Raw genomic sequence first — 72,089 nt, forward strand, 5'->3', positions numbered from 1 at the left:
GTCGTACTATCTAGACGAAGTCCGCCATATCTTAGGACTCAGAGCTCCGAGCTTGACTCCTGGTAAATCCTTGCCGTTACTCTGCCTGACTTTCTTGCGAAGTCATCCTATCTTATCCTCTTGGCTAACTTGATACTCTGTTTAATACCAGTTATTGATTCAATTATTATGCGTCATGGGTTATTGCGTCATTAGTTATTGATTCAATAATTATCAAGTTAATACGTAATGACGCAATAATTATTGTGGTATTGAAAAAAACTTTTTAGTTCGTTCTGGCAATGCTCTTGAAGCAATCTCTGCTGGTATTTTTTTCTGGACTTCGTTTTTTGAAATTCCAAAGTAGAATGAATGAAGATAGAACTCTAACTCACTAATATTTTAACATAAATTAAATTATGCGAAAACTGACTTTAACTCTGAACTCTTCAAAGAACGGCAATTTTGAAGATGATTTTCCTATACAACACATCCAGAATACACTTCATACTACTTTTAGGCGGTTTCTAAGAAGAGTTATTTGCGTACTTCGTATATAAAAAAATAATATAGTATTCATTTTTGCTCTGCGGAGCTTCTTCGTGGCTAAGCGGTTAGCGCGAGCGCCTTCAGCGTGGGAGACTCGGGTTCGATTCCCGGCGGGAGCTCATGTGGTTCAGGTTCCACGTCAATCAATATGTCCACGTCTCATATAGCCTCGCTGCTGAAAGGGACGCTAAACTAAAATCAACTCAACTCATTTTTGCCCTGTTGGATATTCAATTATACACCACGCACGGGGGCGAGAGTGAATTTTTGGACTTATGTACTAAAAATGTAGTTTTCTATTGAAAAAAAAAGACAATAATAACTTTAAAGCAGTAGGGCCTATATTGATTGATTCGGAGTTTAGCGTCACTCTCACCGCGAGTCTATATGAGATAAAGACCTACAGTTTAACGTGAGTTACGAACCACATTAACTGTCTCGAGAACCAAACCTGTGTCTTTCACACTTAGTGAAAGGAATATGTGCTACTAGAATAATCAGCCTTAAATACGATTTTTTAATATATATTATTTTTTTCTCTTATGGTCTGAGTAATTCTGTCAGAAGAAAAGAAGAAAGAAGTTTTCCCTCTTGCCAACACTTTTCGGAACCAACAGCGTGTTCATAAATGTATCAAACTTTGTTTGATAGAATCACAAATTTAATTTGTGAATAACCTAACGTACTTTGGATGCATTAACGTTGAATGCAACCATCAGTGGCGTACGGAAGGGGGTTTCAGGATTTAAACTCCTTTTGACTAAAATTTTTGTACAGAAGTAAATATTTACCATATTAAGATATTTCTACGAACGCCTGAATTTATATGAACTAAGGAGCTTGAAGCGATAACCACGTGCATACTCCAGTGTTAACCAATGTTTTCAGATTTCCCGTATGCAGAGGATGAAAATAGTGCTGCGAAAATGCAAGTAGCTTAGGTTAATCATTTGAAAAATAATTTTAAAAAATGTTCTGTTTTCGTACTGGCAACCTTGACTTGACAAACGTTACTGTTACGGCTTCCAAACGAACCGTTTTTGCCGGATTTGCATCAATTCTATCCCCCAAAAATCGTTCAAAACTCCAAAAATAAGACTTATCTAAAAATATATTATTATTCGTACATTATTTTAAATTTACTTTTCCAACTCATCAGCTAATATGAATAAATCTATTCTCAGAGTGGCCCTGCATAGCGTAGTCGCTAACGTTTTCGCCTTTGGTGCGAGAGGTCCCGGGTTCCATTTCCCGTGGCGGGTCGAAAAATTGTAAAACGCTTTCTCAGGCTAGCCACTCTGAATGAAGTTTCCCTGGGTTTTCCTCATTCATACCAGGCAAATGCAGAGATGATACCTACCATATATATCCCAGTCTGCTTCATTCCTTCCCCAATCCTTTTTTTCTTTCCCCAGATAGTGTGCTCGCCGAGGGACGTCATCCCTCAAACGTGACGGGCTAACATGACCATAGATGCTGAAACCCCAGAATTCTAATTAATAATCCTAATCCTAGTGACGGGTAACATGGCCATAGATGCCGAAAACCCAGAAATCTAATTCCTAATCCTAATCCTAATGACGGGCTAACATGACCATAGATGCCGAAAGCCCATAAATCTAATTCCTAATCCTAATCCTAGTGACGGGCTAACATGACCATAGATGCCAAAAACCCAGAAATCTAATTCCTAATCCTAATCCTAGTGACGGGCTAACATGACCATAGATGCCGAAAGCCCATAAATCTAATTCCTAATCCTAATCCTAGTGACGGGCTAACATGGCCATAGATGCTGAAAGCCCAGAAATCTAATTCTTATTCCTAATCCTAGTGACGGGCTAACATGACCATAGATGCAGAAAGCCCAGAAATCTAATTCCTAATCCTAATCCTAGTGACGGGCTAACATGACCATAGATGCAGAAAACCCAGAAATCTAATTCCTAATCCTAATCCTAGTGACGGGCTAACATGATCATAGATGCAGAAAACCCAGAAATCTAATTCCTAATCCTAATCCTAGTGACGGGCTAACATGGCCATAGATGCAGAAAGCCCAGAAATTAATTCCTAATCCTAATCCTAGTGACGGGCTAACATGGCCATAAATACCGAAAGCCCGGAAATCTAATTCCTAATCTACTGTCAGTGTGTATTGACCTATAATTTAATTATTATGATATTTGGGGATAAAGGAAATACATAATTGTGACTCAGTGGCGTATTTAGGAGGGAAGATTCCGGGCTTAAGTCCCCTCCGGAAATCTTACTTACTATAGTAAAGTATATGAAATATATTGCAGAATTTTCACATTTTCAGGCAACCCCCCCCGAAAGTTAGCAAAGCCCCTCCCGAAACAAAATCGTAAATACGCCACTGTTGTGACTAAATTTTCATAGGATATAGCGATATTTAAAGTTCGAAAATGAATGACATCCTACGCTGAGAATTTAGACTGAAACACTAAAGTACGTACTTCAGTTGATATATTTTTCCATATAGTTCACCTATGCTCAAGAGATGTCTAAACAAATACTTTAGTACCACACTGAGAATAGTTGAAAAACATTTTCTGTATAACAAGATATTTTTACAAAGATAAAGATTTTTTTTTTTTTTTTTTTGTCAACCACTGAAATAAAATACTCTCTTGATATATGTATTAGCTATTAGAAAATTAACCTGGTCCTAAGTAACCCACGATACATAAATAGAGCTACTTCCTAAATACTGTAGTAAACAGTGGTGGTATTAATTATGATACTTACGTATTTTTGAAATTTTGGAGAGGGTGCTAGTAGTAGTCACTCGTGTGATTCCTAGTATTCCTTAAAATTTTTAAATTCGAATGGGCCACTAATCTTCACTAACTTGTTAAATTTATTTCCACTCTGATTTCTTGTGTTCGATTCCCGGCGAGCGCTCATGTGGTTCGGATTCCAAGTTAATAAGTAGGTCCACGTCTCATATAGCCTCACTTCTGAAAGGGACGTTAAACTCAAAATCAACTCAACTCAACTGTTCCATAAAGGATGAGGGCATTCTTTATTGCTGTTTTGAGGCAAAATTTTCTAAGTACAACTTCGGGTATCTTCGGAAGACTGTAAACCAAAGATGCTGGTTCGAATCTCCAAGTCAACCGGTGAAAAGTGTGCAGATGTGTTTCTTCTTCTTTTAACTGCAATAAGACATGTTGTAATGGTATTAAGTGTAGAAAATAAGTAACATTGATTGAAATACTTAATAATATAATATTTCAAAACTATGTATTCACATACCCGTTTTGTCATTTAGATTTCCATACGTAAAAGACCATTTACATATGTAAAATAGTTCAAGTGGTAGAGCGTTGGCTTCGCATTTGGGAGGTCGTGGGTTCGATTCCCGCTGCCGACTGTCCTGACTGGGGGTTTCCAGAGTTTCCCTCAGTCCTTCCAGGGAAATGCCGGGATGGTGCCTCCTAAACAGGCCCTGGCCAATACCTTCCCAAATTCTTTCCATTGTTATTGTTGTTGTTGTTAGATATCCAGTATAAAATGGCCTCTGAGCTGTATCTGGTGATTGTTAAATAAAAAAAAGAACATTTGCGTATATAAAAATGAAAGGAAAGACATCGAACATAATTCTTGCACGCATAGTAAAATAAAAGACAAAGGAGAACAAAAAAAAAAAGGTTTGCATTGGATATGAATGTCATTGTCTTGCAAATCCATTTTTATTTCGTTAGAGGGAGCTCGACTAGAATGGTCATGTTAGCTCAGTGGTAAACCGTTGGTATTCAAATCGCATGGTCGTGAGTTTGATTCCCATTTGAGACAATTCTTTTTTGCTGAAATTCTATTTTCCGCGATGCATGAAAAATTATATAAAATAAGTACATCAAAATACATCAGTTGTATATATATATATATATATATATATATATATATATATATATATATATATATATATATATATATATATATATATATATATATATATTCAAATAATCATTTCAAAACATAAGTAATTATTATGTTTAAAATATAACATCTGACATGTGGGAGATGTTGACAGAACGTCGGTATAATATATATGAATGTTAAAGACAAATTAAGAGAAGAATAAATAAGTTATATACAGTATTTATTTGCAGCTATTTGTCATATAGAGGTTACTTCTCAATATTCTCATTACAGCATGTCATTACGTTCTAGAAACATATTCCGAGGCGGAAAGAGAAGGTATAAACAGAGAATATTCAAAGTGGGATCGTGGTTCCAGACAAACAACTCAGTAGCCCCAAACGTTCACAAGATTATAGTTAGCGTCCCTTGCAGAGTGAGGCCATATGAGACGTGGACCTAAAATTTAACATTGAACCTGAACCACATGAACTCCCGCCGAGAATCGAACCCGGATCTCATGATAAAAGGAGACAAAGAATAACTCACATGTAATGTTGCCCACCATAATTCATATGGCCTTTTGATAGTAATATAAGACCGTCAAGTTGCAGACAAAAGCTCTATCTCTACGTATCAGTACCCTCATACTAATAAATAGTACTACCTAGGTATTTGTTAAAATTCATAGATTTTCTTTAATTTCCTAATATGTATTTTCTTGTACTTACAGGTATGTTTGGCAAGCATTGATGAATTCTCTTGTAGGCATGGTGAGTACTGAATATTCGTTTGTTTGCCTCAATTTGAAGACAATTGTCGTGATTAGGAAAGTGAAATCGCTAACTTAAACTGAATTTTCAATTTGATAATGTAGTAAATATAAATAAAAAATGAATTACGAAAATTTTTATTTCTACGTATATCTTGTTATTGTATTTCAGAAGGTAAAACGTCGTTGGCATCCCGCGCTTTGACCTGCTCGTCACTGGGGGTAGAGTAAGAGGGTAGCCAATCACCACCAACCGTCTACTGCGCTCAGCGAGTCACGAGTAACCAAGCTGGCCACTCCTCATAAACGTCACCAGAACTTTTCGCGGGAAGCCAACGACGTTATACCATCCGTACTGTAGTTAATTAGTATCGATTAATTTATATCGGATTTCCGAAGAGTAACATCCAAAGAATTTAATGACCGTGTCTGTAGTGACAACTCCCATTCACGACTCCTTTTCAGTTTTATTAGAAAATAGGAAACAGATAAGTGGAACAGAAGTCAAGAAGAAATTAGGAAGAAAGAAAGGAAAAGAAGAAGAAGGAAAAGGAGAAAGGAAGAAAGAAACTAGAGATGAAGAATTACTGGATAATAATGGAAATATGGTTATGAAGCTTGAATAGTTATTAAAAAGATTATTCATATCCGAATTTTACTATATGAGAAACGATTCTGAATTGATCTTGAAGTGACAATGTTTCCTCATACTATCCTGACCTGGATCCAGGCAACTGCACAAGCGGGAGTTGCCCTAACCCAGCCAAGATGATGAGAAGTATTAATTTAATCGTTTGTGTATTACTTCCAATAGTTAAATAACCTTTATCCGAATTTCTGAATTTCTATAGTGGAGATCGAACACAGTTGAGCAAGCCAAGAAAAAATCGAAATGGTTTACATATTTTCCATAAATAGAAGTTTCAGATATTCCTGAAAAGACTGTTGTTATCCAAGCTTATCCTGTTATTTCGGCTTTCCTTTCCGAGCCGACTTAGTATAATTTAAAGTTAGTTGTCTTTCATGACCTCAGCCCATGTAAAAATGCACATATTTATCTAGTATTACACACATATTATAAACACTACTGTTGTAAATCAAGATTAAAGGCTACCACTTAAGCTAAATTCGTCATTCATTCACGCACACACACACACATACATACAGGAAAATGTATTGATATAAGTAATTCAGTTTAAAAAAGAAACTATAATCTAACGACAGTTGGTCAACGTTTGTTATATCTATTAAGAATTTAAACACAAAGAAAATGTTTATGACCTGCAATTGAATACGCATATAAATATATCATTCCACATAGAATCTTGGGTTACATCAATATAGGTTTGATATTAACAAAAGGACCAAGGAAAGAGAAACACACATAAAAATCATTTAAATTTTGATAAAATAAATCGTAAATTTGAAAATCTAGTTACATTCTATGATATTTCATAAGAAAAAACTTAAAATGATGATTAATGAATCCATAGCACATATGAAATGGGACGAAAAAAACTTAAACAGGTGATTAAACGAGTCCTTTCTCGTATTTTTAGACGACCTTTTATATCACACGTTTGTAAGGCACCCTTTTGTGTCCATCTACTTAAATTCACTTTATTTAGATATACGCATACGAGCTAATCTCCCCAAGTGCAAGACAAATCAGTGCCCAGAATAAGATTTTCATAAAGACAAGGGCTTTATGGAAATCTTATTACGCACGGAAGCCGGTCAATACCATTGGGGATCCTGGCCCTACCAGAAGGTCAGTGTGGTCTCTAATTTAGTGTTTCTAAATAAAAAATATGCGACCCCCCAGAAACTGAGAAGAGTACCGAGTAAAGTATGAAAACTAGAATAAAGTCAATAAATAGACAAAATCTAATAGGGATTTGTCAAAATTTGAAAAATTAAATAAAATAAATTTTGTACTAATAAGTTGTTTGCCAGATTCTTACTAGTAGCTCCCAACTCCGCAAGGGCGCCAACCTTGAGGTGTCAATTAATTTCAGTCACTATATAGTTTAAAACGAAGGAAAATGAAAATATTTGGGGGAGGATCGACACCTTGGTACGGAAATAACGATATTCTACTGTAGTAAATTTACTATGTTATTCAATCCTATCCACTTCGTCGCCTCTGCGAACAATGATAAACTCGGCTGAGTACGGTGACGTGGAGAAAAAAAATTCGAAGTTGCAGAGTACTATTAGAGGTGTAAAAACTCAACTCGTATATTTAAACTGTATTAAGTGGGGAAACGGTTATTCTGTTCTGTAGTTACATGGAAATTATTCGAAATCATTTGCTACATGAACGCTACTCATGTCTTCCGATCAGAATAAACAGTTACTAGGGAATGCCAAACCACGAAATGAAAACATGATCCATCATTTTCAGACAATACACTTCCTCACACGAAATTTTGACGTAATGGTCAGTGCTTGATATATATATATATATATATATATATATATATATATATATATAATACTTTGAGGTAAAAATTACAACTGGGCTCATATATTCACAGGTGTCCTATTATTTATTCACACTCACTATAATATATATATTACCACTATTATTATTCATTTATTTTATTCACATTCTATAACGTAAATTTCTTTATAGACGCAATATTCCGTTATTATGTCCAAGACTGTTGAAAGCAGTCTCATTCAATATATATATTGAAGGCACTACATAAACTATCGTACACTGTTCAATACGCGAGAATTTGCACAAACCAACCCTTAATTCTTTCTACATACATCTCTACATATTTACATTTCACGGCTAAATATTATCAATATATATAATGAAAATTTAACATCATTAACTGTACTCTTAACTAAATACGATTATATTTTAAAAACAACAACAGTGAAATTGATCACAGAGCGTGGCGAAGAGAGAGAATTTGAAATTGCAGTCTGACGATAGAATAGTGTTATGTAGGCTAACTTTGGTTTAAGAATAAATATAAAGTTTAATTTTTAGCAATTATTTAATTACTACACTATATAATGTATTGTGTTTTTCAGAGCAGCTAGTTGGTAATGTAATTCGTCTATGTATTTATTCGTATGGACCAACACTGCTATATATGCATTAGTAATCACAAAAGAAGGGTACATTTTGACTTGACTAGATTCTTAAGTTTCGGAAGAACAAAACACTAGTTGTGAATAGTTCTTCATCTAACGCTAGATGGCATGGCAGTATGAAAACAAACTTTGTACTACTAAACACGCTTTGTACTATAGTGAAATCTAAGTATACGTGGTATACCATGAGATAACGCTACGGAATTACTATAATTTTGCATTATGGATCAATGTACTAATTGCTACGGACCAATAGAGATGAATAATTAATGGGCAACAATATACTGTCCCTAAATAAATTAATTATACATGCACACACACACACACACATAACGGTTACTAACAACATACTAAACTACACATATGCATGTTATTTCACACATCAAATAAGAGTTACACATACTAACGCGCAGTGGCGTATTTAGGGGGGGCTTCCGGGCTTAAGCCCCCCCCCCGAAATCTTATTTACTATAGTAAAGTATATGAAATATCTTGCAGAATTTTCACATTTTCAGGCAAAGCCCCCCGAAAGTTAGAAAAGCCCCTCCCGAAACAAAATCGTAAATACGCCACTGCTAACGCGTATCACTAGACATATTAATCCATATTATCACACAATTTAACTATATGTAAATCAAACAAATCACCAATTTTACCATTCTAAATCGGCTCGGGAACTAAGAAGAGAGAAAAGGGGGTGAGAGTCAGGTGGCCCTTCAACCAACTAACTCATGTTCCCAATTATAAGATTATATCAATGCCCCGGGAGGGACATATTGAAACTATTAACGAAAGAATGGTTCCTTTCTTTAGGGGAAAACAACCTTTATGAAAATCACTTAACCCATTTTGTTGAAAGCTATTGTCAGTTTAGGAATAAATGAGAGTCCCTGTAAGAACTTACGCTGACATAATGAAATTTAATGTAATCACAAAAGAAATTATATACACCGCCATCACATACTACATATACAGAACTATACGTGGACAGGCTATCGTGCCCTAAATGAATTCGGAAGGGTAAAAGGGATATCGTAAATGTTTTAAATCACTGAATCTTAATCTGGGGAGCTCACACCACCAGAAAATCAATGCACTATTATTTCACTCCTGCCCACAGTCACTTGTAGATGCAATCGTGACGTCTACTGAACCGAATTCCATATTTTAGTTTTTCTTGACTATTTTAAAATGAAATTTCAATAGGCTAAGACTCTCAAATGCTTCCTCACTGTTTATTTCTTAACTGACCTAATTTTGCCTTGATAATACGGCTGTTTCTGTCCAAAAACCAAAATTTTTTGAGAGTGGAACCGATGTGGTTTTAATCCAAGCTTATCCAAAACAGAACCACTGAAGACGCGCCGTAATACTAAAGCGTCAGAAATAGTTCCCAATCAGAACGAAGAAATTTTGACGGCGGAAAATACAAAGCGAATGCAAAATAGTAAAAACTGGATGAAACCGGATTTTGGGATTATATGGGCATCTCAGAGGGACGAAGGGAGTTTAAATTATTTTAACAAATATCAGATTGGTGGATAATTTCAGAAATGTCTGTCCAATTACTGACCTATGCTTTTATATTGCAATAAGATGTATCCTTCCAGTAATCATCCATTTGAGGTGCCCATATACAGAAATTTACAATGAAATAATATATAAATAAAGAAATTATTACCCGAAATACAACTCTTTCCTAGGTCATTCCGAAGCTCCTGCGTTACTTCTAGTACAACCAAAGAACAGACGGATTTAATACATAGACCAAAAATTATATGTTATAATTTTCAATGCATGGTGTGTAAGGAAAGTATTGGTCCTAAAAAGAAATTTTATATTACCTTGACTGTAATGGCACATTACAAATTAATTAATTTTAATTGACATTTTACTTTAATTACCAGTTGAATGTACATGACCTCAACATTAGGATGAGCGCCTCTCCTGGCCCACTCAATCCCCAGACTGCAACGCTGTTGAACATCTGTGGCCAGTTTTAGAGCTCAGGCTCTGAAGTTGCTAATCCCCTTCATCCTCGACGTCTGAACGGAATTCTGATCTACATATGAAATTGTACAATATATCTCAAAACTGGAAAAACCCAAACCAGGATGGCCAGTCTTGAGTTTTCGAACACAATCTCTCGAGTACCATGTCCTCGAATTGTCCTCCTCATTGGTCTAATGTGATTGTCACTTTGGCTTTGATGGATCAGGTTCAGGATTCAATCCCCGCTCAGATCCAACTTTAAACTACAGTTCATGTCCCATATAGCCTCTCTGCTGACAGAGCACGTAAATACAAATCAATCAATCAAGGAATGCTGGCCTTCTATCTTCGCCAGAATACTTTTATGGCCTTTTGACACTTTTCTTCTTCGTAAGGATTCATTATGAGAAGCTAATGTATCACGTAAATGACATTACGTTTGCTACATCCCCAGGGCCCATTCTATAAATGCTAATCTTATTTAAAAGCTTATGAGTGTTTTCAACATAAATCATTGCAAGGCAAAGAAAAAAACCGCTTCACCATTATTTGTGAGTGTCAAAAGCAATTGTAGTTGATCGTCTATTGGCAGAAGGAGAGTAGAAAACATTCCAGGCGCTTTCAACCTCCAGAACACGACAGAATCCAGAGACAACAATGTTTGATAAAAATCAACTATCTACATAGCAAAAACAGTAGGAAGTCTCCAATTATTATATATTATAGAAACAAGCTTCTTTCTTATTCATTGACAACCAATTAAGGTTGACGCGGTTAGAAGGAGTTTTTTTTTTTTCCTCATCTGATAATCCAGATTCATTGTGTCACGCAGCCTCCGGATGAAGTCACGCACTCAACTCAAATAGCTTTGAACTGGTATTAGAGAATGCAAAGCAGGGTTGCTAACTCTGTAGCTTGTCAAGTAGCATTAAATCTGTATAAGTTTCATAGCAATTCTGCGCCATTTCGTCGTAGGCGCTAAAGAAGCACTTTTTTTTTCAGGTGACGTAGGATATTTTGGTTTCTTGTACAATATGCAATATGTTAAGAAATCTTGTATAACTAACACGAGATTACGGCTGTCAGATCTCCCGTAGCCAGCCGGAGTGCCATATTGTATGAGTTACAGTCCAATGAACTAAATCTACTGGATTGCTATTTATACCTCGTAATGTGTTAAATTTTGTTTTGCTATTTACATCGATTATATTCAACGAACTTACAAAGTTCATTACTGAATTCTCTGGGGCCTATGCAGAGTCGTCCTGACTCGTGATTAGCGCCATAGTAAAGAGTTCGACTAACATATGCTTCCTGCAGTAGTCAGGGTTTTAATATGGCTCTAATCATAAGTAAAAACGACTCTGCATAAGGCGGTCTACGTCTGTGTGTCTGTCTATTTGCACTCGATATCACACGACGCAGGAATTACGAGCAGCTGTGGAACACGCATTCACTCTCATGACTCCGGAGTATCTCCGCAAAACATCTGCGAGAACTTGGAGCAGAATTGAGCTGTGTTACGACATGAATGGTAATCATACCAATGTTTATGACTTTTAAGACTCTTAAGACTTCAAGGTAACTGTGTACAGACATTCTAACATAACTAACACTATACTGTTGAAACTAAAGGGGGTACGCCCACTTCCGGACCACCCTGTACAAACTCTGGTAACGATCGATTCAGATTCTAACTTCCGAAAAAGAAGGAAGAAACCTATTAGTTAGCTATGACGTATTTTCTTTGTTGAGTAATAGTAAAACGAAGATGGAAAATAAAACTGAGGACAGGGCTTCTTAATTCACTTGAATTACAAATTCCTCCCTGAAGGCACAAAAAAAGAGACCGTAGAACTTTTGGCAGAACAGATGAGCATATATTTCTCTTAACCAAAGTATTATAAAGTTTCTTTTGGCCTTTAAGAGATTCCAAGCCAGTGATACTGGAAAAGAACTACAAAGGTCGTTCAGTAAGTCCTTAGAAAAAGATAAAAGAAACAAACCATTTTGGGTATTTTTTTTTTTTAATTTTTCCACATAATCCTCTTTTAGCTCGACACATTTTTTCCAGCGTTTTTAAGCCGTCCAAAAAAAGTAGGTCTTCGGAAGGTCCTCAAGGTTGAACTTCATCCAACTCGGCTTTGATCTCTTTCGGTGTTAAAGCTATTAAATAGAAGTGTTCAATAACCACACAAAATTCATTTATTTCAATTTTTCTAAATAAACAAAATTGTTTCTGGTTTCTTCAATCGACTTTAAAACCACGTGACATATATAACTCAAGCTTTTAAGAACAGTATAGTGAGGAATGTCATTTACCTAAAGGGAAACTTACTTCGATACAACGAGTGTCATCTTTCGGATTGTCTAAGGACTTATCGAACGACCCTCGTATATGTCAAATACCAGATCGTCTTTCATTGTTCAAAAAAAAAAAAAAAAAAAAAATTGAAGATACATCAGCGTCTATGAAATATTTCTGCTGAGTAAAATTTCGTGTGGCGATGTTAATAATTATATGATACAGTACTAACGTTTATATAATACAGTATTAACTTTTAAGTTAAAACTTCACGTAGGGATTTCTCGGTGAAAACAGGTGGAGCGATGGCTCGTTAGTAGAGCGCTTACCAGGCCCGTATCCAGGGGGGTCTATGAGGGCCGGGGCCCCCTAAATTTTTACTGGCCCCTCCTAAAATTTTCACGGTAGGCTTACAAGTGAACTATAGTATGCTGATGAACTATCATGTGGTTGGATCGCCCCCCCCCCTAAATTTTTGGGCTGGCTACGGGCCTGGCGCTTACCTCTGGTGAGTGGGGTCATTGGTTCGATCCCTGGCCACGTAAGTTGGTATTCCCGTTTCCCCCCACATTCTCATTCCACCAATTCTTCCATCGTCATTCACTTCCTTAACTCATAGTCTCCCTTACACTAAAGGACATAGCGTGGGATGTTAAACTGAAAGATTTCACTCCATTCTTCTTCATATTCACATTTGGAAAGCTTCCAGTCGATTTTTCATTACTTTTGCGTAATGTCCATGTTTCCACCCCCCATACAATACAATACTCAGCACAAAGCATTTTACGATTCTTTTTCTTACTTCCTTATTAAAGGTTCCACAAAATTGACTTTCTCCTAAAGAGTTCCTGTGCCATTCCTGTTCTTAGTTTCATTTCAAGTTCGCATTTCATATCATCATTAATAATATTTCCTAAGTATCGAAAACTAGTCACCTTCTCCATTTTCTCCCCTCCTTTTTTATTCCTTTGTCAATTTTTCCACGAGATGGTTCTAAAAAATTGAACTCTTCTGGATATAGCAAGGAACTTCAAAGACTATGAATAATAACGTAGGCGTCTATAATCACTGACGTTCTGAATTATTTTCATTTATTTCGGTACAGAATACGTTGAACCTTACTGTTAGTAGAACTTCTTCGTGGCTAAGCGGTTAGCGTACTAGCCTTTGGCGTGGGAGACCAGGGTTCGATTCCCGGTGGGAGCTGAGGATTCCACGTTAATCAGTAGGTCCCTTCATTATAGAGCCTCGCTGCTGAAAGGGACGTTAAACTCAGAATGAACTAAACTTACTGTTAGTAGTTAGTTCTAATGGTTATGAGTATTAGAAGTAACGGAGGTTAGAATGTGAAAAAAATGTTAAGCTTAAAATTCCTATTTCCAACCAGGGTGCGAAATCCTGGGGAAAATGAGAGAAAATTCTTCCCCCCATTTAATATTTCTGGAAGCGAAATCCCTCCATTAAAATTTACTGGGGATCAAGAAAATTATACTATTGGCAGAATTTGGCAGATTAATTACAGTATATAATTACATATATATAAAATTATGGTTATATATAATTAACACCCATTTCGCATATATTTAATGGATGATTAATGATGTTCTAGTCTTACGTAGTTTAATAATTATGAAAACTCAAATATTTGAACTGACTATGTCCAAACATTACGGTGCGGAAAGTTTTTTTTTTTTTTTTTTTCATCCGGTGTTACCATGAAAAGAACCTAGGTCTCCTAATTCCAAGGCGAGGAGACAATCACGTTGTATGTGATCAGTTCGTAGAAGGTAAATTCTAAAGTGAACTCAAAACTTATAATTCCTATGTACACAAAGAATAGAGACAAAGAAGGTGGTAAATTCAGTAAGAAAGAGAGAGAGAGAGAGAGAGAGAGAGAGAGAGAGAGAGAGAGAGAGAGAGAGAGAGAGAGAATGAGAATCGTCCTTTCAGGAGTCTCCATTCCCCCAAGGACTTGGGAGCAAACCACAAAATTTACCAATCTGCCCTCTGAATATACCATTTTCTGCCCTCAAATATACTATTCTATAGGTTAATTGTACAATTTTTAATGTAAAATTATGCCCATCCAAATATTCTCATAGGCACAATTTGCACCCTAAAACCTACACGTGGGCATCCATGGTCCTTGTTAGAATTCCATTAGCAGACCTGCGGTTTTCATGCAAATGACGAAGTTTTGTGGACTCTGGGTCTTTGAGGGTCTGACGATCTTCAGGTTTTGAGTGACTGTTGTACGCAAACCATAAAACACTTTAACTAACCTTTGGGTACACGGAAACTCATAATGTACAACAGCAGTATCACCGTGTGAAAAAGATTTACTGTAGATATTTTCTTCACAACTTTACAGGAATTATGACGCCGTTGGTCACACTGCAGCAAGCATCTTTCGGTTGTAGTAAAGTGTCCCCTGTAGACACCTGCGCCATTGAGCATTCGTATGTCTCCGGTGGCAAGTTTACCACACGCAGTGACCACAATGCAATATTTCACCAAGCACTTGTCAAAGGACGGTGTCAAACAGCGTAGATAAAAATTGTTTGTCGAATCGTAAGAGACAAGAGGTGTTTTTAAAATGAGAGACCACAGTTCACAGGTTTGGAAATGCCAACGAAAAATGGCAACGAGTTGCTCAATATGTAATGGACAAACGAATATAAAGAGAAAATCTCTGACGTACATTGGTATCTTTCAGGAATAATAATAATAATGATAATAAACTTCATGTTATTAACGTAAGTGTTATATTTCTTATAATGTCCGCTGTGTTGTTGAGACAATTAAAATGGATCACCTGTGTACATTGCCCGCAGTTCTGCCCAATGAACAACTGACAATAAGAGTCCTGTTTGACTGATGAGGTTTGGAAAGTGGTTTGCGATATTAATTTATGTAACGATGTATTCTTGTAGATGACAGGAGTAACTACGCTTGTCATATGTCGCTGCTAAACATAACCGGTTCTAGCATCATAAAGAACACATCACTTGAATTATTTTGTTGTTTTAAGACTTGTTGAAAAGGAAAGCAGAAATCAGCCTCAAGTGCTTGGATTTTATTGCCAATGAACACGATTATAAAAGTTTACTTATGTGCTTTCATATGTGCCATACATTATTATCATAATATTCAGTATTTCACACTAAAAGTTACGATGTTATCCATATTTTGTTAATGAAAGTTACGTTGCTACCCATTATTTTGTTAATAAAAGTTACGTTGTTATCCATTATTTTGTTCATAAAAGTTACGTTCTTATCCGTTATTTTGTTAATAAAAGTTACGTTGCTACTCATTATTTTGTTCATAAAAGTTACGTTGCTACCCATTATTTTGTTAATAAAAGTTACGTTGTTATCCATTATTTTGTTCATAAAAGTTATGCTGCTATTCATTATTTTATAATAAAAGTTATATTACGAGTCATTCCTTTATAATAAAGTTATATTACAATTCAACCTTTCATCAGGGCCGTGCAGTGGCCCCGTGCAATGACATCATTTGCTGCCCTGCCCCCTTTCTCCAGAAAGAGCAAATCTTAAATTCCACGATTTTAAGTATGCTACCCAATTATAAACAAGGATGAGGGAAAGTGCACTCGCACTCAGAAAGGCCTGAACACTACAAATACAACCTCGTTGTGTCTGTTTCTTTTCTTTAAATAATAATCTATTGTTAGTGGAAGATAAAGCAAGCCCGCAAAGAGAAGATGGTAATACTTTTTATAGAATTCAGTATTGAGTTTCAATCTCAATATATCAGTTTTCAATTCCAACGTAACTAGCCGCCCCTTGCAAATGCACATGTTGCACATATGGTAGAGCAGGCCCTGCCTTTTATGATAAAGTTATATTCCAACCTATTTTTTTTATAGTAAAAGTTACGTTCTAGTTCTATTGTAATAAAAATTATAATACAATCCCTTCTTTTAGGATAAAAGCTACATTAAAATTTACTCCTTTAGAGCAATAGTTATATTTGTTCTTTCATACTAAAAGTTATATTGCTAATAACGTTTTCTAGTAAAAGTTATATTTGTTCTTTCACACTAAAAGTTATATTACTAATAACGTTTTCTAGTAAAAGTTATATTTGTTCTTTCACACTAAAAGTTATATTACTAATAACGTTTTCTAGTAAAAATTATATTTGTTCTTTCACACTAAAAGTTATATTACTAATAACGTTTTTTAGTAAAAGTTGTGTGACAATAAGGCTGAATATGTTGCCTTATATTCAAGTTAATTCGCTTTTATGTAGTTCACAATACCACACAGAAATAGTCAAACTTTTAAGTTTTTCCAACATTCACCAAATGAAGCATTCCAGTAGGGATTTTCTCCAACTATTTCAGGAAATATTTTTAAAATCCAACATACAGATAACAAAATTTAATATGGCTGCGGATCTTCTGTGATGAGAATATGGCGGATGCATCAAAAAGCAGTCCTTGTAACACAGAGCCATTCAGATAGGGTGGCCAGAAGGCAATGATTAAAAAACCGGACACATGGACTTAGAAAGCCGGACTTTATGATTTTGTAAACCTTTTTCCCTTATATGACAATTCAATTCATTAATTGCGTTTAGGCATCTCTTTAGCTCAAGCTAGTGGGAAAGCTACATTTACATGTTAAAATTCTTACCTTATTGATATTTCTTGGCTCCTCGAGCGGCTTTCGATAGAATTCTTAAGAATTCTTGTTAAGAATTCTTTAAATATGTCACTTCACTTTGCATTGTCATTTTCTCCTTCAAAGTTGAAACAAACTTCAAGTTCGGACTTTGTGAAGATGATATTAAGTCGGTTGCGTTCTTTTGTCCAAGCAGTATTCATTAATGAAAATACCCGTTCGCAGTAAAGACTATATGAACCGACTTTCAAACTCTCAATTTTTCTTACTTTACAACTTACAAAGATGCGCTGATAATAATTTGCAAATTCTGAAATGTCTGAAACTGGAGCCATCAGAATAATGAAAAGTTAAGCATTTATAATAAGACAACTGAAAAGCAGGACAAATGGGCGTCCGGCTCGACTATTAAGCCGGGCACGGGACAAGACTTCCAAAAGTCGGACTGTCCGGCCAAAAGCAGGACATCTGGCCACCCTACATTCAGATAATATAAAGAATTAAAGATGCCCTTCCCTATGTTGCAGTGTTCATTCAAGCGTGCTCTCGATTGTAGCGTTGGATTCGAGATATCTTCTCCCAAACTGACGCATTCATCAAGTTTCAGTCAGCGTATACCATAAATAATGGTGGGGACCCCTAGTTGGGAGCTCTCTAATTTGTAATGCGAAACCAAAGGCAATGCTGTACGTGAGATATGCGTAAACTTCACAGTACCTACAATAAACTTAATAATAAATTACCGTAGATTTTGAACTATACCAAATGCTACAATCCTTTATGTTATCCGCTCTACGCTTTACGACACTAAATCAAAAATTATTACTTTTAAAGGTAAATCATAGCGCCTGTGATTTTTAAGTAACAAATTCCACCAAAACAAAAATAATTACATATCATGTATTTATATATACGAAATATTTTTTTAAAAATTTGGTAGAATCGTCTGCTAAAGTGAACGCAAACCCATGTACAAATATACATTTTTGTACAGAATATCGATTAATAACGTGCGACTTGTATGAGGGATAGGCCTATTGTTCCTATATAGCAGCGAGTGAGGATTATTTTATGCAGTAATTGCCATCATTAGTAATTTTTAAAGTAGGCAAAGTAGGCCTACTCTCTCCACAGCCAAACAGTTGCCTTGTCAAGGTGTCACAGAATACTTGTACGTTACAAAATTTAGGCAAAAATTTCCAACAACTAATAAACATATTGGGTCAATAAATGAGTAAATTTAATAATAGTTTGACAGTTCTCTAAATACTAGTTTTTACGAGCCTTTTGACAGTGCAAATACAATGCATATACGTATTCACACAATGGTATTACAAGTAGGCTTCACAACCACATTATATTATTGACTGTTACAGGGTAAAAAAAGGAAAGAAAACGTCTTACCTTTGACATATTATGAAATTTCAAAGAACGTTTTTTTTTTCGTCGTTCAATTCTCCTAGAAGCATAGACAATCACGAATAAAACATACTTAAATTACTAGGGAGCCTTACGTGAAAAAGACCCTTCTATCCTCTTCCAATATGGCAGATCGATTCGATATTCGAATTCAGTACCATCAAAGATTTCGCATCAGGGCATCTCTAGTTGTTTATATTAACTCAATGCACAGAGCATACCATATCTTCTGCAACCTCCAGAAGATGGCAAAATCTCATTCAATTTGGGATCGAGTCAGTGTTGCTTATGCAACATCTAGTATTAATCAAGGATGTTATAAAATCGAGGCTATGCCCATACGTATCTTCGTCCTATTAAATCAATGAAGCCAAAAAACAACCGAGCATCGCCAAGTCTGATTGCCTAACCTCATTTCCTCCATCGTCTGATTGGCTACTTTCGTTTCCGCCATGATTGTTGGCTCAAAACTTGCAATCCTATTGGGCGGAGTGGGCAGAGTAGGGGTGGCAAAACTGTGACGTATGGCTTCAAGATTTTGTTGTAAGGGCAGATCCTCTATTTTATAAGATCCTTGGTATTAATATAGTAAATTTATGACCACAACTTTTTCTTCTTAACTTCAGTTGAGATTTTTACACGTTCAGGTGCAGACCTAGATCCCAGTCACCCATAAGTTATAAGTATTTGTTTTGTAATATACTAATTTTAATGTAAAAATTGATGATGATGATGATACATGGCAGATGAAGCTCGGTCCTTTAGTTCAACAGAATAAGAGAATCTTCCGATGATCTCATTTGGAACAGCGGTTGAATTCTTTCCTTATCAATGTTAGACGTAACCGTAAAAACTTAAAATAGATCCCTCAGACAATAAAATTTAATATTATTTTTCAAAGTTTGTTTTAACATGTTTATTTACTAAGTTAATAAAAGTCGAAATAGACAACTTAATAACATATCATAAAAGGTTATGACTGTGTGAAACATGTGTTTGTTTTCTTTATGTAAAAATCTTATTGTACGTCTTAACCACATGCTTTTGTATGCAAAGAAGTGTGATGACGCTGTTAACTTTGTATTTGCTTAGGTTTTAAAAATTGCAGACATTTAGTGATTTTTTTGTGTGTGTGAACATTTCCTGTTAGGAAAGACATTTACGATCTGAAAAAAAAATCGAATTCTTTAAAGGATTCATACTTTAAAGTGAAATCTGTGATCCATATCTACAAATTCTTTTTTGATTTATTTATTTTAAAAGTTTCCTTTGAATTTATTCTAAGTTATGACGACTTTAAATACGTGTTCCGATGCATTTCTAAACCAGGTAATAACATAGAATATACTATGTATTGAAACATACACCTGCAGGTTAATTTCATACGTACCGTACTAAATAAATGCTTGTTATATATTATCGATATAATTACTAATGTTTTTTTTTTTTCCTTTCATAAGTTAAAAATGTCAAAAATGAGAAAATATATGATACTCGTATTAGAGCTTAAGGGTAAGGAATGTTGTAATCACATAATGAGGTATTTAAAATGGTAACTTCACGCAATTACTTTTTACATAATCTCGCTGAAGGAAATAACAAACTTGTTATTTACATATATTAAATAAAGATTTTTGCATGTTGATTTTTAACTCTCTGCTTCGTTCTGTACCTGAGAATACAAACATGTCATTATTTGCCAACGACATTAATTTCCTTGCGTGTTATTTCAATTATTGCAATTAGTAAAATTCACATTGCTACTTTTTTTAAAGTTTTTATTTTGACAATTGAGACAATGATAGTTATTATTTATTCATTTACCGTTTTAAAAAAAATAATTCAATTTTAAAAAAGGAATTTTTCAACTATAAAATATCCTTATGTCAATAACTATTATAGTTGAGTAAAGGGCAAAAGATGTTAGATGTCTGAAGTCACTTTATCGAGATCACACGCTGTTTATTTTCTATATCAAGTATCAAAATATCTTGAGACTTAATCACTGCGAAATTTAAATCCCGCTAATTTTACACTAATTATGTGATATCTTCAAATAGATTTAAAAAAAATAATAATCGAAATGTGGAACAAGAGCGCCCTAGACAATATTATTTTGCATGAGGTATCGTTATCACGAGTCACGTAGTAGGTTTCCGTTTGTAGTCATTTATAAATGCTAAAATAAATGCCGATTTTCTAAATGGCTGGAAACTGAAAGCAGATAAGTGAGTCGTGATAACGGTATCTCATGTAAAATAATATTGTCTAGCAAGCTCTTGTTCCACATTTCGATTATCTTTTGTCTATTTGAAGATTATCACATAATTACTGTAAAATTAGCTGTATTTTAATTTCGCCGTCATGGGGCCGTTTTGGAGAATAAAGGTGGGTACAAAGATAAAAAAATATTAGCTAATCTCAATTTTTTAAAATCTTATCTTAAAGCCTCTATTAGTAGTATTTTGGTAGCGATTTTACACTACGATAATTTAAATTTGGTAGCTTAAGTTTACTCAGAATAAATAAATTGGATTTCTTCAAAACAAACAAAAAAAAAATCAAAATGTCGTGAGGAGTACTAATTCATATTAGCTTATATTAGCAAGGTTATCTTCGGGTGTGTTTGATTTGATAAGCTTACGATAGGCTAGATCAGCTTAGCACACTGTGTTCTAGTACGATATTACTACCATAACTCACACAGTTTCAAATTTTCGAAAACAAAATTGAAATGAAATCTCTCAATTTAACGTCCATGGTTATGCCATTTGAGCTGAGAGAGACGGATGATTGGAGCAAGTGAATGGTAATGAAAGTGTTGGTGGAATGAGAATGTGAGAGTAAACAGGAATACTTAGAGAAACACCTAGGACACAATGTTGTCCACCAAAACTTACTTCACCGGGAATCTAAGCCCCAAAGGTAAGCGCTCTACCGTGGAATCACTATGTCCCGCCGTTAAAACTGGAAGTGGCAGAAAATTAGGTATGGGCAAAACCGTTTTTTTAATAAAAACCGGAAACGGGTTTCTAAAAACCCGAAACCCAAAAAACTGACATTTCGGTTTTCTCCAAAACCAGTTTCGGTTTTCTTCAAAACCGGTCCGGTTTTCACCGAAACTGGTTTCGATGAAAACTTGGAAAACAGATAAAACTATGTCTGTGGAAACAGATTCGGTTTCCGGAGAACAACAAAACACTATTCTGGTCAGAAATAGAACAAATTTTGGGAAAAAACCGGAACCGGTTTTGAAGAAAACCGAAACCGAATTCGGTGAAACACAAAACCGGTTTGGAAATAACTGATAACCGGTTTTTGTGAAAACCGAACCGGTTTTGAAGAAAATCGAAACCGGTTTCGGTGGAAAACCGAACCGTTTTTTAAGAATTTTCAAAAGCCGGTTTCGATTTTTCTAAAAACCAAAAACCGGTTTTTGTGCCCACTATTACAGAAAATCAGCCATTTTCGGTTTTATCGTTGATGCATGACCCGCAACAAAGTGAGAGCGAGACTGTCAGTATCAGACTTACAGTTAGAAAGTAGTATATTACAATACCCCATATTACGATTCTATTTAAGTAGTATATTACGATTCTATTTGGTATATAGAAAGAGAATCACAGCGAGTCTTATTTTCTTTGTTTGCTTTTTCGAATTTTAACTTTCAACACTTTTTTTTTCAAGGTATTTGTACTGGAATAGGTCTAAATCTGAATTGGACAAAAATTGTTTTCCATTTAATTGTCTTTCAAATGGCTTTTGTTTGAAACCAATGTCTTTAAAAATAACGGAGTTACAGCGTTCACCGCAAACCTTTTTAAAGTGCAAAATTGTTTTACGTATCTATACAAAATGGCCGCTCAAAGGCAAAACTGAGCACGTAAAATTGAATCAAATGGTTTTCAACACTGAATATAGTACAACTTTATGTACAATTTTTTTTTAAAAAAAAATCTCAGCAATCATCACTGATTGATTTGGTATGGCTACCCGAATAATAAAAGCAAACATTGCGCTGTTGTTGACTCAGTTATAAGAAAACAAAATCAGGAAACAAACATTTTAGTAAAACAAGTTTCAAATTTTCCTTTGTGATTTAATATTTTCTGTGAAGGGGGAATTCCATCTACACCTATTCCAAAGGAAAGCTACTTAACTCTAATTAATACGAGACACAAATTAATCTATACTCAAGTTAGAACGTGTATGAATGAATATTATATTTTAATTTGCGAAATTCAATTTTGCATTTGCTTATTACAATCGAAAACACACCGTCTTTTTCCCAGGTACTTCTAGAGCAATGACTGTATCAATCAGTATCTTTGAAATATGAGTGAGTTTACTATATCTCAAGTCTTTTTTTCTCAGGCAGTGTTGCCAAGTTAGAGGCAAATAAAATCAGAAAATGAACATTTTTGGCGGGAAATTTTCAAAATTTTCTTCTGTTATTTTCCTGTTTTTAGGAATTGTTCAAAATAAATGTACCGAAGAAAATACACTTACAATTCAAATGAGATATAATTGATATTTCTATTTCACTTAGGCCCTAACTTACGAGTATATGCCTTTAAGTACGTAAAAGTAAACGTTTTTGCGAGCAGGAAAATTTTGATTATGATTATGAGTTTAACGTTCCTTTCAGAAGCGAGGCTATATGAGACATGCAGCTATTGATTAGCGTGGAATCCGAACCACATGAGCTCTCGCCAAGAATCGAACCGTGTCTTGCATGCCAAAGGCGCGTACTCTTAACAGCTTAGCCACGAAGGAGCTCAGAAAATCTTATAAACTGCAAAAGTTTGAAATACATTTTTCTGCGAAACCAATGGCGGTCGAGTTGCGAAAATTTACGTGAGCCTTTATTTTGAAATGCTGAATAGAATTAAGGTTGAAAAAATGCAGTTTTTTCTGCTCCCATCCGAATGTTTGCTTGTTAGATTAAGTTATATTTCGATTGCCCCGTACATATTTTTCATGCAAAATAACAGAGAGAATTAGTGCACCAAAGGCCCAGAGGCAAAATATTTAAAATGATTGTAAGTAAAATATGTCGGAAAATTTTGAGCGAAAGACAATAGCCGATATGTTAAATTTAGTGAAATATCATTTGTATATTAATTGGTTCTGAATGTTGTTCTCAATCTTGACTTAAAATGTGATGTGATATCGATATAAGCTAACAATACGTAGGTTTGGAATCGAAGATCAACAAGGTCATGTAGTCATTGATCACCAAATAATCCTGAGAATTTGGGAGGAATACATAAAGGATCCGTATGATCAGAAGAACCGACCCACAGATATTGCGATCGAAGCAGAGAAAGATCTCGATGATGAAGCAAGAGGACCCAGTAGTACAAGTCATTGAAGACATATACGAAGAAGAAGGCCCAGTGGAGATGACGACATAGTAGACGAGACAGTAGATTTGCTCAAGGGATTAGAAGACAATGTAATGAAAGTACTGGGTTTACTTATTAACAAGGTATATCTGAGTCGACAATAGCCAAAGAGTTGTCTTGATATTACAATGGTTGCATTACTCAAGAAAAAGCAAACAAAGAAGTGCAGCGATCAGAGAACCATTAGCTTTATTTCGCATACTGGAGGGAATGTCGAGCGCGTACTGAACAGGCTACTAAAAAAGTAAGATAGAAAAGATGTTGGAGGAAAATCAAGTTGGATTTGGAAAAAGAAAAAGACACCAGAAATTCTATTGGGTTGACGAGAATTATATCAGAACGAGTTCTTAAGAGCCTGCCTTACTAAAAAATAATACAAAATTTACCATTTTTCTTTTGCTTGATTATTCATCAGTGAAAGGAGATAATGAAATGCAAGCCACCATAATCATAGATAATGCTATTCTACAACAGAAAATATGAACCTGAAGAATGTTCAGTGTTGCCATCCATAGAAATTACAGTGTTGCCAGAAAAACAATTTCCCTAAAATCTAATTTAAGGCAGCGAGTAGAGATACAAACTCAACTCCATTTGGTTACGTATGATATTGTTTTGGTTTCCTGTGAACTAATTTTTAAATAATAGTTGTATTTAGTTTGTAATAAACAAAATAGTTTTAACATACAGTTATTAAAACTAAATAATAATGTTAATTAAAAAGTAGTTCACAAGAAACCAAAACAACATGATACGTAATCAAATGCAGTTGAGTTCATTCCTCTACTCGCTGTCTTAACTTAGATTTTAGGGAAATTGTTTTTCTGGCAACACTGTAATTTCTATGGATGGCAACACTGAACATTCTTCAGGTTCATATTTTCTGTTGTAGAATAGCATTATCTATGATTATGGTGGCTTGCATTTCATTATCTCCTTTCACTGATGAATAATCAAGCAAAAGAAAAATGGTAAATTTTGTATTATTTTTTAGTAAGGCAGGCTCTTAAGGTAAAGAAAGAGTGGTATTTGTGCTTCATCCTAAGAGAAATGTTTCGACCAGGTAAATTGACCCAAATTTCTGAAAATGTTTAAAGAAATCGGGGTCAGCTGGAGAGACCGACGACTTATTCGCAACCTATATATATAGAACAACGAGTGAAATTGCGCTTGAATGAAGTAGAAACCAATAGTGTGGAGATTGGAAGAGGAGTCAGACAAGGATGTAGCTTGTCGCCCCAATTATTCAACATTTACAGTGAATGTTTAATAAAGGAAGTATTAATGGGAATTGGAGATTTCAAGATTGGAGAGCAGATCATTAACAAGATCGGGCATACAAATTAAATTTTTATTGTAGCTAAAACCGAAGAAGGACTAGAGGAGATGATGGATAAAATGGTTGACACTGGGAAATTATATGGAATAGAAATCAACATAGAAAAATCGAAAGTCATGAGAATATTCCGTAGAAATTCGCCCTTAAGGGTCAGAGTAGAACAAAGAATACTTGAAGAGGTCGGCTACTTGAATATCAGGGAAATATTTTGACGAAAGACGCGTATTGCATCAAAGAGATCAGATCGAGAATAGCCATACCCAAAGAAGCATTCAACAAGAAAAGATCACTCTTAACTAGCAGCCTTAATATTGGACTACAGAAAAAATTGGTCAAGTGCTATATATGGAGTATTGGACTGTATAGTCCAGAGACTTGCATATTACGAAAGTTAGAAGAGAAGAAATACTTAGAGAGCTTTGAACTGTGGTATTGGAGGAAAATGGAAAAGATAACATGGACGTAGAGAGTAACAAACGAAGATATTTTAAAACGTGTATGAGAAAAGAGGACGGTTTTCGCAGCATCTTTCATGGGAAGGGCAATCGAAAATGACATGAAATCTTTAAGTTTTACGTCCCACGGAATTGCTGGCTAGGCTAAAGACGTTGATGATGAGAAATGAATGAAGATGTGGAAGAAAATGGGAGAACCCAAGAAAAGCCACACAAACGGTGTTTGTCAACTATAAAGGGAAGAGCAATTGAATTGGATACATCTTGCGAAGAAATTGTCTTTTTCTTACCGACATAGAAAGAAAGATGGAAGAAAAACAAAGGAGTGGGAAGAAGACAACTGATCGATAATTTGAAAAATGGAAGAAAATATTGACAGTTAAAGAGAAAGCTGAAGATTAAGAAAAGTGAAAGGAACATTTTCAGGCTCGAACTTTTTTTAAAACTTATTACTTCCAGGATATGCCAACAGGGAGAATATTTAGAACCAGGGTCGGATCCAGGATTTTCTGAGGGGGGTGCACCAGTATATTTGAATTGAATTGAAAATTTTTAAATGCCTTTAGGCGCCTGTGGTGTGAATGAGAAAATGTCCTGGAAATGCTAAGTGTCTGTTCTCGGTGAATCCTTTTCTTTCAACTTTTAGAAAATTGACTTAAACTATCGATTTTGCAAAACTTCCCTTTGTTTGAAGCCCAAACGGAAACATGACAGCAGAAATTTTCGGAAAGTATTGCTATTTTCACTGCTAGCTTCTCACTTTAGGTAGTGTATATTTACAACGAAGGGGAGAGTGCACGTGCACCTTTGCACTCCCCCTAAATCCGGCCCTGCTTAGAAGCAAGATCGAGAAGTTAAAGATCGGTTCTCAAGTGAGGGATATACAAGATTCACGTTTTCCAAACTTCTACCCTTCCGAAGGTCCACGCTCCCAAAGAACCATTATTCAATAGAGATTACACACGACTCACTCGCTCATCCAAAAGAATCGTTCAGAAGAACTGGTTCGTTCGCGGGATATAAATTCCTAATTTGCACATTCACGGTTTTGGTATTGAACCGACGCTATGTCACGTTTAGCTGAAAAATTATTTGTATATCAATTAGTTCCGAATTTTGTTCCCCATATTGACGAAAAATGTAATATATCACATCGATATTTTTCTTCAACTCGTCTTTAAAATCTATCGATAATTTTAAGACTATTTAACCACATTTTGCCTTAACGTCCGAAACCAATTGATACACAAATTATTTATGTCTAAATAAGACTTATCAGGTTTTACTTTACGGCCACATTATTGTTTCTCCTTAAGGTATGGCACCTGCATGAATAGGGTTCTTAGATATTAATCTTTCTTTGTGAATTAGTATATTTTTATCAGTAATATTTTTCAATTTTGACACCCAGATCTTCAGTCTGTACCTACCTACCTAACTCACTCTATGGCCTATGGAACCCGGAGATTCAATGCCGCGTTCACGAAAGCTCTCCACTGGCTTCTGTTCTTAGCCAATTGGATCCAGTTTCTACTTTGTATTCCTAGGGCTTCCTAATGGTCTTTTATGATTGGTCTTCCAGTTAATACTTTGAAAGCTTTGCTACTTTCTTCCATCCTGGCTACATGAGTTGCCCACCTGAGCCTCCTAGATTTGATTACCTTAACAATGTTTGGTAAACCGTATAACTTATGTAGTTCCTGTAATGAAGTTTCCGCCATTCCTCATTCTCGTTCCTCTTGAGTCCGAATTTTCGTCTTAGGATCTTGTTCTCAAATGCTTTCAGTCTTTGTTCTTCCCTCAGTAAGCGAGCATGTTTCGCAACCATACAGAACAACAGCTATGATTATCGTTTTACATAATTATATATTTTAGGTTTCAAATTCCTAGACAAAATTAACAACGAGAAGAGATTTTGAACCGAATAATAACACGAATTTCCTGCTTTCAGTTGACATTTAATTTCTTCGTGAATATGGTTTTCGTCGGTTAATATTGATCCTATATATTTGAAAGTGTCCACTTTATCAAAAGTATTATTTGATATTTTTACACATTCATAATTTGCCGTATTACGATCCCGACGAACTTTCATGTATTTAGTTTTCTCTGCATTTATTTCTAAACCTATGTCCCTGCAAGTGTTTAATACCTGTATATTTAAAAGTCGTCATGAGAATCAATATAGTGGCGTAAATAAGGGACCTGCAGACCCTGCATTCCGGGGACCCCAAGCCATCCGGGGGCCCCCAAATCGTAAACTGGGACGTACAGAAGGGACCCCACTCCACACTGTCTGCGGCGGGGCCCCCAAGACTTTAGTTACGCCACTGGATCAATAAAAGGTGATCAAGGTAGAAGAAAAATAGCTGCAGATTACACATTGCTTTTTTGTTTTCAACCGACGAGCAAAATGACATTCCAAATAGCTTTGTTACCATGGAAGTCAATGGCTTTTTATACACTGTGTTCGACGAAATGATTTGTTACGGGCTGATGGACGAACTTCTTTCAATTCTCATCTTATTTATATAGTTTTGTAATCCTCATTTCGAGTTCCCCTTCAAGAAGGGTCAATTGAATAGACAGGATATGTTACTCAGTGGAAAATTGTAAGAATCAACAAGCAAGCAATTCCCTTGGCCATCGGCGCCAAGAAGTGAATGTCATGTCGTTATTCAGTTGTTTGTTGGCGGCGTCCGAGTGGCGCCATCTCTTCGAATACAAGATGACAATAGTGAAAGAAAGACAATTTACCCTTTATTGTTCACAAGACAAAGTGTATACAGGCAACTTAATAGTTGGAGTTTCTATTTAAATGTGAAAAATATTACGAAATTATGCTTTAATTTCTGTTCATAAACAAATCAAATCTCTTCACTTTCTGGTGGATCTTTAATGCATAACTGTTAAGATAGAAATAGCTGCCAAATGTTACGATAATTGTGGCTATATAGCTGGAACATGTCATAAACCCATGTTTCTTTAAATGATACAATGTTACATCTAAACTTTTAAACACTCTATTCTTTTGTTTTATTTATTGTACTTTCTAGTCTATCGGAGATTCTAATAATCTTGACAAGTCGTCGTAATGAGTTTTATGATAGATAGAAACCCAAACATTTTGCAGCAATAGTTTGTAAACACTTTAGTTTATTGTCCTTCAAAATAAAGTCTCGAATACGCTATTGCCCACTTGTTTCTGTTGAAGAGACGGTGCAGATTAAGAATAAGACTACTAAAGTTTGAAAAATTTACGGATAAAAAATAAATAATGTGATTTCATTATTTTATAGCTCTTCATATACTCGTGCTTTGGCGCCATTTTACCGTCTCACTGGAAGGCATTAGTTTCCCTTGCAATATCCTCTCTCAACTAAGAAAACTTTCTATAGGACTATGTATTTTTCACTTTTAATTTTTTCACATTTATTTGTTTTGCAGTTTCTATTAAAGGCCTCAGTAGTTAGTTATGGTGTTTTTTTCTTTTTAATATTATTATATCTTTAACAAGACGACAGAGCAATTTTTAATCGTGTTTTTTTAAACTGTTGTTTTAGATATCTAATTTAAGAATGAAACTAATAAAAGATAAAGTTAATAAAAGCATGAGGAATATTAGATTTAAAAGTTTTTAATATTAATTGATAATTGATGCGTATCTAATTATACTTATGTCTAATTTATCACCTAATTCACTGGCTCAAATCCCGGGGGATGAAGGGAACATGCCCTCTCAATCTTGCAACTGGGGAAACTGTCCCCCCCCCCCAATAATCCGATTTGAAATGTGTTTATTGGGAAGAAATGTGATTTGTGTCCGACTGCCACAAGGGAAGGTGAGATGAAATTGATGATTTTTACTGTATAATATATAACAGGTTCACATCAGAAATCAGATTTCTACCGTAATATGAGTCTCATCTCCGTCCCCCAGAATAAGCCCAAATTTGCCCGCGTCTCAATGATGAAGGCAACTCTGCTCTCCTGATCCTCCACAGAATTGTTTTTCAACTTTATAAATATTTTAAACATCGCTTTAAAAATATTATGGGATCGATCTTACCCGTCCGCCCAATGTTGAAGACAGATTGCGCCGATGCATCTAATTATATCTATTATTCGCTCTATTATGATTCCCAGATCTTACGTTTACCGATAATTTTTACGTTTTTCTGGCACGTTTTAAGTTATACCTTTTTATATACACATAAAACGATTTCTTCCATTTCATCTTAAAGTAAAATAAATTGTAGACCTGGAGTATTTTTATATGTTTATAAGTCAGTGTGAAGCTTAATATTTAAATTAGTCACTTATTTCTCACATACATTGTTATTGATGCAACCCAACGCTGTAACTTACTATTGAGAGACAAAATGCAACAGGTTTCGTCTTGTAGCAAACCCACCTCCAAGCTTATGTTTAAGAATAATTTGGTTTTAGTATCTTAGGACGACTCGGTTAGGAGAGAAACATCACACAACGTCCTTACAGAACTTGGAATACCGAGAAAGCTAATTAGATTAATTAAGATATGTTTAAATGAATCCCAAAGTAAAGTCCGGGTAGGAAAATTTTTGTCCACGAGCTTTCACGTCGAAAATGGCCTGAAACAAGGAGATGCGTTGTCGCCATTATTATTTAACTTCGTTCTGGAATACGCTATAAGGAAAATCAAAGATAGCAACCAGGGCCTAGAGTTGAACGGTATTCACCAGGTTATGGCATATGCTGATGATGTAAATTTAATAGGGAATGATAGGAGAACAATTAAAAAAATGCAGAGATCTTATTAAACGCTTGCAGAGACATGGGTTTAGAAGTTAATGCAGAGAAAACTAAATACATGGAAGTGCGTCGGGACCGGAATACAGCAAATTATGGACGCGTTAAAATATTAAATAATACTTTTGATAAACTGGATAGTTTCAAATATCTGGGATCAATATTAACAGACGAAAATCATATTCACGAAGAAATTAAATGTCGACTAAAAGCAGGGAATTCGTGTTACTATTCGGTTCAAAATCCCTTGTCGTCGCGAATTCTGTTGAGGAATTTGAAGCTTAAAATATATAAAACGATAATCATGCCTGTTGTTCTGTATGGCTGCGAAGCATGGTCACTTACTCTGAGGGAAGAACATAGACTGAAAGTATTTGAGAACAAGATCCTGAGACGAATATTCGGACCCAAGAGGAACGGGAATGGGAAATGGCGGAAACTTCATAACGAGGAACTACATAATTTATATGGTCTACCCAACATTGTTAGGGTCGTCAAGTCTAGGAGGCTTAGGTGGGCGGGTCATATAGCTAGAATGGAAGAAAGTAGAAACGCTTTCAAAGTCTTGACTGGAAGACGAATCGGAAAACGTCCATTAGGAAGACCTAAGCGCAGATGGGAGGACAATATTAAGATGGATGTCGCAGAGATTGGAATACAAAGTAGAAACTGGATGCAGTTAGCTAAGGATAGAAGTCAGTGGAGAGCTTTTGTGAACGCGGCATTGAACCTCCGGGTTCCATAGGTCATAGAGTTGTTAGTTAGTCTTCGTCAGGCCGGTAGTCAGGCCAAAAATGTAGGGGGGGCCCGGCTGAAGTTAGGAGGAACCCGATCCAACCATATTATAGTTCATCACCATATTGTACTTTATTTGCAAGCCTACCGTGAAAATTTTAGGGGGCTTGCAAATAAACTATAACTAGATACGTCTTCGTCTGTCTATAACTATAACTACAGCACTTCGCTACTGCATATAGTAAAGACAAGTGCCTTGTTTATTGGGAACTCCATACTTTTAGTTTTCCAACTACTATAGGTATAAATTGTCTCAATCACCTGAAAATAGGGGGGCGCGGTGGCTCAGTGGTAGAGCGTTCATCTCCGTTCTTGGGGTCCCTGGTTCGATCCCAGCTCGCGCCGTGTGGACTCTGTGGTGAACAAACACCGTGCTCGTGGGATTTCTCGGGGTTCTCCCGTTTCCTCCCACTTTCTTCATTCCACCAATTCATTCATCTCTCATCATCACCGTCCCCTTTGGCATAACCGTGAGACGTATAACTTAAAGATTTCATTTCATTTTTCATTCACCTGAAAAGTTTGGAATCAACAGTACAATATATAATTAGTATTTTGGTCAGAATGTAATCTGCTGTAGACTTTTTTTTAAACTTGATTTTGCTACTGGGAGGCATAGTGGTTCAATGGTAGAGCGCTTACCTCTGGTGCATTGGATTCCTGGTTCATTCCCTGGCCAAGTAAGCTTGTGGTGGACAACATCCTGTCCGTAGATTTTCTCGTGGAACTCCATCATTTTCACTCTCTCAAATTTTCTATCATCATGCACTTGCTACATTCACCCGTATCCCTCGGCCTATAAGCAGGGCCGGTTCTACTATATGTGCAACACGTGCATCTGCACGGGGCGCCAAATTTCGAGGGGCGGCAAAATGCTATAGCTATACTATTTAAAATAGATATTTCTTGTTGGAAACAGATTTCATGATGATGATAGTTAAATTTACTAAGCTGACCTTCTATTTGAATACTACATTCATAAATCATGTTTTTGTTCGCATTAGTTTAAGGTTACATGGACAGTGCTAAAGCAAATGGTCAAACAAATCCCAGCATGAATTGCTTGATTGTTGTCAAATATAAGAACTCAACTCTCGAACAGGAGCAAACACCTGTTCCATTTAGTTAGTTATCACAGTTCTGACATGAAAACTAGTCTTGTCTTTGTCACAAATAAGCTCCTTATCATTGAGGGTGGAAACAAGTTTTTATATATATATTTTAACAGATGTAGAAGGAAAATCAAGAAATAAAGATAAAAATCCTAGTTGCACTGAAATTCCAAACTGATATATTGAGATTGAAGCTCGATATTGAATTCTATAAAACGGATTACCTTCTTTTCTCTGCAAGTGTATTTGCTGTATCTTTCACTAACGTAATATATTATTATTTAAAGAAAAGAACAGACACAACAAGATTGTAGGTATATTTGCAATTTAGATATTTTTGAGCGCAAATGCTTTTTCCTTCCCCTTCGTTGCTTATGGTGGGGTAGCATCATGGGCATCTCTGGCGGGGGGACGAGGAGGATGCGTCCCCCCAATATTATGAAATACAAATTATTCAATATTTTATTCTAATTTAATTTATTTACTAATGACAGAATACCATATAAATAATAGGCCTAATAATAATAATAATAATAATAATAATAATAATAATAATAATAATAATAATAATAATAATAATAATAATAATAATAATAATAAAAATAATAATAATAATTTGAAATATAATGTTCAGGCTGTGAAACGATTATAACAGAGTTCTTGATATAGGTTTAGGGGATCCGCGAAGGTAAACAGAAAGGTAACAAATGGAATCGAAGTTAATAAACAGGTTGGGCTAGGTAGTACCATTTAAATCACTTTCTTTGATCCCCCCCCCCCCAATTTTACATGCCAGATACGCCAGTGGGTAGCATACTTAAAATCGTGGCTTTTAAGATTTGTTCTTTCTGGAAAATGGGAGGGGCAGCAAATGATGCCAAAGGACGGGGAGACAAATTGCCTAGGGCCGGCCGTGCCTATAGGCTATAATTGTGGAACGTTAAACTCAAAGATTTCATCCCATTATCATTTTGTTTTTTCTACTGTCACATCATATATTTAGATTTGCTTACCTGATAAAATATATCCCCTCTTACAATAAGTTATTTTTAAAGAACTACTGTAAGTATGAATATACATCAGATATTTTTGCGAGTCCAAAATAGCTTTCAGAACATACAATACTTCCCTGAGATTCAAGAACCTTCGATAATCATCATCTTTGCGTGTCATAAGGTTATAAAATCCTTACTTCACGACGAATAAAACCTGTATATCCGGGTAAAGTACAACGACTGACATCTCGTGGAGGATTTTTTAACTGCATTTCCTTCACCGCGGTGATTCTAGCAGATATCTGCTACCTCCGTAACAGAAAAATCTCAGGGTTGCCAGTGTATACAAAGACAAATAAACAACCCCCTGTAACTCTCTCAAATCATATAGAACGTAGTAGTTATTTATACTCTGATATACACCACCATATTTATATTATAGTTGTGCTGAAGCGGCCTCCACGTTATCAATAATTAATTAAAAAATTAAAACAAAAATCAAAATTTTACATATTCTCCCATATCAGCTCATATATCACGAGTTACCCCCCTCGGAATAAAATGATCTTGGTATCATGTAATCTACAGATATATACCTTCATATCTATATTATCGTCTTGTTGAAGCGGCTTTCAGTTTATCACTAATTAATTAATTAATTAAAACGAAAAGTCAAAATTTTACATATTTTCCCATATCAGCTCATATATCACGAGTTACCCCCCTCGGAATATAATGATCTTGATATCATGTAATCTACAGATATATACCTTCATATCTATATTATCGTCTTGTTGAAGCGGCTTTCAGTTTATCACTAATTAATTAATCAATTAAAACGAAAAGTCAAAATTTTACATATTTTCCCATATCAGCTCATATATCACGAGTTACCCCCCTCGGAATATAATGATCTTGGTATCATGTAATCTACAGATATATACCTTCATATCTATATTATCGTCTTGCTGAAGCGGCTTTCAGTTTATCACTAATTAATTAATTAATTAAAACGAAAAGTCAAAATTTTACATATTTTCCAATATCAGCTCATATATCACGAGTTACCCCCCTCGGAATATAATGATCTTGATATCATGTAATGTACTAATATATACCTTCATATCTATATTATCGTGTTGTTGAAGCGGCTTTCAGTTTATCACTAATTAATTAATCAATTAAAACGAAAAGTCAAAATTTTACATATTTTCCCATATCAGCTCATATATCACGAGTTACCCCCCTCGGAATATAATGATCTTGGTATCATGTAATCTACAGATATATACCTTCATATCTATATTATCGTCTTGTTGAAGCGGCTTTCAGTTCATCACTAATTAATTAATCAATTAAAACGAAAAGTCAAAATTTTACATATTTTCCCATATCAGCTCATATATCACGAGTTACCCCCTTCGGAATATAATGATCTTGGTATCATGTAATCTACAGATAAATACCTTCATATCTATATTATCGTCTTGTTGAAGCGGCTTTCAGTTTATCACTAATTAATTAATCAATTAAAACGAAAAGTCAAAATTTTACATATTCTCCCATATCAGCTCATATATCACGAGTTACCCCCCTCGGAATAAAATGATCTTGTTATCATGTAATCTACAGATATATACCTTCATATCTATATTATCGTCTTGTTGAAGCGGCTTTCAGTTTATCACTAATTAATTAATCAATTAAAACGAAAAGTCAAAATTTTACATATTTTCCCATATCAGCTCATATATCACGAGTTACCCCCCTCGGAATATAATGATCTTGGTATCATGTAATCTACAGATATATACCTTCATATCTATATTATCGTCTTGCTGAAGCGGCTTTCAGTTTATCACTAATTAATTAATTAATTAAAACGAAAAGTCAAAATTTTACATATTTTCCAATATCAGCTCATATATCACGAGTTACCCCCCTCGGAATATAATGATCTTGATATCATGTAATGTACTAATATATACCTTCATATCTATATTATCGTGTTGTTGAAGCGGCTTTCAGTTTATCACTAATTAATTAATCAATTAAAACGAAAAGTCAAAATTTTACATATTTTCCAATATCAGCTCATATATCACGAGTTACCCCCCTCGGAATATAATGATCTTGGTATCATGTAATCTACAGATATATACCTTCATATCTATATTATCGTCTTGTTGAAGCGGCTTTCAGTTCATCACTAATTAATTAATCAATTAAAACGAAAAGTCAAAATTTTACATATTTTCCCATATCAGCTCATATATCACGAGTTACCCCCTTCGGAATATAATGATCTTGGTATCATGTAATCTACAGATAAATACCTTCATATCTATATTATCGTCTTGTTGAAGCGGCTTTCAGTTTATCACTAATTAATTAATCAATTAAAACGAAAAGTCAAAATTTTACATATTCTCCCATATCAGCTCATATATCACGAGTTACCCCCCTCGGAATAAAATGATCTTGTTATCATGTAATCTACAGATATATACCTTCATATCTATATTATCGTCTTGTTGAAGCGGCTTTCAGTTTATCACTAATTAATTAATTAATTAAAACGAAAAGTCAAAATTTTACATATTTTCCCATATCAGCTCATATATCACGAGTTACCCCCCTCGGAATATAATGATCTTGATATCATGTAATCCACAGATATATACCTTCATATCTATGTTATCGTCTTGTTGAAGCGACTTTCAGTTTATCACTAATTAATTAATCAATTAAAACGAAAAGTCAAAATTTTACACATTTTTCCATATCAGCTCATATATCACGAGTTACCCCCCTCGGAATATAATGATCTTGGTATCATGTAATCTACAGATATATACCTTCATATCTATATTATCGTCTTGTTGAAGCGGCTTTCAGTTTATCACTAATTAATTAATTAATTAAAACGAAAAGTCAAAATTTTACATATTTTCCAATATCAGCTCATATATCACGAGTTACCCCCCTCGGAATATAATGATCTTGATATCATGTAATGTACTGATATATACCTTCATATCTGTATTATCGTCTTGTTGAAGCGGCTTTCAGTTTATCACTAATTAATTAATCAATTAAAACGAAAAGTCAAAATTTTACATATTTTCCCATATCAGCTCATATATCACGAGTTACCCCCCTCGGAATATAATGATCTTGGTATCATGTAATCTACAGATATATACCTTCATATCTATATTATCGTCTTGTTGAAGCGGCTTTCAGTTCATCACTAATTAATTAATCAATTAAAACGAAAAGTCAAAATTTTACATATTTTCCCATATCAGCTCATATATCACGAGTTACCCCCCTCGGAATATAATGATCTTGGTATCATGTAATCTACAGATATATACCTTCATATCTATATTATCGTCTTGCTGAAGCGGCTTTCAGTTTATCACTAATTAATTAATTAATTAAAACGAAAAGTCAAAATTTTACATATTTTCCAATATCAGCTCATATATCACGAGTTACCCCCCTCGGAATATAATGATCTTGATATCATGTAATGTACTAATATATACCTTCATATCTATATTATCGTGTTGTTGAAGCGGCTTTCAGTTTATCACTAATTAATTAATCAATTAAAACGAAAAGTCAAAATTTTACATATTTTCCCATATCAGCTCATATATCACGAGTTACCCCCCTCGGAATATAATGATCTTGGTATCATGTAATCTACAGATATATACCTTCATATCTATATTATCGTCTTGTTGAAGCGGCTTTCAGTTCATCACTAATTAATTAATCAATTAAAACGAAAAGTCAAAATTTTACATATTTTCCCATATCAGCTCATATATCACGAGTTACCCCCTTCGGAATATAATGATCTTGGTATCATGTAATCTACAGATAAATACCTTCATATCTATATTATCGTCTTGTTGAAGCGGCTTTCAGTTTATCACTAATTAATTAATCAATTAAAACGAAAAGTCAAAATTTTACATATTCTCCCATATCAGCTCATATATCACGAGTTACCCCCCTCGGAATAAAATGATCTTGTTATCATGTAATCTACAGATATATACCTTCATATCTATATTACCGTCTTGTTGAAGCGGCTTTCAGTTTATCACTAATTAATTAATTAATTAAAACGAAAAGTCAAAATTTTACATATTTTCCCATATCAGCTCATATATCACGAGTTACCCCCCTCGGAATATAATGATCTTGATATCATGTAATCCACAGATATATACCTTCATATCTATGTTATCGTCTTGTTGAAGCGACTTTCAGTTTATCACTAATTAATTAATCAATTAAAACGAAAAGTCAAAATTTTACACATTTTTCCATATCAGCTCATATATCACGAGTTACCCCCCTCGGAATATAATGATCTTGGTATCATGTAATCTACAGATATATACCTTCATATCTATATTATCGTCTTGTTGAAGCGGCTTTCAGTTTATCACTAATTAATTAATTAATTAAAACGAAAAGTCAAAATTTTACATATTTTCCAATATCAGCTCATATATCACGAGTTACCCCCCTCGGAATATAATGATCTTGATATCATGTAATGTACTGATATATACCTTCATATCTATATTATCGTCTTGTTGAAGCGGCTTTCAGTTTATCACTAATTAATTAATCAATTAAAACGAAAAGTCAAAATTTTACATATTTTCCCATATCAGCTCATATATCACGAGTTACCCCCCTCGGAATATAATGATCTTGGTATCATGTAATCTACAGATATATACCTTCATATCTATATTATCGTCTTGTTGAAGCGGCTTTCAGTTCATCACTAATTAATTAATCAATTAAAACGAAAAGTCAAAATTTTACATATTTTCCCATATCAGCTCATATATCACGAGTTACCCCCCTCGGAATATAATGATCTTGGTATCATGTAATCTACAGATATATACCTTCATATCTATATTATCGTCTTGTTGAAGCGGCTTTCAGTTTATCACTAATTAATTAATCAATTAAAACGAAAAATCAAAATTTTACATATTCTCCAATATCAGCTCATATATCACGAGTTACCCCCCTCGGAATAAAATGATCTTGTTATCATGTAATCTACAGATATATACCTTCATATCTATATTATCGTCTTGTTGAAGCGGCTTTCAGTTTATCACTAATTAATTAATTAATTAAAACGAAAAGTCAAAATTTTACATATTTTCCCATATCAGCTCATATATCACGAGTTACCCCAATCGGAATATAATGATCTTGATATCATGTAATCTACAGATATATACCTTCATATCTATGTTATCGTCTTGTTGAAGCGGCTTTCAGTTTATCACTAATTAATTAATCAATTAAAACGAAAAGTCAAAATTTTACACATTTTTCCATATCAGCTCATATATCACGAGTTACCCCCCTCGGAATATAATGATCTTGGTATCATGTAATCTACAGATATATACCTTCATATCTATATTATCGTCTTGTTGAAGCGGCTTTCAGTTTATCACTAATTAATTAATTAATTAAAACGAAAAGTCAAAATTTTACATATTTTCCAATATCAGCTCATATATCACGAGTTACCCCCCTCGGAATATAATGATCTTGATATCATGTAATGTACTGATATATACCTTCATATCTATATTATCGTCTTGTTGAAGCGGCTTTCAGTTTATCACTAATTAATTAATCAATTAAAACGAAAAGTCAAAATTTTACATATTTTCCCATATCAGCTCATATATCACGAGTTACCCCCCCCCGGAATATAATGATCTTGGTATCATGTAATCTACAGATATATACCTTCATATCTATATTATCGTCTTGTTGAAGCGGCTTTCAGTTCATCACTAATTAATTAATCAATTAAAACGAAAAGTCAAAATTTTACATATTTTCCCATATCAGCTCATATATCACGAGTTACCCCCCTCGGAATATAATGATCTTGGTATCATGTAATCTACAGATATATACCTTCATATCTATATTATCGTGTTGTTGAAGCGGCTTTCAGTTTATCACTAATTAATTAATCAATTAAAACGAAAAGTCAAAATTTTACATATTTTCCCATATCAGCTCATATATCACGAGTTACCCCCCTCGGAATATAATGATCTTGGTATCATGTAATCTACAGGTATGTACCTTCATATCTATATTATCGTGTTGTTGAAGCGGCTTTCAGTTTATCACTAATTAATTAATCAATTAAAACGAAAAATCAAAATTTTACATATTTTCCCATATCAGCTCACATATCACGAGTTACCCTCCTCGGAATATAATGATCTTGGTATCATGTAATCTACAGATATATACCTTCATATCTATATTATCGTCTTGCTGAAGCGGCTTTCAGTTTATCACTAATTAATTAATTAATTAAAACGAAAAGTCAAAATTTTACATATTTTCCAATATCAGCTCATATATCACGAGTTACCCCCCTCGGAATATAATGATCTTGATATCATGTAATGTACTAATATATACCTTCATATCTATATTATCGTGTTGTTGAAGCAGCTTTCAGTTTATCACTAATTAATTAATCAATTAAAACGAAAAGTCAAAATTTTACATATTTTCTCATATCAGCTCATATATCACTAGTTACCCCCCTCGGAATATAATGATCTTGGTATCATGTAATCTACAGATACATACCTTCATATCTGTATTATCGTCTTGTTGAAGCGGCTTTCAGTTTATCACTAATTAATTAATCAATTAAAACGAAAAATCAAAATTTTACATATTTTCCCATATCAGCTCATATATCACGAGTTACCCCCCTCGGAATATAATGATCTTGGTATCATGTAATCTACAGATATATATACCTTCATATATATATTATCGTCTTGTTGAAGCGGCTTTCAGATTATCACCAATTAATTAATCAATTAAAACGAAAATTCAAAATTTTACATATTTTCCCATATCAGCTCATATATCACGAGTTACCCCCCTTGGAACATAATCATCTTGGTATCATGTAATCTACAGATATATACCTTCATATCTATAATATCGTCTTGTTGAAGCGGCTTTCAGTTTATCACTAATTAATTAATTAATTAAAACGAAAAGTCAAAATTTTACATATTTTCCCATATCAGCTCATATATCACGAGTTACCCCCCTCGGAATATAATGATCTTGGTATCATGTAATCTACAGATATATACCTTCATATCTATATTATCGTCTTGTTGAAGCGGCTTTCAGTTTATCACTAATTAATTAATCAATTAAAACGAAAAGTCAAAATTTTACATATTTTCCTATATCAGCTCATATATCACGAGTTACCCCCCTCGGAATATAATGATCTTGGTATCATGTAATCTGCATATATGTACCTTCAAATCTATATTATCGTCTTGTTGAAGCGGTATTTACTTTATCACTAATTAATTAATCAATTTAAACGAAAAGTCAAAATTTTCCATATTTTCGATTATTCTATCATATATCACGAGTTCCCTCCCTCGGAACACAATCATCTTGGTATCATTCAATCTACAGATATATACTTTCATATATAGGCTTATATTAGAGTATTGTTGAAGCGGATTTCAGTTTATCACTGATTATTTAATCTTTTAAAATGAAAGTCAAAATTTTACATATTTTCTCGCCTTTATCTTATATTGCGAGTTATTCTTCTGTGAAGATGATAATAGCTCTGTGAGTAATTAACCCCAAAGCTAAAAAGTCAATATTTTATTTTATTGATTACGTTTTTGTTGTTGTTGGACTTGGTACTATTAGTCAGTTTAGAGAGGACTAGTGTTTAGAGGAATCATGCTTGACTTGTAGTGTTCATCGTTATATCTTCTGTTTTATTCCCTTGGTGTTTTAAGCTTGTAATTTTTTTATAATATTTTTAAATTTATCAGTTTGGAATTTGTTGTGAGAAAAATAATTATCATGTTTTTTTCTGTTTAGTGGAAGGCTACCATATTATTATTATTAATATTATTATTATTATTATTATTATTATTATTATTATTATTATTATTATTATTATTATTATTATTGCAACGAACTTTATGCTTTATACATCTGTAGATTATGCTTTATATTTCCTTACGTTATGCTTTATTATGCTTTTTCCTAATTCAGTCCTTAATGTTCTGATCCTTGAATTGTATTTCATTTTTACCCATTTGCATCTCATATTTGGTTTATTTTACTCGCTTTTATAACACAAGCAGTAAAAGTATATATGAAACCATTCATTTTTCTCACTCAAAATTACATCAATACAACATACCAAATCATTTTGTGAAGTTTTCCTTAAGCAGTGTTTCGAAGATGAAACATGTACCTGCACAGTAGACTTCTCACATTTGATGAATTCAGAACAAAGAGCAGAAAATAGATTACCACCTTCTACTCTGAAAGGGTCAGTTGGGAATTCTCTTACTGTCTGAGATGCATATACTTTTGATTTTGACATCTTAGAATAAGCACAATGAGTCTTGCCTGCCTTTTAAAACATTGTGAGGAAGCAAAAATTCACTCTGAGCGGAAGGTGCAGAGAGAGGAAGAATTCAAACTTTCCATTGTTACGCATGAAGGCAATTGATAGTTGATTTACATTGATTGCGGCATTGATGACAGTCTTTGTTGACAATTGTTATCTTCGACACATTAATATATTAACATGTTTTTCTTTGTTGTAAAGATACTCAGGGTTCTGGAATCAAAAACATTAAGCATTATGCTTGATGCTTTATTTTTGTAAATTATGCTTTATTATGTTTATAAGGTAAGCAAATTTGGACATGTAAAGTGGTCAAAATCTCAGATATGGTACCAACAATAGGTGAAAAATTCCATTATGCTTTTACTGCATTTATGCTTTATGGCTGCTCTTATTATTACTATATTATTATTATTATTATTATTATTATTATATTATTATTATTATTATTATTATTATTATTATTATTTACTTTGTTCTGAAACTGGCTGAGAACATCAATGTTTTCATTACTAACACTGAAATGGTTACAATGTTTTCATCCTGTGTTACAATCTATTATTTCTTCTATATGATCAGTTTAAGGAAATGTAATCGTTATTTTCTAATTTTTTTAGCAAACATGTAAAGACACACACTATTCAAAGTTCTATGCGAACCCATTTCACCTTAGTTTCTCCGGAAGTGACATTTGCCATTATTCTCGCTCGTTCCTCTCATATAATAAAATGCTGACCTGGGGAAAGATGTTGATGGATGGTTTGCCACTTGGAGAAATAAAATATTTCTATGGCTGGAAATCCTCTTTTATCTTCTTCATTGTAGGCAAACGTTCTTCAATTGAACACATGTAGTTTATTGTTTGGACCGCCTTGCAAATAACTTACCACCAAACGGAATCTGTAATCAGATCCGAGGGTCCCTATCCCTTCCTCTGCCTCTCACTGCAAAGGTTCAAACTTTCTCTACCGAATACTTTTTGTCTCTTTCCTTTTTTTATTGTAGGCAATATAAAGTGGGAAAGAATAATATTATTTTTGTGCGGCAGTTTGTCATTTAGTTGAGCAGAGAGACGGTAATCAGAATTGTTAGCTAAATATACTCCTCAAATAACAGGAAGAACTCTCAGCACAACAATATTTACAAAGATAATCCCGAAAACCAAGTTCCCTTCTCTGCTTCTCACCGGCACCGATGAACCACTCGCCCCGGGCGAGTGGGCGAGTGTTTATTTGCATCTCTGATATTGCGTATTGCCGCTTACGATAACTTATAAAACTCAAATTGTGAAAAGCGGGCCGCGGTGGCTCAGTGGTAGAGCGTTCACCTCTGGTGCTAGGAGTCCCGGGTTCGATCCCAGCCCCCGCCAAGTGAACTCTGTGGTGGACAAACACCGTGTGCGTGGGTTTTCTCGTGGTTCTCCCGTTTCCTCCCACTTTCTTCACTCCACCATTTCATTCATTATTCATCATCACCGTCTCCTTTAGCCTAATCGGCATAACCGTGGGACGTAAAACTCAAAGATTTCATTTCATTTCATTTTTCAAATTGTGAAAAAGAAAACGGCATAAAATGCACCGAATAAAATGTTATTACGTATTTCAAGAAAAGAAAATTTATTTTTTGTATTGGGTCCGATATCTCTTATATGTCTTTTCTGGGTGATTACTGTAGTTTGTTTTCATCATACAATCAACCTGATAGTTTTTGTCAGGAATAAAACAATCACAACTAGATGTTCAGAGAATAGTTATAGAAACAGAATGTATAGAAACAACTTAAAACACATTCCATATAGTACACCATAGACCATATAGGATACATATGTAAGAAGCAAAAAATATATGGATAAAAAATTCTTAGTTGGATTAAAATATAAAGTGGAATGGTTTTATCAGATAATAGTTGTAGAGATAGTATTGAGATAATAATAGGAACAAAGGCAATAATAATATTATTAAGAAGTTCAGTATAATATTTACTATGTCCTAAAAACACCTAAAGTACACACTATGCATAATATATACATAACAAATGCGAGATTCAGAATTATTTGCCTAAATGACAAATTATAGATCATTCCTCTTAAATATTGAACAATATTCCTATTGTCCAAAGTGGTTGCAAGCTACTGTGTAAAGTGGAGCATTTGTATTTCTTATTACTATTATGGAAGCTTCCCGCATGTAACCGTTTTCGAAAAATGTGCACTTTTCAACTTTATTCCTCCAGTAACCTACATTTATTTTTGGAAGTAGACAATTCTAGAAGACGCCCTCTAAAACAACTTAAGTTTCAAATTAAATGTCGATAGGTGGTGGTGGTTGCTTCGCTAAATCACACGGACGGACATCGGAAAACTAAGTTTTCGTCATGTGAGAGTCATGAAATGTTAAAATCTGTCGAAATCTTGAATTCACATTATTTCACGATCACATTTCTTTCAATTCCTTATAGTAGGCAGTAGATACAAAGTTTGAACTTAAAACTAATACGTTCCTTTATTTTCAATGTTTATAATTCATCGTACAGTCTACTAAACGAATATTTCCTTACACGTAGCATTCGCTACATCGAGTTTTCTGTACACCAAATTTTCCGTGCAACGAATTTTCTTACACCAAGATTTCCTACACCAAATTTACCTACACTCAATCTTTCTGCTCCCGTGCTATTACAAGGTCACTTTTTTAATAGACCAATATTCATAAATCAACAACAACAATTCTCTCGCAGTTTAAACCAGTGGTTCCCAACATAGCGGCAGGTCGTGCAAAGCGAGCAAAGGGGGATCACGCTACTAACATAAATAAGTTACTTATGTAATTATGAATAAGTATTACGAATATTGTAACAACGAGCCGTTAAATAACGTATAAATACAAAATAGGTATTGGTTAACAAGAACTGAGGTTTTATTTAGAACAAACGAGATAGAAAAGTATGCCCCTTTCTGCAGCGAGGGTATATGAGACGTTGACCTAATGGTTAACGTGGAATCCGATGCACTAAACATAATCCATGAATCGAACCCGAGTCTCCCATGCCAAAGGTGCGTATGCTAACCGCTTAACCACGAAGGAGCTCATAAGACATATCGAGAAGCTGTATTTTGCAATAGATTCAGGGTACCAAAATTAGGAACTATCTCTCCCTTTCACCCTCTATTGAAATCACAAGTGGTTCAAATCAACCATTGCAGGTTTCAGTGCTTATCGCCATAGAACAAAAACGGTAACAGATAGTAATAACCGACGTTTTGTAATCTAATCAGGATCCCAGTTAAGAAAATTATAACCACCCGTAACATACTACCAAAGCCGAGAGTGTTTAAAAATCTATTATTACTTCCGGTTTCAATATTGATCTCTATAGAGTAAAAATGGTATGATATATCGAGATGCGTTTTTTTTTTTCGCTGAAGCACTTGGTGAAATTAGCTAGTTTGTACTAACAATAGATTGAGAGTAGATTAATGGTCTAATATATTGACTCAAAACACTTTTATCGTCTCTTCTCGTTGAAATAATCGAAGAAGAGTTATATATTATTTCCAGGAAATCGCTAGCTTTGCCCGTTTCTGGACCAGGACTGTTTATTTATAATAATAATAATAATAATAATAATAATAAAGCATTTGGAAGCAAATAAAATATGTTTGTAGCTAATTTGAGGGTGGTATTGTGTATTTATAAGTAAACGGTAGTACGTAATTTTACTAGTCAAACGATTGTCGAAAATAGTGCTTATAATAAATTAGGTACGTCATTAATAATCTCGATCATCATATGGTCTAATTGTTTTAAACAGGTTAAGTGAAATACTTAAATGAGCTAGATTTTAATGTAGAGAGAGAAACATACAAAAACAAAACTTTCTACTAACATCAGAAATTTCCGGTGGAAGTACGGACTCCCAGGGCCCTCCCTTTGCTACGTTCGTGTTTGAAATGAAATAATGAATCAAAAAACTACCTATTTTTACCATAAATATATCTGGGCAATATCTGTTAGGATTATGACCTTACCTCTGTTAGTCGTATAAAAATATTCATCGATTGTGCTTAGTTACAGTTTCCTATATATAATACGTATATTTGTGAAAAGATATAACTAAACAGCGTATAGGATCTTTAAAAAGAGTACTTTCCTAACAATAATCCCAAGTAACAAGGTTGATTGGCTCACCGTTGGGAATTTAGTGGGATTTGGTAAAAAGGGTGGGTGATGTTTGGTGAGAGCCTATAGCGGAAAAACTTACGTTGGCCCAACGTTGGTTAAATATAAGGTTGGCTAACTAACTAATCTCCCGATCTTCACGCAACGAGACTAGAATTGACTGTTTTTCCAACTAAGTAATACGTTACTTTAGCGTTGGCTAAATGCTGGGGAACCGCTTTAAGAAAAGCACTTTTCCCACCACTCGACCATTTTCTTTTATCGTTGGCTAATGGCAGGGCCGGCGCTAACCGTTTCGCCGCCCTGGGCGGTACTTTCCCATGCCGCCCCTGTAATCTGGAACCCTTATTTTAACGGAAGACGTTCAAGTGTCATGAAAAAGATGTCCCATTTAAAAACTTGTATGAAATGGAAAAGTAAACAAAAAATTGAACTACCCCTCTCGAATGTTTACTCCATACGTGACACAATGTTTAGAATTCTCGATTTCGCTGTATATCTATGATACACAGCAGCGCGTACAGAAAATAATAATAATAAAAAATGCTTTAGTCCCGACTAAGAATTTTAATTTTAAGTTTATATCAAGGTGTGTTTCCAATATTACGGCAAAATTAAGTGATTAGCTTAAATCTTATAATGTACTAAAACACAATAGAGATACATAAATTTAAAATATCTTAATTGAAAGAAACTTTTCTTGCTTTGGAAATAATAAACACTTCTGACCAAAGTATATACACTTGTTTATTAAAAACTAAATTCCAGTGTAACAGTTTCAACAACGTAACGTTGTCTTCATCAGACACTAACTGCTTTGCTTCTTGCTTTGATATAAGCAAATTCCTTTCTCACGTTCACGTAGTCCAATGTTTCAACCAATTCAAGTTTTATTGATATCATCGCTGGACCACTCAAGCGTGTTTCAGATATGGAAGAACGTAAATTAGTTTTTAATAAGCTTAAGTTTCGAAAAACGTCTTTCTCCACTTGTCACTGTTACCGATAAGGTTAACAAAATCCTAAGTGCAATACTGATGTCGGGAGCAAAGTCATGTTCCTCAATTTTAGTTTCTTTTGGTGTACCTTGAGGCTTAATTATAGCAGTTAACACTTTCAGTTCGCCTTTGAAATCACTGGTGTTAATATTTTTCGATTCTTCGTGTGTTAAGATGCTGGCAAGTTTAGTCCACTTTTCAGACAAAAGTTCAGGTTGCATATCTTCAAGATTACTTATAACGTAAAGAAAATCGAAATACTTGCTGTAATCTTTAAGTTGCTCAAACCTTTTTCTTAAAGCTAACACAATCACGTCTAGAACTTTGTAATAGAAATCGATCTTTTTGTGGATCTTCAATAGCTTCATCCTCTGCTTCGTTCTGAAACTGTCTCTTCTTCTTTCGACTTCGAGCTTGCACTGTCTTACCTATCAGTGGATCATCCATATCTAATGCTCATGCCAACTCCATCGCATCAACTAAGTAAGATTGAAACTTTTTATCATTTCTGTTCCTCTCAAAGTACTCACATATATTTTCAAGTAACCTAACAGCATACAACACATGATAATCAATGCTGTAGAGATTTTTGCTTACTATGTTTACTTGGAGTAAAAAGTCATAGCAGATAACGAATGAGTAAAGTAAAGTTACTCTCCTTTGCTATACACAAAGCATCGTGGGCGACCATTCTATCTGTTTTATTGTCGTTATTTATTTGAAGTAAGACATCATAATCTCCCCTATTTGATATCTAAGTGAAGTCAGAGCATCAATTTGGATCTCCCACCTTGCGTGCTTAATAGTTTTAAAGCAAGACTGCCAATATGTTCCTTTAGTTATGGCCCAATGTTGAACTAACGCAGAAAAAAAGTCAAACTTTTTTAACTATACAAAAAATGAGACGGCGTACTGAAATATTGTAGCTGCATCGTTAACGACAAGATTTAGTGAATGACTATTGGAAGGAATATAGAACGCTCAGGAGTTTATTTCTAAAATTCTCTTCTGAATACCTGAATGTTTGGCTTCCATATTGGAACTATTGTCTTATCCTTAGCCCCTCATGTCTTCGATAGGAATGTTCATTTCCTTTAGCTGTTTAATTATTACTTCTGTCAGTCCTCGACCAGTGGTGTCTGTTACCGGTATGAAATCAATCAAGAAAATGTTTGCAAATTTTTACAAGGCATTCTCCAGTACTGTATGTAATTTGTACAAAACGAACGATTATTGTCATTTGCTCCGTACTAGAAATATCTGGCGCACAGTTTAGTATTATACTATAATATTTTGCAGCTATCAACAAAGACAATATTTTACTTTTAATTTGTTCACTAAGAATTTGAATAGTTTCATTTTAGACATCTTTTCCTAAGTAATAATCGTATTTATTTTGCCCTCCCATTGGTCTTTTAATGTGTTCGGCCATGACGCAGTCAAACTTTGCAAAGAGTTCTACCAGTTTCAAAAAATTACCGTTATTACTTGTGTAAAGTTTATCTGATGTTCTGCGTAACGGTAGACATTGTTCACTTAAAAACTGTATTATTGCAACTAGTCGTTCTATTACGTTCTTCCAATGTGCTTCGGCATTGAACATTTTCTGGTGTTCTGCGTCTATTGTAAGACCACTCTTCAGTCTTATCGAAAGCTTCATCCACCTTGTTTGCGACTCAAGACTAACCAAAGCTCTCAGAAAAGAGGTGCCAATTATAGCCATCAACTGCGAAATATATATTTTACTTGTGGAAAACAATTTCCAACAAAAACAGAAAAAAGCATTCTTACTTTCTGAATAAACTAACTACTTTCTGAACACAGTTTTGCCATTACATAATGTATGTTACAGTTAGTTACCTGTGATCCTACGGTTGAAATTGTCTCTGGGACAGTTGTCAAGATCAGTTAATTGCTCTGGAGGACCTCTTTTGATTAGGGTGGTTCTAATAAAATAATTTATACTACGAGGCCAATTTGCAGGATCTTGGTCTATAACATCACTGTGTGTGATGTTTGCGAAAATTTTATCTACACCGCTGGAAGGGAAATATTGAACAAGGTACGTGTGACTAGTAGTTTGATACGAGTTTCCTGAATTTCCTGAGTATTTTCCTGAATGTGAGTGAAGTAAATTTAATTATATTCTAAGGTGAACACAATTTTTTTTATCCATGTAGGTCTATTACAAGCATTATACGAAGGTCGTTTCGAAAGTAATTCATCATATTTTCTTTCATGGAAACTAATGGAGATACATTAATAACAACAGCACAGCTAAACAGAGCAATATTTCAGCTACAGACTCATTTTTCCACATAGTTCCCACCATTCTTTATGCACTTTTGCCAACGATGAACCAGAGCCTGCATGCCGCGCTTGTAAAAATTGGAACCAGCTGAGGCTAACTACTTCCTTACAGCTTTGACAAACAAGGCATTATAGCCGACATTCAACTTTGTACACAATTCTCTGGTCGTTTAAGGCGATCTTAATGTCATTGGGATTTGGTTGGCCCAGCGTTGAGAGATGGTTGGGGATTGGTTGGATAAACGAAGGCCCAACATTCGTTAGGTTGAGAAATGGGTCTGAAATGGTTGCCAAAGCGGCCAGACCTGACTCTGGGCCTCCATTGGTATGTCGCATCGCCAACATTTTCCCAACGTTGAGCCAACTGATTTTGCTACTAGGGATGTAAGTCTTGCAACTTGTATTTTATATCATCGGAAAATTTTTTACCCGCCACTAGCATTATTTTATGATTTCTTCAATTTTCATATAACATTATATGTGCATATATACAGGGTGCGGCAGCGTTCATAGCGTAATTTGACTTGCATAGCACAATGACGTACTGCATGAATGAGCGCCAGCTCGTGCCGCATTCGTGTACTAACGAGCTTCCATTTCGAGTGTGACAGTGATATGGAGCGGTGAAGTGCACAGCATTGTGCCTTTGCTGTTGAAATTTACTTCAAGAATAACGACTCTGTTATTGCTACCCAGCGTCTATTTCGGCAATATTTCAACTTGGAAAATCATGGGAAAGTTCCAGATGGACGAACCATTGTGAAGTGGGTACGTGCATTTCAAACAGCAGGTTCTGTTTGCAGTGGCAAACCGGGAAGAAGTGAAAGAACTCTGCGGACACCAGAAGCCGTGGAAAATGTTTGTGCTGCAATATTGCATAGCCGAAAAAGATCTGCTCGTCGTCATTCGCAAACTGTACATATGTTCGATCGGTCATTCAGGAGAATATTGCACGAAGATCTCCATTTTCACCCATATAAGCTGCAGATTGTTCAGGAAATTAGGCCTCGCGATTGGGTTTCACGAGAAACATTCTGCTTGACCATGCGTGATCTCCTTCGCCAAAATCCACAAATGTTGCACACCATCCTGATGCCAGATGAAGCGCATTTCGAGTTATGTGGTTCAGTGAAAAAGCAGAATATGCGTTATTGGAGTGATGTAAACCTGCACGAACTGTACATCAAGCCCTTGCACAGTTCTCGTGTCACAGTGTGGTGTGCAGTTGCTTCCTTTGGGATTATTGGCCCTTACTTCTTTGAGGCTGACAGCGGTCTGGCTGTAACTGTCACCAGTGAACGCTACCTAAAGATGCTGCAAGACTTCGTTCTTACCCAATTAGGTATGGTCGATGTGAATGTGGAACAATTATGGTTTCAACAAGACGGAGCGACCTCGCATACAGCCAGAATTGGCATTGGTTTCTTGCGACAGACAATTCCAGGTTTCCCGTTTCGGTGACATTTCCTGGCCGCCTCGCTCACCTGATCTTTCATGTGCAGATTTTTTCCTTTGGGGCTACCTGAAGCAAGAAGTGTTCCGAACACGTTGTGCCACCATTCCTGATTTGAAGGATCGCATCAAAACTGCCGTCGACAATGTCACAGGGAATACGTTACGCCGAGTTATGGAAAGTTTCCAACGCCGCCTAGATGAATGTGTTGTGCAGAGGGGGCCTCATTTGACAGGAGTCATATTAAAAAAGTAATTCACTCAATGGATAATGACTTACACATTAGTAACTTTAACTTTTAATTGACATAAGAGGTAATAAATAAATTACAGTTACTGCCTGATGGTGTATTTTTAATATCCTACTATGAACGCTGCCGCACCCTGTATAAATGACAAAAAAATTATATTAAATTTTACGTTGGATTTCTAAAAGAAAAAAAGTCAAGCGATTGCATATGACAGTCTCCTCATGATTTTCATACCTATACATGCATAAGTAGATCTTTTGAATGTAATTTAGTTCATCTCCTTCCTTTTTAGCACGATTTGTTGTAACTTGTTTCTTATTTTTTTTTTTAAAAAAAAAAAAGAAAACATGATTGTAAAAATTCTTATTTTAATTAATGTAAGTAATTAATAACAAAATTAAATGCAATCCAGTAACGTAAGTGAAACAATGTACAGTTGAAACGATACAGTATAATGTCAATCGTGTTACAGCGAAAGTGAAACATTTAAACAATTCTATATTATCAGATTTTTACCTAGTATGTAATGTTTGTAGATTTGCTATCTCGATATATAGTATATACTGCTATCTTACTGTATATACCGCATACGTGTATTTCATAAAGTATGTTTGGACAATGGATGAAGACGTACTTGGACCTCTTGAAAGTTTTTAAACTGAACCTGTATCATGACTAAATTTGATTAGCCGATTTAAAATAAATTTCAGGACACTATTAATAAATTATTACCTTTAATACTTTATGATAATATTGATTTGATTTATTAGGCAGCAAACAGCATACACAGCCACAGGTGCAGCCTGGCAGCAGGTACATGACATATTCAACCAAACTCATAGAAATCAACACAAAATAAACTTAGATTACATACTTGAATAAAAATGACGCATCATAAATAAAAACTAATATTAACTAAGATAAAGTAAAATCATGTAGTATCCGCTAATGCATCAAACAAAAAACTATTATTATTATTATTATTATTATTATTATTATTAATAATAATAATAATAATAATGTATAACTTAATTCATGTTCGGAGATGAAACACAGAGACACGGAAAGGATAATAAAGGCGGCGGCAAAGAAAACGAAAAAGTAGTGTCTAAAAATAGCAAAATAAATCAGTTATAGTACGCAAATAGAAACAAGTAAGGTTTTATACGAAACCCCCTCAATATATAAATGAAACTCGAATGACATGAGATGCATTTCAGAGCTCGATAATGTTTTCTGTTTTCAATATTTGAAAACAAAATTTGTCCTTGTACATCTGTTTTATTGCTGTTTTATTTTTTTATGAAAAAAACGTTAGTTCCATAGTAGTGGAGGCAATAAAAATTTGTCATTTAGTCCTTCTGTACGTTAACATAAAGAACCCGACTTCTAGGTTTCCGGTGACGATGTGTGGTTGATGGGAAAAGGTAGTAAAATGGATGAAAGTTCCTTCACAGCTAACACAGGAGACCTTGTCTTTCTCAAGCCAACACAAATTCTATTGTTCGGGTTATTGCATTACTCTCCAATACTAAAAGTGAACTTTTACAATAGCCCAATCAATGGATCATATTCTAAAAGCGAATGATTAAACTTAGGTATATATTATTTGATAATACTTCAGTAATTGTACAAGTGTATTCCTGCACTCTCTCAACTTATAGCTTATCAACATTAGTCATTACGTACAATTAAGTAGAAGAGTATGTATGAAATGTAATATAACGTTAATTTAAAAAAACCTACATTACACTGTACTTTATTTATTAATTAACTTATGTATTTTTATTGCTCCAATAACTAAGCTTTGTTGCAAATTAGAATTTCAATTATATAATTATTTATAACTAAACGAAATATTACTCTGAACGTATTCTATTATGTCTCTTTGTCATTCCCTATTATGCCCTGTAAAGTTTGATTTGCCAAAAGTTCCTGTATATATTAAATATTTTAGTCAATGTGTCACTCTTTACAGGGGACAAAATCTATAAAGTAATGGATGGAACACACTAAGTTTGGCCATGATATAGACGACTAACAAGTAAGGTTTCCCAGGTGATACACGCCGATTTTAATCAAACTTCACAGGTTTGTAGTACAGCAAAAAATAAGCGACACGTATTTTTTTGTAGCGGCCCATATGCATATTTAGGCGGTATAATAGGGCTGTCAAAAATGGGACAACAAAGCATACTTTAGGTAATAGCGCGAAAACGAGAAGAGATAGCCAAACGTTGTAAAGGAGCAAGTTGTCATGACACGATAAGCATTTCAATAACACATAGCGCTTCCACGGGGATAACACACAACATCCGCAAATGGACCAATCAGGGATGAAAAGTAGTCACAGAGCTTTATCTATTTCGCGGAATCCAAATAATGTAGGTAAGAATAAAGAATGATAAATAATAAGTGATACGTGTTTTTCCGTTTTTGCAAGATGAGACAAAAAACGTAAATAGATGCATCGTTATCTCAATGTCAAAAGATTGGAGAACTGGGAATATGAAGATGTGAACGCCTGTATGAGAGGCAACCTGTCAATCAGTGTTGTAGAACTGGTTGCAGGTGACAGGTAGAATCCTGCTCGAGAGATAAATACCAAACATGATCTTGTTGTTCAATGGTTTATATGTTATATCTATTAGTAGTTAGTGATTGCGAACAGTTCAATGCTCATGATCAGTAATTTAAAAGCCACCCAGCCAGTAAACGAAATCACACCCTTCCTGTAAGAATCGGCCGTATAGGATAGTAATACAAACGTTGATATTGTTTTGCAACAAGCCCCGTTGTAGGGATAAATAGGCCCTTTGCGGGATACTAAACAACATGTTGAACACAATTGAACAGGTTGACAAAAATAGACAATTCATAGTCACATGCATATGAACATGCATTTAAACCAAAACACATGAATGTGTTACACAAGCACTATTTTCGGTAATATGCTGTATGTTGAACCATAGCCGGCTGCTATTTAACAGAATGTAGCGTAATGTCGAATATTGTATGGAACGGATATAAGCAATTGCAGTACATATTCGTCATGCAAATGATCTTATTGAAATCGGACATGAGCCTAATAGAACTTTCTTGATATAAGCAGTATTAAAACGATATTAAATGATTCGTGGCTACATGTATTTGTTTCGAAATATACAAATATAAACAGTATAAAGTATGGCACGTCAAATGAAAATGAAAAGTCCTACAACTAACTAACAAAACAGTTCCACTGAACAAAAATTAAAAGTCCTACAATTAACTAACAAAACAGTTTGATATACATTTACGAAAACAGTACATAAATACCGTTCTTGGCCATTCAAATGCGTTTGAATTTGCCACATATCAATATTGGAAACCATTCCTCTGTTGTATTAATAGATAGAAGTAAACGTAGCATTCCGAACACAAACTTCCAGAAAACAGGTCTAATGTCATTGACAAAGAACTGGGCATAACTAAAGCCGAAGAACATGCAATTCATGTTGTTTAGTAACCCGCAAAGGGCCTATTTATCCCTACAACGGGGCTTGTTGCAACACAATATCAATGTTTGTATTACTATCCTATACGGCCGATTCTTACAGGAAGGGTGTGATTTCGTTTACTGCTGGGTGGCTTTTAAATTACTGATCATGAGCATTGAACTGTTCGCAATCACTAACTACTAATAGATATAACATATAAACCATTGAACAACAAGATCATGTTTGGTATTTATCTCTCGAGCAGGATTCTACCTGTCACCTGCAACCAGTTCTACAACACTGATTGACAGGTTGCCTCTCATACAGGCGTTCACATCTTCATATTCCCAGTTCTCCAATCTTTTGACATTGAGATAACGATGCATCTATTTACGTTTTTTGTCTCATCTTGCAAAAACGGAAAAACACGTATCACTTATTATTTATCATTCTTTATTCTTACCTACATTATTTGGATTCCGCGTAATAGATAATGTTCTGTGACTACTTTTCATCCCTGATTGGTCCATTTGCGGATGTTGTGTGTTATCCCCGTGGAAGCGCTATGTGTTATTGAAATGCTTATCGTGTCATGACAACTTGCTCTTTTACAACGTTTGGCTATCTCTTCTCGTTTTCGCGCTATTACCTAAAGTATGCTTTGTTGTCCCAATTTGACAGCCCTATTATACCTCCTAAATATGCATATGGGCCGCTACAAAAAAATACGTGTCGCTCATTTTTTGCTGTTCTACAAACCTGTGAAGTTTGATTAAAATCGGCGTGTATCACCTGGGAAACCTTACTTGTAAGAGTTAGAAATTGGGTTTCTAAAGGGAGCTTATATATACAATTCATATCAAGATATCTGCAAAAGAAACTTTTGTACCTATAGCAATAAATTAAAAAAAAAGAAAAATGAAATCCTTCAGTTTAACGTCCAACGTTATGCCCTTTAATATAAGGGAGACAATAATCAAAGCAAGCGAATGATGATGTTGGAATCAGAAAGTGGGACAAAATGGGGGTACCTTCAGAAGATCCAGTGATATGGTGTTATCTACCACAAACATACGTGGCAGCGATCAAACCAGAGACTTTGCGCACGCGCACCAGAAGTGCGCGCTTTACCAGTGAGCCAGCGCGCCTTCCTGGAATTTGAAAACACATTTCAATAATACGTAATCAACCTTACTTATGCGCATTAATGGAGAGAATAGATTGTAACATTTGGAGAAAACTACTTCACTTCCTGTATTGTGTGACACAACTACTTGTTCAATAAAAAGTAGTTTCTTTCATCAAAAAGAGCGATATGTAACTAATCGAGAAGCATACTTTATCTCAACAACATAAGAAAAATTTAAATGTAATGAATAACTGAAATTAAAAAAGTTGACAATGCAAACAACCTACAACAGATACAGAGTAAATGCAAAAAGACTCAAGAAACAGCATCAGAAATTCAAAAAAAGTTACACATAAAATTTCATTAATTAATATCTACACAATTAATTCCTCATTCAGCAACAATTAATTAAAGAGTTGCTTAAATCATCAACAATGCAAACACAAAACTGCATAACAAGAAATAAAATTATATCAAGATCGATATGATTACAAAGAGGAAACACAAGCTATCAATATTCGAAAACATGCAAAATTTGAATTTTAGTTTTAATTGATTAATTAACTATCTATAACATGAAATCCGTTTCAACATCGCTATAGTACAGATATAAAGCTATACATCAAGACAACAAACGATGAAAAGATGATTGACATTCGAGGGGGATAACTTGTAAAATACGATTAAATATAACAAAATATGGAAAATTTTGACCCTTCGTTTTATGTGATTAAATAATAAGTCACAAAGTGAAAGCCACTTTTACACGACTATCATATAGATGTGAAGGTATAAATCTCGAGATTCAATCATAATAAGATGATTGAGATTGGAGGGGCGTAACTCCTGATATATGATTGAATAATCGAATATATAAAAAATTTTGACATTTCACCATAATTAATTAATTAATAAGTCCAAAACAGAATGTCACTTCAACAAAACTATAATATAGATATAAAAATACATATATATAGATTGAATGATACCAAGATGACTATGTTCTGAAGGGGGTAACTCGTGATATATGACCAAATATGGGAAAGTAAGTAAAATTTAACTGTTTGCTTTAATTCACTAATTAATTAGTGATAAAGAGAAAGCCGCTTCAACAAGGCAATAATACAGATATGAAGGTATATATCTGTAGATATAAGGGTACCAAGATGATTATGTTCTGAGGGGGATAGCTCGTGATATATGACCAAATATGGGAAAGTATGTAAAATTTAACTGTTCTTTTAATTGACTAATTAATTAGTGATAAACTGAAAGCCGCTTCAACAAGACGATAATATAGATATGAAGGTATATATCTGTAGATTACATGATACCAAGATCATTATATTCCGAGGGGGGTAACTCGTGATATATGAGCTGATATGGGAAAATATGTAAAATTTTGACTTTTCGTTCTAATTGATTAATTAATTAGTGATAAACTGAAAGCCGCTTCAACAAGACGATAACATAGATATGAAGGTATATATCTGTACATTACATGATACCAAGATCATTATATTCCGAGGGGGGTAACTCGTGATATATGAGCTGATATTGGAAAATATGTAAAATTTTGACTTTTCGTTTTAATTGATTAATTAATTAGTGATAAACTGAAAGCCGCTTCAACAACACGATAATATAGATATGAAGGTATATATCTGTAGATTACATGATACCAAGATCATTATATTCCGAGGGGGGTAACTCGTGATATATGAGCTGATATGGGAAAATATGTAAAATTTTGAATTTTCGTTTTAATTGATTAATTAATTAGTGATAAACTGAAAGCCGCTTCAACAAGACGATAACATAGATATGAAGGTATATATCTGTACATTACATGATACCAAGATCATTATATTCCGAGGGGGTAACTCGTGATATATGAGCTGATATTGGAAAATATGTAAAATTTTGACTTTTCGTTTTAATTGATTAATTAATTAGTGATAAACTGAAAGCCGCTTCAACAAGACAATAATATAGATATGAAGGTATATATCTGTAGATTACATGATACCAAGATCGTTGTATTCCGAGGGGGGTAACTCGTGATATATGAGCTGATATAGAAAAATATGTAAAATTTTGACTTTTCGTTTTAATTGATTAATTAATTAGTGATAAACTGAAAGCCGCTTCAACAAGACGATAATATAGATATGAAGGTATATATATGTAGATTACATGATTCCAAGATCATTATATTCCGAGGGGGGTAACTCGTCATATATGAGCTGATATGGGAAAATATGTAAAATTTTGACTTTTTGTTTTAATTGATTAATTAATTAGTGATAAACTAAAAGCCGCTTCAACAAGACGATAATATAGATATGAAGGTATATATCTGTAGATTACATGATACCAAGATCATTATATTCCGAGGGGGGTAACTCGTGATATATGAGCTGATATGGGAAAATATGTAAAATTTTGACTTTTCGTTTTAATTGATTAATTAATTAGTGATAAACTGAAAGTCGCTTCAACAAGACGATAATATAGATATGAAGGTATATATCTGTAGATTACATGATACCAAGATCATTATATTCCGAGGGGGGTAACTCGTGATATATAAGCTGATATGGGAAAATATGTAAAATTTTAACTTTTCGTTTTAATTGATTAATTAATTAGTGATAAACTGAAAGCCGCTTCAACAAGACGATAACATAGATGTGAAGGTATATATCTGTAGATTACATGATACCAAGATCATTATATTCCGAGGGGGTAACTCGTGATATATGAGCTGATATGGGAAAATATGTAAAATTTTGACTTTTCGTTTTAATTGATTAATTAATTAGTGATAAACTGAAAGCCGCTTCAACAAGACGATAATATAGATATGAAGGTATATATCTGTACATTACATGATACCAAGATCATTATATTCCGAGGGGGTAACTCGTGATATATGAGCTGATATAGGAAAATATGTAAAATTTTGACTTTTCGTTTTAATTGATTAATTAATTAGTGATAAACTAAAAGCCGCTTCAACAAGACGATAATATAGATATGAAGGTATATATCTGTAGATTACATGATACGAAGATCATTATATTCCGAAAGGGGGTAACTCGTGATATATGAGCTGATATGGGAAAATATGTAAAATTTTGATTTTTCGTTTTAATTGATTAATTAATTAGTGATAAACTGAAAGCCGCTTCAACAAGACGATAACATAGATGTGAAGGTATATATCTGTAGATTACATGATACCAAGATCATTATATTCCGAGGGGGTAACTCGTGATATATGAGCTGATATGGGAAAATATGTAAAATTTTGACTTTTCGTTTTAATTGATTAATTAATTAGTGATAAACTGAAAGCCGCTTCAACAAGACGATAATATAGATATGAAGGTATATATCTGTACATTACATGATACCAAGATCATTATATTCCGAGGGGGTAACTCGTGATATATGAGCTGATATAGGAAAATATGTAAAATTTTGACTTTTCGTTTTAATTGATTAATTAATTAGTGATAAACTAAAAGCCGCTTCAACAAGACGATAATATAGATATGAAGGTATATATCTGTAGATTACATGATACCAAGATCATTATATTCCGAAAGGGGGTAACTCGTGATATATGAGCTGATATGGGAAAATATGTAAAATTTTGATTTTTCGTTTTAATTGATTAATTAATTAGTGATAAACTAAAAGCCGCTTCAACAAGACGATAATATAGATATGAAGGTATATATCTGTAGATTACATGATACCAAGATCATTATATTCCGAGGGGGTAACTCGTGATATATGAGCTGATATGGGAAAATATGTAAAATTTTGACTTTTCGTTTTAATTGATTAATTAATTAGTGATAAACTGAAAGCCGCTTCAACAAGACGATAATATAGATATGAAGGTATATATCTGTACATTACATGATACCAAGATCATTATATTCCGAGGGGGTAACTCGTGATATATGAGCTGATATAGGAAAATATGTAAAATTTTGACTTTTCGTTTTAATTGATTAATTAATTAGTGATAAACTAAAAGCCGCTTCAACAAGACGATAATATAGATATGAAGGTATATATCTGTAGATTACATGATACCAAGATCATTATATTCCGAAAGGGGGTAACTCGTGATATATGAGCTGATATGGGAAAATATGTAAAATTTTGATTTTTCGTTTTAATTGATTAATTAATTAGTGATAAACTAAAAGCCGCTTCAACAAGACGATAATATAGATATGAAGGTATATATCTGTAGATTACATGATACCAAGATCATTATATTCCGAGGGGGGTAACTCGTGATATATGAGCTGATATGGGAAAATATGTAAAATTTTGACTTTTCGTTTTAATTGATTAATTAATTAGTGATAAACTGAAAGTCGCTTCAACAAGACGATAATATAGATATGAAGGTATATATCTGTAGATTACATGATACCAAGATCATTATATTCCGAGGGGGGTAACTCGTGATATATAAGCTGATATGGGAAAATATGTAAAATTTTAACTTTTCGTTTTAATTGATTAATTAATTAGTGATAAACTAAAAGCCGCTTCAACAAGACGATAACATAGATGTGAAGGTATATATCCGTAGATTACATGATACCAAGATCATTATATTCCGAGGGGGGTAACTCGTGATATATGAGCTGATATGGGAAAATATGTAAAATTTTGACTTTTCGTTTTAATTGATTAATTAATTAGTGATAAAGTGAAAGCCGCTTCAACAAGACGATAATATAGATGTGAAGGTATATATCTGTAGATTACATGATACCAAGATCATTATATTCCGAGGGGGGTAACTCGTGATATATGAGCTGATATGGGAAAATATGTAAAATTTTGACTTTTCGTTTTAATTGATTAATTAATTAGTGATAAACTGAAAGCCGCTTCAACAAGACGATAACATAGATATGAAGGTATATATCTGTACATTACATGATACCAAGATCATTATATTCCGAGGGGGGTAACTCGTGATATATGAGCTGATATGGGAAAATATGTAAAATTTTGACTTTTCGTTTTAATTAATTAATTAATTAGTGATAAACTGAAAGCCGCTTCAACAAGACGATAACATAGATATGAAGGTATGTATCTGTAGATTACATGATACCAATATCATTATATTCCGAGGGGGGGAACTCGTGATATATGAGCTGATATTGGAAAATATGTAAAATTTTGACTTTTCGTTTTAATTGATTAATTAATTAGTGATAAACTGAAAGCCGCTTCAACAAGACGATAATATAGATATGAAGGTATATATCTGTAGATTACATGATACCAAGATCATTATATTCCGAGGGGGGTAACTCGTGATATATGAGCTGATATGGGAAAATATGTAAAATTTTGACTTTTCGTTTTAATTGATTAATTAATTAGTGATAAACTAAAAGCCGCTTCAACAAGACGATAATACAGATATGAAGGTATATATCTGTAGATTACATGATATCAAGATCATTATATTCCGAGGGGGGTAACTCGTGATATATGAGCTGATATGGGAAAATATGTAAAATTTTGACTTTTCGTTTTAATTAATTAATTAATTAGTGATAAACTGAAAGCCGCTTCAACAAGACGATAATATAGATATAAAGGTATATATCTGTAGATTACATGATACCAAGATCATTTTATTCCGAGGGGGGTAACTCGTGATATATGAGCTAATATGGGAGAATATGTAAAATTTTGATTTTTGTTTTAATTTTTTAATTAATTATTGATAACGTGGAGGCCGCTTCAGCACAACTATAATATAAATATGGTGGTGTATATCAGAGTATAAATAACTACTACGTTCTATATGATTTGAGAGAGTTACAGGGGGTTGTTTATTTGTCTTTGTATACACTGGCAACCCTGAGATTTTTCTGTTACGTAGGTAGCAGATATCTGCTAGAATCACCGCGGTATTTCCTTCTCCATATGACTTATCAAAGTGTCACATCCGCATAGGCAGACCCTCTTCATGGATAAAAAGACAAAATATTGCCAGGCTTTCATTTTATAGCTTAAAAAATTAAAAGTGAAGGGAATTACATTCCATAGTGTCCCAAGGTATGCTATTGTGAAGAAAGAAAAAAAAAATAATCTTGTGGGGAAAAATAATACGCGTCATTAATATTTCTGTCTAAAAACTACAGGAGGTTCGAGTCAAACTACCCATAATCCTCTAGTGGCCTCTCTCGAGTCATTAGCGACACTCTTTAACAAGTCCGGTGTGCTGCCCACAGTTGAAGCTGCCCATGCATTACCGGGGGGTACAAGATGAGCAGCCAAAAACTACCCCCCAATAAATCATATTGACATCCGCTTTTATTCTTTCCTACTTGTGGAACCAGATATATTACCAAAAGGATACCGTCTTTTAAGTTGGTTTCAGGGTTGCCAGTAATATAAAGGTACGAGTAAGGGACAGGGTGATCATTCAGCGAGTTCAAGTAGTGCTTATACACAAAAATTACCCCCCAATAAATTATTTTGACAAACACATGTAGTAGCTCTTTCTTCTAAAAGGAGATGACTTTCACCAACAGGTGCCGTCTATGAATACCAGTTTTAAAGAAAACCGAAGATTGACAATAAAGCAGGAGGAAAGTATAAGGAAGTTTAGTTCTCCCTACCTGCTCACGCGGTCATCGGGTCTCTAGTTGGCGTCAAAAGACATAAACAAAGCTCTTTATTTGATTCACAGCCACACCCCTAAATTCTTCGACCTTTTTAGCCAATACGATTCCAGTGTCTAATGTCAAACTCATCAACTCCACGTGGAATAACACTTCTTTGAGAAACTTTTGTGTATCCGTTTGTAATGAGTAACGTAAGTTACGAGGGGCAAAAGCCTACGAAGAGAATTATGAAAGTCAGCTCAAATAATTGTCATATTTCTTACCTGCTGCAATACTTACAGATTCATTGAAGCTATTATGTCTATTCTTTCTTGCGTTTCATGTTAATTTTGTCTGATTTTAAAGTAGGAAATTTTCCATAATATTATTGTAAATATATATTTGTTTTGTGGTTTTCTTTGTTTTGTTTCATTTTCAAGGCGAGTTATTTTTTAAAACATTTCTTTTACCGAGAGTTTTTTTTTTAATCCGACTTTAAAAAGTCAGTTATTATACAAGAATAGTTATTATTTATTACTTTATTTATCGTACTGTTTATTAATTTTTCTTTGTTTCTCTGCCTGCATTATGTTTTAAATAAATATTTTAGTAATGCTTATAAGAAAAAGAGACAAATGATTGGATAATGAACCAATTAGTTAAAATAGATACACATATTTTCCCAAGTTGTAGTTCATAAAATTACCTGTATGCTTATTCGAAGTGACTGCAAATTACAAGGAATAACCAATGGAAATCATAACACTATTTCACTTTGAAATAAGTATAATAGGCTATCTGATTCTCGTTTTATTGGGTTGGATTAAATAAATATCTGAGTTTAGTGTCCCGTTCAGCAGCAAGGCTGTATGAGACGTGGATCTACAGCTTAACGTGGGATCCGGACCACATGAATTCCCGCTGAGAATCGAACCTGGGCCTCCCACCCCAAAGGTGCGTATGCTATACACACGAGGGAGTTATTTCTAGTCTGGTATACACTAACGCACATACATATTATATATATATATACAGTGGCGGATCCAGGATATGATCAAGGGAGGGGCTAAACCATAGTTTGCCGTTTTATCCAGTCTAAACCAAGATTGAAGCCCATTTTATCCAGTGTAAACCTGAGCGTCAAGGGGGGGGCTATAGCCCCTATAGCCCTCCCCTTGGATCCGCCACTGTATATATATATATATATATATATATATATATATAGTGTGTGTGTGTTATGTATCCACATAATTAAAACAATACACAACTAGATAGATAGATATGCAGAGAAGAAATATCCTGGCGATACAAGTAGTTGATGGAGAAATCATAACAAATTCCTTCAAATTGGAAGCATTTCATATATCAATGGAATGAAAAAAATTCACTGATAGTGATCCGTCTTTGAAAAAGACGAAATTCGCTGGGTTTAGTTATGACCCTTAAGCTCCTATTCTACAACTGCTTCAACTTCAAAAATGTTATTATTCCCCTTGTTTACCTTCATTTTCAACGAATTTAAATAGTTGGTTACTGAATTCTCTATGTCTGTGTGTCTGATATCTGCATTTTTTTTTTTTTTTCAATTTTGAGTCGTCCATTCCATAGAGCATCAAAAACTACCTGAAAGAAGTGATGACATTTTTTGCGTCACTCTTACCGTTTACAAGATATTGGAAGAAGTTCCGATTTCGGTAGATTTAAGGAGCCATATCTCGGAACCTTAAGTGATAGTGAGATGATATTGGTGTTGATCAATACCTAAGAGAATGGTGAACATTTTGGTACCAAATAATAACCGATGGCCAGTGGTTATATCTGCATTTTCAGTATATATACGGTGATAAAAATGTGACAGTTCTATATAGCTAATTCAATAGATCCCCTAATGCGCAGGTTCCAAATATGTAAGTGTATTATCTATCGAATTTAAACAAATAAATTAATTATTAAATTTCATATAAATTTCGGAAAAAAATAATTCGTTCTAAGTTAGTTCTGGCAATACTCTTCGAGCATTCTCAACTGGCTAATGTTCCTGCGCAAACAGCAACATGCATGTCTCTTCGCTACTCCCATTTTCATATCTTCATTCTCACCATCGTGGTTAATCTGATTGAGTAAAAAATTATGATTAACTAAGCAAATTCATCACCATCGCAATGCCGAAAGCGTATTTCAAACTTGGACCGTTTCCGATTTTGAAAACGCTCCTCCGTACACTATAAGATATTATTACACCCTACCTTGTATATCACATCGTTATTAAAAAATCATATACAATACATTTTTTAAGTAATAAGTTAAAACTTGCAATCACTCTTATTGAAATGTTCGAATTGCAAGCGGAGCGAGTAAAAAAATTTTTTTAAATATATTTTTTTGCAAACTGATAAACATATTGATTTAATAGGACACCAATAAGTTTTTGGAATGACTCGTCATTTACTCATTTCCAGCGCTTTTTCTTTCTTGCTTGTTCGTCGCCCCTTACTATCAGCGCCCGGTGCGACCGCTCTTCTTGCCCCCCCTCTTTAGCTACGGCTCTGACAATGTACGAACTGCTTTTATATATATATATATATATATATATATATATATATTTGAGTTTTCAAAATAGCAGGATATTGAAGAATTTATTTCGTGTTTTTATAATTACTAACAAATTTCAGTGAAAATATATATCCTATATCCTAGCACAGTGGTGAGCAAATTTTTGTGAGTCCAAAGAGAAAACTTTAGGTGGGTATATATATATAAGGAACTTCTTGTAATAGTAAAACAATGTTATTAAACTCTGAAAGATTATGAACTAAATGGTGAATACATGAACATCCGAACCAAATAGAATATACTTACATTATGAATATTTATTTATAATAATTAAGGGTAAAAGTGAGGGGGAACGCCGGGAGATACCGTCCTCCGACCTTGAAAAAATATGTACGGCGTCCCTCCAGTTCCTAAAAATTACAATGGGCAAAGATAGGCAAGGGGACGGCGCGACCTCATGCCGCTACCTACCATACCCCTACCTTTTCAGATCCGCTTTTACACGTAATAACAATTAATACGATTATCAATAACACGCATGCTAAGATAATTTTATAATTAATGTCACGTATTTATGTATTGTTATAACGTATTAAATAATCTTAGTGAGTGCCTCATCATTACAAAACACTCATCCTCTGAAACACTCATCGCAGGTTTGACAACAGCGCGCTGATCAGTAATTGGTTGCCAAAAGTTAGTTTAGCTGGCTCACTGTATGGTAACTAACTACAGTGAATATAAGTGTTGTCTACTGTAGGGATATGTATCTTTCTTTAACTTAGAAATATTTAGACATTTCTGGTAACCGTAGGGACATATGGAGGGAATTTTATAAATTGGTGCGGAAGATAGGGATTTAAATAAAAACTTTGTGAGTGAAAATAAAATGCAATTAATCCTAATATTGGTAATAGTAATTGTTCAAGGTCACAGTGTTTCATACTAGAGATGGAGTGGGTCATTGGGTCGGTGTCCCGACAAAACGTACCACTTGAATTTTCGTGACAAAACGTACCACTTTTGACGACCTGTCATAAATGACAACCTGTCATGGATTAATTAAAGCATTTCTGATATTTATTCCACGACAAAACGTACCACTTATATAAATTACAACCTGTCTTGGACTAATTAAAACATTTCGGATATTTAATCCGCAACAAAACGTACCACTTCAAGTTTTTTTTTTCAGCGTGTTCACAGACTATTCTCCAGATCGAACAAACTTCTCTTAAAGGTTCTGTACGTGACAAACGTAACATTAAACACGTTTATCAGCGAGTAAGAGAACACGAGTCTTCCAAAATGCATTAGACCAATGTGGGTGCTTACATATCTAACAAAAGAGAACATAATGTTAAGAAACTACTTCCTCATGAACAGGTAAAACAACGGCGGTATAAGGTTGACAAGAACAGACAGGTAATGTATCGAGTTGTCAAAGTGTAGAAACTCATTGGTGAAAGAGGGCTCATTTACAGAGGAAATGTAGCAGCCTATAAACTGAAAGACACAGCTATAGATCATGGAAACTTTTTGGGTATTATTCCTTTCTTTAGCAAATTTGATCTTCCGCTTAAAAGTAATTTAGATAAGGTCACCGAGAAGAGTCATATACGAGGAAGTAAGCAGGATAGTTGTCGCATAACTTTTACTAAACACGGTGAATTTTGTTTTGAATGCTATCAACACACTTATCAGAGAAGATATTTCGAAAGAAGTCTCTCAAGCTTCAATATTTTCTGTTCTATTAGACACTACTCAAGATATAGTAGTTTCAGGCCACTGCTCTGTTGTTTTACGGTATGTTCTTAAAATGGTTGTTAAACAAAGTATTGTTGTCATTGTAAAATGCATATCTACCACAGGCCAGTGTCCTTGCGGTTTACTGCTGGAAATTCTGCAGAAGTTGAACCTTGATATTAAGAAGTGTATTGGAAATTCAACCGATGGCTCAAGTAACATGGAAGGACAATATTCGGATTTTTTTCAATTCACCTATGATCAGTTACACTGTGATTCAGTTGATTTTGAGTTTAACGGCCCTTTTAGCAGCGAGGCTATATGAGACGGGACATACTGATTTATGGGAAATCCGAAGCACATGAATTCCTGCCAGGAATCGAACCCAGGTCTCCCACGACAAAGGCGCATACGCTAACCGCTTAACCACTAAGAAACTCAGTCACACGTGTGGTGTTACGCTCATATACTCAATCATGTCATATGTGATCTGACAAAAAATTGCATTGATTCTGTGTCATTGTTCTGCTGAATGACTGCGATATTTATGTGTGAGTCTTATCACTGAATGGACATTTGGAAGATCAAATATTAACAAAGGCGTCTTACAGTTATTGCGGAAACAAGATGGTAGAAAACACACTGTTTTTCAGAAAAAGTTTGGTCATTTTTCGAACCCAGAAAGTACTTTGTATATAGAGTTGACCATAATAATTAAGAAAATTGCTTCTACAGAAAGTATCAAACCAAAGGCTAGGTGTAAAGCGAAAGGATATATAAAAGATCTCAAGTTCAAATACAACTCGGACAGCACAAATGTTCCTTAAGATATTTCAAGTGACGACCTCTCTGTCAACCTATCTCCAAATAGAGGGTGCTCTAGTGTAGTCCTATCGGATGGTGCAGACTACTCTGTTCCAAGTGAAAGAGTAGAGAGATGATTTTGAATCCGTTAAGAATACAGCATTAAGCTTTGCAGAATTGACCAATAACAAATTTGAAGACTTAGAACGTGATTTCTTTTTTTTTTTCTATTGACCTGCCTACAATTCGCCTTCAGAGATGGACAAAGATTTTCTTGTAAATATGAAGATGAAGCTGCTTCTATCCAATGACCAGGAATTGCATCGAAGCATTCAATACAATATTGGACATGGTAGTTTCGAGTATTTCTTCAAGATTCAAGAAGCAATGTACTTTCTGGATTATTTGGACCCTAGCCACTTCAACCAAGTAACAGAACTTCCAGACGTGCCTTTCGATAAACTTACATATTTTCTGAAAAACTTCAGTAAAGAAGTTTCCAAGGATACTATAAATGTATTCTCTTGGACTTTTGAAGGACGTGGATATCCTTGAAAGTCAGTCTTGATGACGAGCACAACCGAGAAAAAAATGACTGTCCTGATGGTGCAAGTGATTCAGAATTAGGAGAAAATACATTTGTATACAAGGAAAGCGAATGCAAAACGTGTTGCAAAACTGTCCAATGTGCTGCTTTTTAATTTTGCAGAATTGTAAATTTTGCAGTAATACTTATCCAGGTTTCCAGCATACACATTTTTATTGACTTTGCCCGTAATTCAGGTAACATGTAAAAGAAATTTTTCAAAACTTAAATAAACTGAAATACATCAAAAATAGGATAACGAGTACCATGTCTCAGGAACATTTGAAAACATTTATGTTGATGTCTATTGAAAAAGATTTATTAAAAAATATTTCGAATACAAAAGTGATAGATACAGTAGCATCAAAAACTAGTACACTAAAACATCTGCTAATTTTGTAATATAGTATACGTTCTCCTTGAACTTCATATAATATTTTGAACAATTCAGAATAATTATTTTTTCGTAATTGTTTCATAAATTTATTTAATAAATGTGCCATTTTTATTGTTTGTCGTTTGCGCAACATGTAGGCTACATTTCCTGATAATTTTGTTTTCATATACAGTTTGTTATAATTTCATTTGTATTTCTTTATGTCATATAGGTCCATAAGTTTCTCATGTATTCTGGTTTGAAATTTACTCAGTTTGATTGTTATTTCTTTCGTATATTGTTAATAATTTATATTATGATATTACGTATAGTAAAAATTTTTAAGGTGTCTAACTTTCAAGAATGGCTTGATACAAACCTAATGTAATCAAATGTTGTATGATACTATTGTAAAGATATTTTACAAAATACTATAAAATTTTAATGATTTAAAAAAATTCAGAATAATATAATGATGAAAGAATATCAGGTTTTAATTGTCAATTGTTAATACTATTGACTTACTGTAGAAAGAAAACTGCAATTGATTTGTGACATTGAGATGCTGGTGGCCCTTGTGGGAAAAAGCGCCCGCGTCTCTCTAATAATGCCTATCCGTCTCTGGTCCAAAGCCTGGATAAAGTGTGATGGAAATCAGCAAATATTCAAATATTGCATATGCAAGATTATTGCTGGTCTTGGTCTGGCGAGAATCTTGCAGGTATTGTCTTGGTGTTGCGAGAATCTTGCAGGCATGGTCTTAGTCTTAGCCTTAGTCTTAGTCTTGGTCTTGCATCGCTACTTTTCTCACCAGCAATCTGTTCAACTTTTAACCTTATTTTGGCCGGTATGTATATACTTATATACCATCCTATCAAGTGGTACGTTTTGTCGCCTGTCATTATTTGATGACTGATTAGAAGACTCTTCACAAGTAGCCCTCCAGGCAAGTGGTACGTTTTGTCGCTTGTCATTATTTAAAGTGATTTTAGAAAACCTTTCACAAGCATCCCTCAGGGTAAGTGGTACGTTTTGTCGGTGGTACGTTTTGTCGCTAGTACGTTTTGTCGCGTATTCCATTGGGTCGTGGGTCAACAGCATGTGACCTACTGAGACCCACCACCCATCATGACCCACTGTAACCCACCACTCACCATGGCTCACTCTGATCCACCGACTCTCTGCATTATAGACAGCATCTTCTGAATACTGGTGAATTTGTCTAAGTTTTACTTGCATGGCTTTCATTTCCTTTCCTTTTTCATTTGTTTCTGTTTACTTACTTGAGATGAGTATATTTAAGTGAAGAAAGAACTTCAGGCATTTTTGGATATTGATATTTGTAATCGTAATAAAAGCAAAAGGACTTATACTATACTTGGCTTTTGAGAAACAGCGTGTGAGCTTTTAGAGGAGCTAAATACTGGAAATAATAATTTTTGAATTACTGTAATATATAAATTATTATAATAAAAATTTGAATGTAATTATGTGTGCTTAACCATCACGGCCAAATTGAAAAGTCAAATGAAATGAATTTTGGCTTAGGTCTTAATCCAAACTGGGATGGTATCACATAGCTTTTATTATAAAACATATCCTAAGGGGGTAGTGGGGATCCGATTTTTTTGCGCAAAAAAAAAAAGAAAAAAAGATGAGTATCTGCTACGGATGGGCACGGGAGAGTTTTCTTTGAAACTCGACTCGACTCGAAACAGACATTTTTCAGCTCGACTCGAAAATTTCGTGCAACTCGATTCGAATTTGGGCCGTTTCGAGTCGAGTCGAGTCAAAATGAGCCAATTCGAGCAAAACCCTGTGTGTAGTTCCAAGTACTCTTTTCAAGTATCCTACAGAGACAAAATAATTATCAATTATGCTACTCCTACTACTACTTCTTATATTATTATTATTATTATTTGGTCTAGGAATTAATTCGTGCGGTTTTTAATAAAAATTGAAGCTTTATTTCAAAAACAAAGTAAATGAATACGTTAACAAAAATATTGTCCATCGCTAGCCACTACTTTCTCCCATCTTTCAGGCAATTTACGGATTCCGTGTCGAAAGAATTCCTCATCTTTTGACGCAATCTAATCAAAGATCCATTTTTCGATATTTTCTGAAGAAGTGAACCGCTGTCCAATCAAATCGTTATTCATGCAATCGATCAAGTAGTAGTCAGACGGAGCAGTGTCTGGTGAATATCGCGGGTGGAGTAACACTTTCCATCCGACATTTTCCAAATAGGTTTTGACCGGTTTTGCGACATGTGGTCGAGCGTTATCATCTTGATAAATAAGTTTATTATGCCTGTTATTCCATTCTGGTCGTTTTCAGGCCAGAGCTTGCTTCAAACGCATTAATTGTTGTCGATAGCGGTGTCCATTAATAGTTTCACCAAGTTTCAGAAGTTCATAGTACACCACACGTTTCAAATCCCACCATATATACAGCATAACTTTGCACAATGAATATCTCGTTTCGGTTGTGAAGGACCTGGTTCACCTTGCTTCACCCAGGCCTTTTTTCGTTTAGGATTCTCGTAATGAATTAACTTCTCATCACCAGTTACAATTCGATGCAAAAATCCCTTCCTTTTCTGTCTTTGAAGCAGCAATTCGCAAACGGTTTTTCTTCTTTCAACGTCTTTCTTTTCAATTCATGTGAAACCCAATAAGACATCTTTTGAATCATTCCTATGGCTTTGAGACGTTTGGAAACTGTTGTTTGCTCAACTCCAAATGCTTCTGCAAGTTCGTCCTGCGTTTGACACGAATCCTGATCAAGCAATGCTCTCAATTCTTCATCTTCAAATTCTTTTGGCTGTCCAAATTGCTTTTGGTCTTCCAAGCTGAAATCACCTCCTTTAAACCGTGCAAACCACTTCTGACACGTTCGCTCAGCTAGAGCATGGTCACCAAACACTTCCACTAAAATATGATCACTTGCGGTAGCACTTTTCTTCATGTTAAAGCAATGAAGAATAACTCCCCGCAAAAACACTTTATCAGGCACAAAATGCGCCATTTTCAGTTGAAGAAAAAATGTTGTTGTATGTCAAGCAACTGACATATACTAAACAAGATGCTCAATGACAGTAGTTTTCAACGCATGTTTGGATCAACGAAACTATGGGACAATAAGCTAGTTACGCCATCTTTTGTAAAACCGCACGAATTAATTCCTAGACCAAATATTATTATTATTATTATTATTATTATTATTATTATTATTATTATTATTATTATTATTATTATTATTATTATTATTATTATTATTATTATCAGAACAATACCGTGTATAACCATGAAAGGTAGGCGTTTTGTATCTGAATAATGAAAACTAGTTGCCTGTAGATCTCGGTCTTTGAAAAGTTTTCAGGAGGCAAAAACATCGGTCACGAGGTTCTGGGTTTGAGTTCCGGAGGAATAAGTATTCGGACTCGAGCGAAAAGTTGTTAAAAGTTATACGGC

This window comes from Thermobia domestica, chromosome 1 (assembly GCF_964235325.1).
Source record: "Thermobia domestica chromosome 1, izTheDome1.hap1.1, whole genome shotgun sequence".
Classification (NCBI taxonomy): Eukaryota; Metazoa; Arthropoda; class Insecta; order Zygentoma; family Lepismatidae; genus Thermobia; species Thermobia domestica.